Source organism: Gopherus evgoodei, chromosome 10, assembly GCF_007399415.2.
Source record: "Gopherus evgoodei ecotype Sinaloan lineage chromosome 10, rGopEvg1_v1.p, whole genome shotgun sequence".
In the NCBI taxonomy this organism is placed as follows: Eukaryota; Metazoa; Chordata; order Testudines; family Testudinidae; genus Gopherus; species Gopherus evgoodei.
In genome coordinates this window covers 1,455,755-1,525,945 of record NC_044331.1, presented here as the reverse complement: position 1 = coordinate 1,525,945, position 70,191 = coordinate 1,455,755, and the positions used below count along the sequence as shown (strand labels likewise).

General features: G+C 57.7%; 3 protein-coding genes across 3 annotated transcripts; 2 read left to right on the top strand and 1 right to left on the bottom strand.

Moving 5' to 3' along the window:
* The first annotated feature begins 30,068 nt into the window (after positions 1-30,068).
* ANKRD34C (ankyrin repeat domain 34C) lies at positions 30,069-38,924 on the top strand. Its single transcript, XM_030578618.1, has 2 exons — positions 30,069-30,128; positions 34,935-38,924. The coding sequence occupies exon 2, from the start codon at positions 34,983-34,985 to the stop codon at positions 36,585-36,587; it is 1,605 nt and encodes a 534-aa protein (XP_030434478.1). The 5' UTR covers positions 30,069-30,128; positions 34,935-34,982; the 3' UTR covers positions 36,588-38,924.
* A 3,348-nt stretch (positions 38,925-42,272) lies between these two features.
* On the top strand, positions 42,273-45,840 carry TMED3 (transmembrane p24 trafficking protein 3). The gene is given in 7 exon segments (XM_030578191.1): positions 42,273-42,422; positions 44,031-44,084; positions 44,086-44,148; positions 44,150-44,197; positions 44,199-44,264; positions 44,266-44,283; positions 45,125-45,840. Coding segments are annotated over 7 exon segments (636 nt in total). The 3' UTR covers positions 45,362-45,840.
* A 7,118-nt stretch (positions 45,841-52,958) lies between these two features.
* On the bottom strand, positions 52,959-69,388 carry LOC115658766 (gonadotropin-releasing hormone II receptor-like). The gene is given in 9 exon segments (XM_030578190.1): positions 52,959-53,063; positions 57,475-57,674; positions 57,677-57,931; positions 58,449-58,524; positions 58,526-58,654; positions 61,396-61,965; positions 64,213-64,298; positions 68,728-69,087; positions 69,382-69,388. Coding segments are annotated over 9 exon segments (1,788 nt in total).
* Positions 69,389-70,191: the final 803 nt, after the last annotated feature.

The window sequence follows — 70,191 nt, the reverse complement described above, 5'->3', positions numbered from 1 at the left end:
GCTCTGCATACATGCCAGCTGGTAGGCAGCTCGTGGGCAGTCCAGCAGAGCGATCAGAGGCAACAGACCCCACAAAAGACAACTTTGTCCCTTCACTGGCTACAGTAAAACCAGACCTGAATTCCGTCGGCTCTGATACATGCAGATTCCCCTAGCTTCAGTCACACTGCCCCAGGAGCTGCACCCGGCGCTGGACACTTGCTGCATTCCCATGCTCCCACACAAACCTGAGTCATCACTTCAGTACAGCTGCTGCCACTATATTTGCTTCTAATTCCTTTAAGAAACTGGTGGTTTTTCAGACTCTTGGGTAGTATCTGATTCATAAGTCTCCTTTTGCCGGAGACTTGCCAGGTCCATTCAACAGAAGCATGGTGGGCTGCAAAGCTGTGTCTACACTCGGGGGCTAGGTGGGGCAGCTCTCTTCCATTCCTTTGCACTGAAGAGGAAATGAAGAAACACTGGCAAGTGGCCTGTAGCAAAGTTAAGGGAAATATCACTTTGTGTGTCAGGACCACGGGGCAAGGCCTGAGGTTCGAGAGAGGTTATTGATCAGGATCAATGGGCGTTCACAAATGAACGCTCTCACTTTGTTTGGAGAATCAAGCCCATGTGCAGCTGCACATAGGATTACTGTGGCTGCCTGTGCACAATGGCAATTGTGAGCACAAAAGGACAGGGAGCTGTGTGACCACACCCACCAATGGCTAGTTCTGATTTGCAAGTGCAATTGCACAAGCGATTCAATGTGCATGCACCTCATTTTGAAAGTCAGGCCCTGTGACGAACTGGGAAAGTTCTTAATATTTTCTCTGAATACTGTGTTGGTGCCTCAGTGTCCCCATGGCAGTTCTTAAGTATCTGGCAGAGCAAAGGGCCAGTGCACCTAAATGCCTGGCACTCTGTCTCCTAGCAACTGATGGCCTGGGCCCCCCCTCTGCAAAGGTGCCAGCTGAAGGTGTTGGAGACAAAGGGATCAGGTGACCTCCTGGCCCGGGAAAGGGGCTGAGCAGAGAGGAGGGGTTAGGGGAGGTTGTTAGTCTGGAGCTGGCTGAGGGCAGACGTGGGGGTCTGGCTCACTGACCCCCAGAATGGACCCGGTCGAGGGGTCCGGTTCTCTGTACCTACAAGCTCTGTTTTAGACCCTGTTCCTGTCATTGAATAAACCTCTGTTTTACTGACTGGCCAAGAGTCACGTCTGACTGCAAAGTGGGGGTGCAGGAACTGGTGGCTTCCCCAGGACCCCGCTGGGGTGGGCTCGCTGTGGGAAGCGCACGGAGGGGCAGAGGATGCTGAATGCTCCAAGGAGAGACCCAGGAGGTGAAGCCGTGGTAGCTTCTTGCCCTGAACAAGTCTGCTCCAAGGGCGAGGAGGCTCCCCAAAGTCCTGACTGGCTTTGTGGGGAGGAGTTCCGGCGCATCGCCCGGTGACTCCGTGACAGGCCCCAGATGTCCATGTGTAGACCAGCCCACCCCAACAGAGTAACAGTGTGTGCGGGAGTGGGAGTACATTGCAGGGGAGGTTTGCACGCTGGGGAAATGGTTCAACAGGAAAACAGCAGCAGGTCTTTCTCACAGCCTAACACCAAGGAGCAGAAAGTGGGGTATTAACTGGCTCAACACACAAACTCCCCAGGTTGCAGTTCAGCCCAGTCCCAGGAGCACTGTGCCCAGGAGGACCCCTGCCTTCCCAAAGGCATTGCCCCTCCTGCCAGCCAAGCAGCCACGTGGCTCCACCTTCCGCCAAAGGCCTGTGCAAGAGAACCCTACTGGGGCTAGCACCCTAGTCACCAGAGGCCAGAGAATCCCCTTTGCCCTGCCACAAAGGGGTTTGGCCTCTAGAAGTGGGAGCATGGGGGACACTCTCCATGCACTGTAGTTCCAGACAGGCCCAGCCTTTGTTTGTATTGGGAGGAGAGGGACAAGGTAGCAGATCTAACACGGAGATGTCCCCCAGCTGGAGGGAAGGGATCCTGCCCCCTGGGCTGGCTCCCCTGCATTCTGAGCCACATGCCATCCCCTCAGCACAGCCCTGATGTGATGGCTGTTAATGGAAGGGGCTTACCCAGCATCTCCTGCCCACCGATCAGCCAGTGCAGGCCCTGCGAGGACTGACCGTCCCTGCTGCAACTGCACAGGGGGAGAACTGGCAGACAGCATCCCCAGCTAGTGGGTGCCGGCAGGACATCAGTTCACAGGTGATCTGCCCCCTGCAACAGCCCCGACTTTCAGGGAGTTCTCCAGTCGCCGGACCCTAGGACTCCCTAACTTGTTCCTGGATTATTTTTAACCAGCAGTTACTATAGAAACATCAGACTTCCTTGCAGGGACACATCCCCTTCTGGAAGCACAGCAGCACTGGCTGCCTCCTGGCTTCACTAATTCACCATGTAGGAGGCCCCGGATCTTTGAGATGCTCTGTGTTAGCACAACCCAGCCAGCCACAATGCCTTCCCGAGAGCTGGCCCGGGGACTCCAGTGTTCAGATTCACCATTTCACACCAACGCAACAGCTTGCTCAGTGGCTCAGGGAGCCATGCGGCTATTTGATGCAAGCACAAAGGGGCTGGCTGTCAGGGGTAAATCCTGCCTCTGTGCAAGGGGCTGGACGAGGGGATCTCGGAGCTCCCTTCCAGCCCTGCATTGCTAGGAGTGGATTTCCCATTGGTTTAGCACAAACAGGGTCTCCTCAAACCCAGCATGTGACTCTGTCTCTGCCTCAGCTCCCATGGCCAGCTCACCTGCCAGCACCTCAGCAGGGTTCCCACCAGTGTCATTGCCTCGCTCCCTTTCCCCAGGGATGCTCTTAGCGTTCAAAGACAGCTCAACATCAACCCAGACCAGTAACCACATACCGCCACGGATGCAGGATTAGCCGGAGGCGGGGCTATGCCCAGTCTCTTCCTAGGGCCATCCCACCTGTAACAGGCCCCCAAGGAGATCAAGACCTTGGTTTTGCTGGGTGCTGGACACATGGCAGGAGAGACAGCCCTGCCCCACAGCACTTACCATCTCACTGGACAAGACAGACCAAGGATCGGGGAGGGGGCTGGAGTGAAATGAGACTCACCGGCTCGGTGCCTCCTGCTGGTTGTCTCGGGAATTAGCTTTCCAGCGTACGGAGCGCCTCCTACTGGCCATGTCTCACCTGCCTTAGGGCCCCCTCATCCCTCCCGGACCCTAGTGCCCTTACCCTGGGGTTCTGCCCCAGCAGAACTCCCACACGCTGGGTTTCCCCTCCCAGGGGAACCCGCAACCCTCTAACCCCACCTTGCCTCAGTGGCTACTGACAGTCACCATCTAGCCCTCGCTCACTGGGGCAGTGTGATGAAGTGGGAATGTTCAGAATGTTTTCACTGAATACAATCTGTGTGCCTCAGTTCCCCTACGCATTTCTTAAGTATCTAGGTTGTGGGATAAGGGGGTGTGATTGTTACAGAGCCTGAGAGGGTGAGGGTGATGGTGTCTGCACAGAGAATGGCCGACACTCTGTCTCCTGGCAACTGATGGCCTGGGCCCCTCCTCTGCAAAGGTGCCAGCTGAAGGTGTTGGAGAACAAAGGGATCAGGTGACCTCCTGGCCTGGGAAAGAGACAAAGGCCAGAGGAAGGGGTTTGAGTTTGGAGCTGGCGAGGAAAAATGGAAGGAGCCCCAGGGCTGGGGTCTAAGCTCCTTGCCCCCTCAAGAGGGACCTGACTGGGGGGGTCCTGTTGTCTGTACCTACACGCTCTGTTTTGGACTGTGTTCCTGTCATCTAATAAACCTTCTGTGTTACTGGCTGGCTGAGAGTCTCGGTGAATGGCAGGAAGTTGGGGGTGCAAAGCCTGACTCCCCCACACTCCATGACAGGCAGACTGCAGTCTGTCATGGCCACTCATCAATGCCAGGTGCCTCTGCCTAACCCCCGGCTGCCCCTCTGCAGCCCCAGTGCCTCCTTAACAAGGCCTCAGCCTGGACAGTTGCCAGGCTGGAGCTTCTCAGGTCCCTTGCCCTGCTTCAGATACCCCACTCTCAGGCACTCCTGCTCCCTCCAGGACTAGAGCGAGACTCCTCCAGCTCCTGGCCCACAGCCCTCTGATAGGGCCAGCTGGACCTGGGCTGAGCTGGCCACAGCTGTGTCTGCTTCCCCAACGGCCCAGCCTTTCACCACTGCAGCCCTCCCCAGGGCTGCTCTTAACCCTTGTTTTCCAGGAGTGGAGCAGCTGCCCCACTACGAGGGTTATGCCCATTGACCCCCAGCTCGGCCTCCATCTTACGGCACCATTCTGGGCTTTGCTTAGCCTTTGTGCTCAGAACTCTTTCAGGCACGAGCCAGGCAGGGAGCCCAAGGCTCCAAGCATCAGCAAACTCTGCCAGAGCAGGCCAATAACCCGGGTCACCCGCTGGATGCCGAGACCGACCCCAACTCTTCCAAGCTGAGGAGCCGTGTTCTGCAGGACGATTGCCTGTTTTACGCAGACGTGCTTCCTTGTTCGCCGCCAATCGCAAAAGAGAAATTAACCTTTCAAGACCCCAGGCTGTGTTGTCAATGGTGGGACTCGCTCCCCTCCCCCAGGGCAGTGGGATTCAACTCCCTGAAGAGAGCTGTCCCGGGCTCTTGTGCCACCTCCTTCAGCCCTCTGGGGGCGTGGGCCTTCCTCAGTGCCATGGCCTCCACGCTAACCTCCGGTCCTGGGCTCCAACCCACCCCAGGAGGTGCAGAAAGCAGAGTGTCTCTCTACTACCCAGCTCTGGGCCAGGCCACACTGGACAGACAGGGTCCTGTAACAGCCATTAGCCCACCCTGAAGATGCTGCAAAGGTGTCGGTTATGGAAGGAGCCCAATTTCCTTTCTAGGTCTCTCCAGATGGTCTCAGGAGCTCCATGCTGTGTGCTGGGCCTCAGACACAGAACCCAGCACGCTAGCAGCAGCAGGTTTCTGCTCTGCCCCGGTTGCTGCAATGCGTGGGCCATGCTGAACTGGGAATGACTGGGTAACGTCCCAAGGAAGGAGAAAAGAACCTCAACAGAGCCCAGAAGTAACATGTGACTTGGGAACAGCAGCTGCTACAATGCAGGGAAGTAGGGAAGCAGAAGTGATGCAAACGGGATGATTTAAGAATTCAGGAGGGCTTCCTCCCTCACCCCAAGGCTTTCCTGTGTGATGTCTACACGGGCCTTTATGCTGGCTGAGAGCCATGGAATTTGCTTTTCCACCAACTCCTTGTTGTAGCCCTCCCGATCCTGTCACAAGCTCCTCCACCCATGGTTAGTTCAAGGACAGATCTGCCTTCCCCTCCCCTGCTGAAAGCAAACAGCTGTTCCACAGAGCTGTTCCACAGCCTTCCCCACTAGCCTGCCACGTGAGGGTGGGCATTACCTTCTCCCTCCTCCCACACACAGTGCCAGCCTCTGCGGCCTCACAGCGTTACTAACCCCTAGAGTGCCCCTTCTGTTCTGCCAACCTACCATCTCAATTCCTTCACATTCCTCCTCCAGCCTGCCCGAGACACCCCTCTGCCCTGCACCCCTCGCAACCAGGCCACGTCACTGTCCTCTGGCTCCTGCCATCAGCTGGCATCCAGGTCAGGACTATCTGGCCCCATCTTCCCCACGCTGCAGCACCCCATGGCAGCCTGCTCTCAACTCCCCATCTGGTCATAGCCATGCTGGGCTTGTCAGTGGAAATGGCCTAGCGCAGACCCCCAAGCCCCATCCTAGAAAGAGAATAAGCAGCATCTGCCTGACTGATGAAGCCTGGTGCACTAGGGGGTCATTGCTCCAGGCATCCATTGTAAAAGGGCAGCCACGGGCACCTCTCCTGAGCTGGTGCCATTTCTAATCCTGCGTCAGTGGCAGAGACCTGCAAACATCTGCACAAGGGGCTGTGCACCCTTCAGAAGCCAGCAGCTTGGTCACCTAGGAGCCTAGGGCAGAGGGGAGGCAGGCAGTTTTGGAAAGGAGACGGGATTGCCCCCCACCCCGCAGGAAGCCTGCTGAGCTCACAGGCTAACAGCTCTGGGGAGAGCATCACAGAACTGCTGCTCAGGTGTGATGTACCTGGAACAGGTGGTGGCACCTGGCACCCTGCTGGTAGGTGCATGTTAGCCCAGCCAGGCCCTGAGACTGCCCACTGGGAGAGCCTGCCGGGGCTGGATGCTTAGTAACCCCCGCAGATCTCAGCTCTCCCTGCTAGGCCTAGGCACTTGTGGCTGTTCCCAGCCTGCAATCCAACCCCGACAGGCAGACTACTGGGGCCCCCTGAACAGCCACGTGACCCCATGCAGGGGCCAGGGATGCTCAGCAGCCAGGGCAGCCTCGCTTTCCTGCCGGAGTGAGAAGGGGAACACCGAGCACTGTTATCATGGAGCAGTGCATTGGCAATGGTTCCTTGCCGCCATTGTGAACCCTGGTGACCCTTCTCTGGGGCCTGCTGCATCTCCCATGTGAACACAAACATCCTAGCTCTTAGCGACAGGCGCTTTATTCCATCTGCACGATGCCCAGCACAAAGGGGTCTGGCTTCTAGGTGCTACCCAGTGCAAACCTCACATCTTTAAAGAGCTAACGCAAACCCACTTCTATCTGAGAGGTGGCCAGACAAAGTACCTGATGGCCCATGGCCGGGGACGACCTTTGGGGCATTGTTTAGAGCCAGGAAGTGCTAGAAGCCCCAGCTGAGACGGCCCCATTGTGCCGCACCAACAAGGCATCAGGAGCGTGTTTGTCCCAGACCATTCACAGTCAATGACAAGCCCCACCAGATGGGGAAACAGACTGGTAGGCCAAGGGAACAGTGAAATAAGTAAGTGTGTGTGATGCAGTACGAGACATTCCCTGCCTAAAAGTGTCACCCTCCTTATTCCAGAGATGGCAGCCAGAGGCAGAGACATTCAGGCTCTGCTCCTGAAGAGCTCTCCAGCCACTTGCTGTAACGCCTGCTCACAGGCTGGGCTCTAAGCGTTGGCAGGATCAGGGCCAGGGTTGTGTGCCCAGTCTGGGAACAGAGCCCAGATCTCCTGGTATGTGGGCCCTAGGCTGGGCCGCAGGAGGGCCTGGCTTCCAGCACACCTCCGTCCTGGCCTTGCTTCTGCCCCGTTACACACGCAGGGTTTGTGTATGTGTACACACACACACACACACACAGTTAGAACCCTGTCTGGAGGGGAGGAATCTCAAGAGCAAGCACACTCTGTATTTCAGGGCAGGATCACTGACATTCATCTGCTTTTGACGCTGCTCTGAAAGCCCCGGACCAGGGGTTCTCTCTCCCATTAATTCTGATTGCCACAAGGAGGGTTTATTGTCATCATTCAGGGCTTGGCTACACTAGAGAGTTGCAGCGCTGGTGAGGGGGTTACAGCGCTGCAACTTAGGATGTGGCCACACTTGCAAAGCACGGCCAGCGCTGCAACTCCCTGGTTGCAGTGCTGGCTGTACACCCGGTCGAGCCTCGGGTGTAGGGATTCCAGCGCTGGTGATCCAGCGCTGGTCAGCAAGTGTGGACGCCCACCAGCGCTTTTATTGACCTCCGGGGTATAAGGAGGTATCCCAGAATTCCTGTCCACAACAAACCGGAAGTAAGGGAGAGCTCGGAGTTCAGCCAAACTGCTTATTTAAAAAACAAACACAGCTCCTGTTTGCTGAGCGAGCGGAGGCAGGCAGGGGAATTACTTTGGAATGTTCACAGCTGTTTGCTTGAAGAGAGAAACAGCACGCTCACACGGCAGAGGGGGAGGGGGAAGTCCGTGTTGAGCAGTTGCTGATCTGGTCTGACGGGTATTTAGCAGTACATAATTTGCATTTAGTGAATGAGAGAGGAGTGGGGGAAGGGAGTTAGAACTTTTAAAATGATTGAAGGTAGGCACAGTCCTTAGAACTTGCAAGGCAGGGAGCTGAGAACAGTGTCAACTCCAAAATCCATTCTGTCTGGGTACGTCCAGACTACCCGCCGTATCGGCGGGTTAAAATCGATTGCTCGGGGATCGATATATCGCGTCTAATCTAGACGCGATATATCGATCCCCGAGCGCGCTTATATCGATTCCGGAACTCCATCAACCCCAACGGAGTTCCGGAATCGACACGGAGAGCCGCGAACATCGATCCCGCGCCATCTGGACGGGTGAGTAATCCGATCTTAGATATTCGACTTCGTATCTAAGATCAATTTCCCCCCTGTCTGGACCAGCCCTCTGTCTCCTCCACGCTCCCTGTCACATTCCACCCCACCCCCTCTTTTGAAAAGCACGTTGCAGCCACTTGTATGCTGGGATAGCTGCCCACAATGCACCACTCCCAACAGCACTGCAAGTGCTGCAAATGTGGCCACACTGCAGCGCTGGCCCTACACAGCTGTAACTCCCAGCGCTGCAGAACTGTAAGTGTAGCCATACCCTCAGTTTAAGTTCAGGTACCGGAGAGAAGTGACACTTGTCTGGTAGCATGGCTACAGGGCAAAAGGAGCATTCAGGCTCAAGGGCAGGATACAAGTTGAGGGCCAGGAAAGGAATGTTTTGGCAGAAGTTGATTCTACAGACAATGACCCTGGACAACACGTCTGCCTCTTGGCCCCAGGCACAGCCCACCTGCCCCTGTCTCCAGCTGCTTAATCTCCCCTGGGATCCTGGCCCCATGGGGTGCCCCCCATAGGCCGTGTACTGGGGCCAGACACCCCCTGGCCTCTGTGGTGCCCTGCTAACAATTTTTCTTTGAAAGAGCTTCTCAACCAGCTTTGCCCAGGTGACTCTAATCCATTCACCACCCCTTGGCAGCTGGTGGGGGAAAACACATTTATTACATAGATAAAGCTTCAGAATAATACTCAAACTCCCAAAACACAGCCCGTCAGTTCTCCCCACACAGCCCGCTCCCAGGGCTGGGCCTGCCTGGGATCACAGGAGCAATGCCCCACACCCCAGCCCTTCTGATGGAGCCCCCTCACTCCCAGCAGCCTCCAAGTCCCCACTGCCTGGGGTCTTTCCTGCTATCACAGCTCATAGGTCCTACCTGGCCAGAGCCTCAGATTTCTAGCTGCAGACGAGCCTGTCTCCAGGGGCTCCCTGCAGAAGCCTTTCTTCCACCCTACAGTTTCCTGAACTTCCCCCTGCATTGCAGCCATCTGTGCCCTCTAATACCTGATCCAGCCCAGGTGTGCCTAGTGCCTCTAGTAATCAGGGTGGCTGGCCCCAGGCCCCTTGGCCCTTGAGGGGCAATCAGCCTGTTACAGGTGGAGTCAGTAAATCATGAAATGGGTCCCAGAGCCCCAGACGTGCAGCTGCTGCCTCCTCCCACACTCTGGAGCGACCTCCCTGAGAAAGGGCAGGTCAGAGACAAGGCAAGGGCTAGAGGCAGTTTCTTGAGCATGGTTACAGGGGGGCTGAGAGCCAGCTGCTGCAAACTCTGGGTATGGTGGAAACCACTTCAAGCTGGGGGTGCGGGAGCCCTCCCTACATCCCCAGTGCCAGCACCTATGCATGGGAGGTAAGCAGTGCTGGTTCCTGACCTCCCCACCCCCCAAAGGCAGGGCCGAGACCCACTGTCTGATTGTACCAGACATCGTTGTTGTTAGGGGTTCAATTTATACAAAAATCACTCAGGGGCTACTCCCAAGTGATAGAGCCTCTGTCAGCTCCTCTGCAGAGTGCCAGATCCCCTCCCCTGGTCAGACTGGTCTCCAAGTGCCCCCGCCACACACACACACACACACACACAGAAATAGGTGTGTCCTGCAGCATGCACCAGAGCTCCACAGACTGGGGCTGTTTTGTGACCTTGGCCACGAGCCCACATCACAGGCTGCAGCCCAATCCACATGGGCCTGGAATCGGCAGCGGTCATCCTTGGGCACACTCAGAGCAGGGTAATATAGAGACGTGTGAGCTGAATAATCCTGTGCCAGTGATTCGCTGCCCATTTGTCCTTCGTCTGACTGACAGCCCTGAGTGCTCCCAACAGAAACGGGGTTCACTGCTTGGGGAAGATGCTGCTGCGCATAGCCAAGCCAGCAGAAACAGGGTTCTAAAGGGAGCTATTTCCAGGCAGTGTAACAACGATCACCAGTTGTTCTGCAAAACCCACCAAGAATAGACTCTGGGCTGGCAGCACATGCTCCCCTGGGAGATGGGCCCTGGAGCACAACAGCTGGTGGACAGGGGGCCAGAAGAGCTGGGGTGCTCTAGCAGGGGAGAATATCTCCACCAGTTGACAAGGGACAAGGAGAGAGGGCACCAACCTCTGACCCTCAGCAGGGAAGGGCACTGCTTGGTCATGCTGATGCCCAAGTGCCATGACACGAGGAGTCCATATCCCACCTTTTAATCCCATGTCCATGCCCCAGGATGGTGTCCTGCATGACAGGACATGGGCACGTTCTGGATGTCCCCAGGCCCAGAAGACAGGTCCTGTCCCAGCTGCACAAAACCTGCAGCAGCTCAGAACTGCCGCCGGGGAAGGAAGCAATAACTATTGCTGACAGACCGACGTGCCTCCTGGCAATGAGGGTGACAGCCTGGCACCAGGCAGGGTCCGCTGCCTCGAGAGCCAAGTGCCAGGATCTGTCTGCTTAGATGCCACCCACCAAATCGAGCCCCAAAAGCTGCCTTCTGTGGAAGGGCAGGAGCCAGGGCAGTGCAACCACTAGGAAAACTAGGTGGTTGCCTTAGGTGGTTGGGGGTGCCCAGGGCCATCCTTAGGCATAGGCAGCTGGGTAGGACATCTGAAAATTTGGGGTGCCACTGAGTCTTAGTGTCCACCCTTCTGCTTTCCTATCCCTGTTCTGACCCTCTTGCAGGCCCCAGATCTAGTAATTAAAAGAGAAAAAGCCTCCAGCCTGCCAGACCTATTAGCACAACACTGAAACTGTTAAAGAGCCATTCAAGGGGTAATGAAGCCACTTCACAGACATTTGCCAACCCCCAGGGGGTATCTACTGTCAGTTTCTGAAGGGACTGACAAAAACAGTTGTGCATGACTGTTACTCTACAGGACCTGAGTTTAAAATTTGATTTAAAAATATTTCATTAGTGAGTTGGTGAAGATTATAAAATCACATCTCTAAAAAATCCTTGCATAGATTTTTAAATGCACAATCATCTTTAGCCTTAAATGCTTGGATCTTCAGACATATGGTTTTTTAAATAAATTCTTCAAAAGACCTTATCTAAAATACACATTTTACTTACTATAGTAAAAAAAAAAATTACTTCCAAAGTCTTTCTGTCCATCCATTTCTCCTTTCACTGCCCACACCCCATTGAAGAGAGCCCTTAAAGGGACAACAGCCCTTTGCTTCCAGATAGCTGGACAAGGAGTTTCCCTTTCTTTACTTCTGACTATCTGATGAACTAGTTTTAAGAGAACCCTCCAGCAAAATCAGTACCTTAGTAAGATATAAAATCATTTGTTATGCCTAAAATCTTTGGAAACATATTTTGTTAAAGTTGATGGAATTTCACAAACGTGTATTGTTATGGAGATCACACACAGTAAATTAGCGTTCCCTTTTTCTGAAAGCAGTGAACATTGTTATAAACACACTAAACCACTGTGACCGATTAATTTAAAATAATGTCTGTTTCAGTGAGTTAAATATGTAATCATCTGGAATGATTACTTTATGAAGGCTTAAGAGTACATTTAAAATATAAAATAAGCTTAGAAATACTGGTTAAGAAAATGTAAAACAGAGAAGAGCTGCATCATGTATTCCATAATATTTAATACTGTATTCAGCAAGACAGCTTGCTCACCCTTATTACAAAGTTTTTGCAAATAAATGTCTGACAAACTTCAGGGCATATCAAAAAACCTGTGACTGACATTTTTTTTTAATTCTCAAGTCTAGTGCTTTTAATTAGGTACCTTCTGCATGTCCATTCTGTGTGAGGGAGAGGGTACAGGGGTCTCTGCGGGGACCTGTGACTCTCCGCCACCGTGAGGCGGGCCGGGCATCTTGTTATTCTTTCTGCCTTGTCCCTCCGCCCCTCCCCCTCCCCCCTCAGCCAGGCTGCAAGCTCAGGCTGCCACGGGCCATAGGGGCACCAGTTTAATAATACTCCATAGGGCCCCATAAATTCTAAGAACAGCCCTGGGGGCACCAAAAAGTGGTGCCCTGGCTTGGCAGGGAGGAACCACCTTCCAGAGGCACCGGAGAGCCAGAGCGTCGGCTTGCAGGGGCGGTGAGCCCCAGCCACGGAGAAGCCGACATGGCATGGGGGGCAGAAGCCCTGCAAAGGCAGTGGCACCGCTAGCAGGGAACAGCTGGGCCCCCCACCTCTCCTGCCCAGGCTGCAGCCTGGCACCCCCCCGGGGCTCCTGCAGGCTGCAGCAGATGTATGCGTGCACCGGCCCCAATGCATCCCCCAGCTCCCCACTCACCGCATTCAGGCTCTGCGGCTCCCAGGCATGTGAGCTGCCGCCGGGGCGCGGGGCCCTGAGCCTGCTCTGGGAGGGGCAGTGGTGGTGATAGCTCACACTCCTGGGAGCCACAGGGCCTGAGCATGGCGAGGGGGGAGCCGGGGGGCGCACGGCGGTCTCTACCTGCATGCATCTGCTGCAGGAGCCCCCAGGAGGGGGGCAGTGGGCCACAGCCTGGGCAGGAGGGGCAGGGGCACGGCTGTGCCCCACTAGCGGTGCCACCACCACCTTTGCAGGGCTGCTGCCCCCCTGCGCCAGGCCGGCTCCTCCATGGCTGGGGCTCACTGCCCCCGCAAGTGGGTCGCTCTGGCTCTCCGGTGCCTCCAGAAGGCGGCTCCTCCCTGCCAAGCTGCTGCAGCAGCCCAAGCCTGGCAAAGACAGTGAGTGGACTCAGGGCAGGGGCCGCCAGGGTGGGATGGGGAGGAGAGGGCTCACAGGGGGGCTGTGCACCCTCCAGGTGAGTTTTGGTGGCGGGGAGGGGGGAACCTGGTCTGGGGAGCAGTCCCTGGGCACGGCTGGCCCTTGCGGTCTATAAAGTCTCCTTGGGATTTGCCCCCTCAATGTACCGATGTTGCGGGAGGGGTGGGGGAGCGCAAGGTGGAAGTTTTGCCTAGGGCGCAAAATATCCTTGCACCGGCCCTGGCAGGAGCCCTGGCATGTGGCTGGACCGCTGGGTCCTGGAGAGGTTTGTACAGATGTTAGCGCTGTCGGGAGGTGAGTGTCGGCTGCTGAGAACTGTCAGGGTTTTCTATACGCCACTAAAGATCTGTAGTTCACCAGGCAGCAAGATACCCCTGGTGCCTGAGCCCGTCCTCCCATTCCCCAGCACGGCGCCAGGACCAGCGCTTTCTCCACGGAGGGAAGGCAGCTTGAGAAGTTTTACACAGACAAGAGTCAATCGAACGGCACAGGTGTCATGGCCCCCAAGAGAGGCTGAAAACCTCCATGTGCTCTGAGATCTGTCTGCTCTGCAGTTGGACCCCGTGGCTGGCCCAGGCCAGCTGACCCACGCTAAGGGGTTCGGGCAAAGGGGCTGTTTAATTGTGGTGTGGACATTCCAGCTCGGGGGAGAGCCAGGACTCTAGGAGAGTCTCAGAGCTCGGATGGCAGCCGGGGCCGAAGGTCTATTGCCATGTGGTGGAACTCGGAGAGGACCCAGGAGGCAGAGACAAAAGCCTTTTCCCCATCTAGTGCCTTCTCCCTAGCCCTGATCCTGGGCCCCCTCTCCAGCCCTGAGGCTGCCACAGGGGCCAGCCACAGAGAGAGGACTATGCTGCCCCTTCTTCAAGGGGGCTGCCCAAGAGTTGAGTCAGCCACTCTCCTGGGGACCCTGACTGCACCTAGCCCGTGTGCCCACAGCCTCTGGGGGCCAGTCTAACCCAGGCTACGACTGCACGTTGGCACCAGCAGTGCTCAGCAGTGGTGCCACGGGCGCTGGTGAACGTACACTGGTGTCAAACTGGGATGAACCTATGTCAATGACAGCAAAATCCGGCCCATGCTTCCCACGTGTTGGACCATAATTGACTCCCGGAGAGTGCAGCTGGGCCAGTGGCTGCTCAGCATGTGGGGAAACCCCTGCCCACAGCTCACACTATGAGCACACAACACAGGCAGCAAAATGAGAGGCCATGAATAGTGCCAAGACCTGCACTTGGGGCCCCCGGCCTGACCCGTCCCCACACTGCATGACTGGAACCAGACCCTCCGGCCTGACCCATTCCCACACTGCATGACTGGCACTCGGACCCCCTGGCCTGACCCATTCCCACACTGCATGACTGGCACTCGGACCCCCCAGCCTGACCCATCCCCACACTGTACAACTGGCCCTTAGACCTCCCCCGGCCTGACCCGTCCCCACACTGCACAACTGGCACTTGGGGGCCCCCATCCTGACCTGTCCTCACACTGCATGACCGGCACTTGGACCCCTCTGGCCTGACCTGTCCCCACACTGCATGACTGGCACTCAGACCCCCCCGGACTGATCCGTCCCCACACTGCATGACTGGCACTCGGACCCCCCGGACTGATCCATCCCCACACTGCACGACTAGCACTCAGACCCCCCCCGGCCTGACCCGTCCCCACACTGCACGACTGGCACTTGGACCCCTCCCGGCCTGACCCATTCCCACACTGCACAACTGGCACTCGGGGGCCCCTGGCCTGACCCATCTCCACACTGCACAACTGGCACTCGGGGGCCCCTGGCCTGATCCGTCCCCACATGCTGTGCGCTGCTGGCCAGCCCACCCTGACATGGAGGGGCGAGTGGGGAGCAAAACTAGCCGAGTGCCCCCCTCTGGCCCGCCCCAGCTCTCTGGCCACTAGCAGACACCTCCATGAACACCACGAAAGGAGGGTTCCCAAACCCCGTATCTCTGGTCCAGTGTTGTTATCGGCCCATGGAGGGAACCAGGAGCTGTTATCCCTGTTCTTGCCGGGTCTGTCTGCGGACCCACCCATCCCACTGGGAGCCATGCACTGCGTGTAAGCGTGTGGCCACTCAGCTGGCGCCTGGAAGGAAAAGCTGTGGCCGTTTTACTTTTCTAGGCTCAGTGTTTGGAAAGCTCCTGCTGGAAAATAGCGGGTTCACTCCTGTGTGTCTTAGCAACCAGCATCCAGGCCGTGCCTCCCTGGCATCGCTGGAGCCGTCAGTGCAGCCGGAGCCACACGGAGGGCTGGGGCGGGGGCTGGCCTGGCCTTCCTGCTCCTTTGTTAGCTCTTGGGACCCCTGCAGCTCCACCTGCTATTTGGCTGTTGGCTCACCGCGGGCCCGTTCGCAGCCCAGTGGCATTCAGGCACTGGCGGCGCCGGGAAAAGACTCTGCTCCTGGGTCACCCCTGGGCAGAGCAGCAGGCGTAAGGCCTAGGATCCACTTCCGTCCCTCCTCAGCCCAGAGGGCAGCGCAGGCTCCCTGCAGAGGGCTGTGGCCCCAGGTCAGCCCTGCACAGCCATCGGGGGGAGATGCACTGCTGCAGAAGGCCATAAACTCTCTCTCTGCGGCAGATCAGACTTTGCCAGGGACAGGTCAGCCACATGCACAATCCCCCTCTGCAACTCTCCTCCAGCATAAGGCCTCCAAGCGGCCCCGGGGCCGGCAGCAATAGTGGGAGGCCAGAGTCAATGGGCTCCCCATTGGGCCCCGCTAGCCGCCCTCTCCCCCATGGCCTGAGGAGCTGGGTTGGCCGGTGAAGACCTCAGTGCACTGTGCCAGACAGACCCCGGTCCAGGGTCATGGGGGAGCGGGGGGGTCAGTTTGCAAATGACAGGTTTGTTTTTTGCCTTTTCCCCTTTTTCTGTGTAACACCAAAACCTGCAGCGTGCATGGCACAGGCAGGAGCAAAAGCCCCCAAGGGCTGTTGTGAGTTGAGCTCCCAGCCGAGCCCAGGGCCTTGTGGAGGGCCCAAGCCACCCTCCAGTTATCGCTGACAGCCCCTGCTGCTGGGCACGGACAGAGACAGAACCACTGTCGTGGCCTGACGTTTCTCCACATAGCAACAGGGTTTGTATAAAACTGGGATGAAACCAGCTGCTAGCGACCAGTCCTGTGCCAGGGTCTGTGACTGCATTGCACATGTCAATCAGCCAGGGCTTTCAGAGCACCAGCCTCTCGAGACTGGAGAAAACCCAGCTGCACTGACCCTGCTGTTATGGCAGGAAGCAGAGTAGGAGATGGCAAGTAACAGGCTTCCTTGCAGTAACGTTTCTGCCAGTCTATGGCCGGGAAACTGGTTTTCTAAATGTGCATGAGATGTACCAGAATCCTGGGTGTTCACACCCAGTGCCCTAAGGAAAGCAAGAGGCCAGTGCGGTTCTGAGCTCCTTTCCACTCCTCCAATCCTGGACTGGCAGCCGTGGCAGGCGCCAAAGTAGCCCTGGCAGAATTTAGAGCAGTGCCCGATGAGGCTCAGCCAGAGCACCAGCGCTGCCTCCCCCCCGCCCCCATGTCTTGGCTCTCCTCTCTGCAGAACCGGGTGAGAGGGGGCTGCTCAAGCCCAGGAGTCCCTCTGCCCTGGCTGGCTACTTTTCCCACTGAGACCCACCAGAGTCGGGGCCCCTCAGCCTGTGTGCTGAAGCCTGGGGCAACATGCATTGCTGGGTGTCTCAGTCTGGCTCCTAAAGCCAGGCCCAGGCAGTGCCAAGCTCAGGACCTGAACTGCAGGCTTCATATAACACGAGAACCCGGCGTCATCCAATGAAATAAACAGGCAGCAGCTTTAAAAGAAACAAGAGGAAGTATTTCTTCCCACAGCGCACAGTCAACCTGTGGAACTCCTTGCCAGAGGATGTTGTGAAGGCCAAGACTATAAGATGGTTCACAAAAGAACTAGATAAATTCATGGAGGATAGATCCATCAAGGGCTATTAGCCAGAATGGTCAGGGATGCAACCCCATCCTCTGGATGTCCCTAAACTCTGACTGCCAGAAGCTGGGACTGGACAACAGGGGATGGATCACTTGATAACTGCCCTGTTCTGTTCATTCCCTGCGAAACATCCGGCACCAGCAACTGTCAGAGACAGGATACTGAGCTAGATGGACCCTTGGTCTGACCCAGTCTGGCCTTCTAATGTTCTTAAAATATTACCTCAGTCACCGTGTCTCTCTAACATGGGTACAACAATATCTCTCCTGTGTGATACCTTACAGAGTCATGGGAGTTTACAACTTCCCTTATGACATGGGATCCAGCTATTGTGAGCCACTCGCCTGCTTTCAATCAAGTGTGGACACTAACTACATTCTTACCATTCTAATACCTGAGCCCAGCTCTGCGTTTGTCAGAGCTCCCCTGAGTCTCGGGGACTCTCGCACGAGCTGGCACTCCCCAGCCAATTCATAGATTCATAGATTCTAGGGTCAAAAGGGACCAATGTGATCATCTAGTCCGACCCCCTGCACAAAGCAGGCCACAGAACCCTACCCCTCCACTTCTATAACAAACCTCTAACCTATGCCTGAGTTATTGAAGTCTTCAAATTGTGGTTTGAAGACCTCAAGCTGCAGAGAATCCACCAGCAAGTGACCCATGCCCCAAGCTGCAGGGGAAGGCAAAAAACCTCCAGGCCTCTGCCAATCTGCCCTGGAGGAAAATTCCCTCCCGACCCCAAATATGGCGATCAGCTAAACCCTGAGCATGTGGGCAAGACTCACCAGCCAGCACTCAGGAAAGAATTCTCTGCAGTAACTCAGATCCCATCCCATTCAACATCCCATCACCAACCATTGGGCATACTTATCTGGCGATAATCAAAGATCAGTTGCCAAAATTAGGCTCTCCCATCATACCATCCCTTCCATAAACTTATCAAGCTTAATCTTAAAGCCAGATATGTCTTTTGCCCCCACTACTCCCCTTGGAAGGCTGTTCCAGAATTTCACTCCTCTAATGGTTAGAAACCTTCATCTAATTTCAAGTCTAAACTTCCTAGTGTCCAGTTTATAACCATTCGTTCTTGTCTCTACATTGGTACTAAGCTTAAATAATTCCTCTCCCTCCCTAATATTAATCCCTCTGATATATTTATAAAGAGCAAGCATATCCCCCCTCAGCCTTCTTTTGGCTAGACTAAACAAGCCAAGCTCTTTGAGTCTCCTTTCATATGACAGGTTTTCCATTCCTCGGATCATCCTAGTAGCCCGTCTCTGACCCTGTTCCAGTTTGAATTCATCCTTCTTAAACATGGGAGACCAGAACTGCACACAGTATTCCCGGTGGGGTCTCACCAGCGCCTTATATAACGGGTACTAACACCTCCTTATCTTTGCTGGAAATATCTCGCCTGATGCATCCTAAAACCGCATTCGCTTTTTTCATGGCCATATCACATTGGCGGCTCATAGTCATCCTGTGATCTACTAATACCCCAAGGTCCTTCTCCACTGTTGCTTCCAACTGATGCATCCCCAATGTATATCTAAAGTTCTTATTATTAATCCCTAAGTGCATGACCTTGCACTTTTCACTATTAAATTTCATCCTATTACTATTACTCCAGTTTACAAGGTCATCCAGATCTTCCTGTATGATATCCCATTCCTTCTCCGTGTTAGCAATACCCCCCAGCTTTGTGTCATCTGCAGACTTTATTAGCACATTCCCGCTTTTTGTGCCAAGGTCCATAATAAAAAGGTTAAATAAGATTGGTCCCAGAACCGATCCTTGAGGAACTCCACTAGTAACCTCCTTCCAGCCTGACAGTTCACCCTTCAGAACGACCTGTTGTAGTCTCCCCTTTAACCAGTTCCTTATCCACCTTTCAATTCTCATATTGATCCCCATCTTTTCCAATTTAACTAATAATTCCCCCTGTGGAACCGAGTCAAATGCCTTACTGACATCAAGGTAAATTAGGTCTACCACATTTCCTTTGTCTAAATAGTCTGTCACCTTCTCAAAGAAGGAGATCAGGCTGGTTTGGCACGATCTACCTTTAGTAAAACCATGTTGTACTTTGTCCCAATTACCATTGACCTCAATGTCCTTAACTATTTTCTCCTTCAAAATTTTTTCCAAGACCTTACATACTACAGATGTCAAACTAACAGGCCTATAGTTACTCGGATCACTCTTTCTCCCTTTCTTAAAGATAGGAACTACATTAGCAATTCTCCAGTCGTACGGTACAACCCCTGAGTTTACTGATTCATTAAAAATTCTCGCTAATGGGCCTGCAATTTCATGCGCCAGTTCCTTTAATATTCTCGGATGAATATTATCCGGGCCCTCCGATTTTGTCCCATTAAGCTGTTCAAGTTTGGCTTCTACCTCAGATGTGGTAACATCTACTTCCATATCCTCATTCCCGTTTGTCATCCTTCCATTACCCCTAAGCTCCCCATTAGCCTTATTAAAGACTGAGGCAAAGTACTTATTTAGATATTGGGCCATGCCTAGGTTATCCTTAACCTCCATTCCATCCTCAGTGTGTAGCGGTCCCACTTCTTTCTTTGTTTTCTTCTTATTTATATGGCTATAGAACCTTTTACTATTGGTTTTAATTCCCTTTGCAAGGTCCAACTCTACTTGGCTTTTAGCTTTTCTCACTTCATCCCTACATGTTCTGACCTCACTAAGATAGCCTACAAGGAGTGGAAGAAGGGTGGGATTAGCAAGGAAAGCTTTCTGCTTTTTCTTAATCACCTCTCTGAGATGCTTGCTCATCCAGCTTGGTCTACAAGTCCTGCCTATGTTTTTTTTCCCCTTTCTTGGGATGCAGGCTTCCGATAGTTTCTGCAGCTGCGACTTAAAGTAATTCCAGGCCTCTTCCACATTTAGATCCACAAGTTCTTCAGTTCAATCCACTTCCCTAACTAATTTCCTTAATTCCTTAAGGTTAGCCCTTTTGAAATCAAAAACCCTAGTCCCAGATCTATTTTTGTTTATCCTTCCATCTAGTTTGAACTGAATTAGTTCATGATCACTCAAACCAAGGTTGTCCCCTACAACCATTTCTTCTATGAGGTCCTCACTGCTCACCAAAACCAAATCTAAAATGGCATCCCCTCTTGTCGGTTCTTCAACTACTTGGTGAAGAAATCCATCCGCTATCACATCCAGAAAAATCTGAGCCTTATTATTCTTACTAGCACTTGTCCTCCAGTCTATATCTGGGTAGTTAAAGTCTCCCATGATCACACAATTCCCATTAGTGTTTACTTCCTTAAAAACATTAAAGAGGTCTCTCTCCATATCCAAATCAGATCCCAGCGGTCTGTAGCACACCACAAGCACTATCTCAGGGGAGGCTCTAGTAGCTTTCTTTCCCAGTGTGATTTTTGCCCAGACAGACTCTGTCTTGTCCATTCCATCACTTCTTATTTCTTTACAGTTAACCTCCTCACTGATGTACAATGCTACTCCACCACCTTTGCCTTTATTTCTGTCTTTCCTAAACAGCACATGGCCTTCAATACCCGTACTCCAGTCATGACTACTATTCCACCACGTTTCTGTTATCCCTATGATATCCGGTTTCACTTCCTGCAGCAGCAGCTCCAGTTCCTCCAATTTGTTCCCTAGGCTCCTCGCATTCCACAGGGGCGCCTGTCAGGAATCTGCCCAGAGCACTGTAGTCTGGAGGGGCCTTTCGGCCAGTCAGGAGCTGCACTGAGGATTCCAAGGTGGGCACAGGGGGAGGCACATGGATTTATTCTGTGTTTGCAGCTGTCACTTATGGAGCCACTGTAGGAAGTTCAGGATCCTTCCTCACTTGGGCTGGATTCTAACGGCAGCAAACAGAAACAATTCAAGGCTGCAGCTCTGCTGGCTCGTCACCATTTCCTCTCTACCTCCCTGGCTCTCCACCTGCCCTGCTGCTTGTCTGTGTCCAAAGCGTATCTAGTTTAAATGGGAGCTGACCATATTCTTTGCATCCTAGCCAGGGAGAGTGCTACCTGGGTGCCAAGCCCACGGTGATGACAGGTTTGGAAAGACACAAGGTTCAACCTGGAGCCAGGTGGATGCTGAAAAACACTTTTGGGGACTCTTGGAATCACTGCAAATCAGTCTTCCAGCTCTGTCGGCACCCCTTGTGCATTCCCTTTCCCCACTCCTCCAGGGAAACCAGTCCACTGTGGGATGGTGGCCAAACAGCCGGTTCCAGGCAAATATCACAGAATAGTCATGGAATGTGAATTTCAAACTCAGAGTCTTGAGAATTCACCCTAGAACTGTGATTCCATGAATGATGCGCATCCGGCCAGGGACCGGAACCAGCACGTCATCTTTGGCTGCAATCGGAGCAGCACACACTTCAGTCACTGCACCCCACAATTAACTGCCCCTAGCCACACGACAGGCCAAGCACTATTGCCAGAGATGATCCAGTGAATGATTCTGAATAATGAACAAATGTGAGAAAATTGCAACCTGTTACTAGCCAATCTGTGAGCAGAGAAGGGGCATTGCCAGCACATTGCTCTTTATGAATTATTCAGCCAGCCTTTGGTCAGACGGGGTGTGCAAACCCCATGCTGAGCAGAGACAGAGGGGGCAGGAGCCTCTCCTGCTGACAAGCAAGCAGCTTGATTCCACCCCCACACCGCTGCCTGGGCTGCCAGTCCTGGAGACAGGCACCTGCAGTCGAGAGGACACGAGGCCTGCTATGAAGGGGAGAGCAGAGAAGGAAGAGCAGGCAAGAAGGCCTGGGACAACTAAGGGGAGGCAACCCTGCACCAGCCTGCCTCCAAGAAAGCAACCGAGAGACTGAGGCAGCCGGCCAGCCCTGAGATGGAAGTGTGGCCAGCCATAATTAGAGGGGAAGGTCCTGGCACTGACCTGCTGAAGACATCAGCCAGGAGAAGCTGGGCCCCTCCAGAGACCACACCAAGAGACCAGGGCACGAGGAGAAGACAGAACTCCTTTGCGTAGGAACAGACCAGGAGCCAACGAGCACCAGCCATTTCTAGAGTGTCAATAACAGGCCAGATTCTGGTCTTGGTCCCACCAGTGAATTCAGGAATCACATCACTGGCTTCAACAGAGCGTCTCCAGGTGTATGCTGGGCCGCTGAGAGCAGGCTCTGGCTCCATGTTGGCTCTAAAAGGTAGAGCGTGGCGCAGGGTGGGAAGTGGCAGCCCCTTTTGAAATGATCAGGTCTCATGGAAAGAAGCAAGCGAGAGAGGGGCAGTGGGGAGGGCTTGAGGGATCAGCAGGGAGATGTTATTTGTGCTGTTTTCTCCCATTTCATTTGCCTGTCTGAGCAGCCCAGGAACCGGGTGCTGGGCACTCCAATGTGGGTGACTAATTGGTACCAACAGTGCTGTTTTCGGTGGTTTGTCGCTCACCATCGGCACCCCCTTCTCTTCAGTTCCTTTTGCTGCTTGATTAATTAGCACTGGCCCTGGCTCATGCAAAGCTCTTGCTCCAGGCCATAGGGGTACAGCAGCAAGCTTCTCCAGCAGCCTCTGGCTGTGCTGATGCATGAGAAGGAAAGAGCCTAGCTCGACTTTCAGATCCCACACTGCATTCGCACTAGAACACTATGAACTGAATGGGTTTGCCCTGGGGCATTGAGACAAGAGAACTACAGGAGAGACGCTGCTCAGGTCAGTGCAAAGGAAGGAAACCAACAGTGTAACCAGTCAGTGGAGAGATGTTCGTGTATCCCACATGCCACAAGGTGGATCTGGCTAAGGCAAAGCTGAACTTGCTCTCGGGCCTGTAGCAGGTGGAGGGAAGAGTCCCTTTCAAGGGACGTTTTTCATCATTAGGAACAAGGAACACAAAGGAGAACAACGTTGCTGGTGTGGAGGGGGTTGGTGTTAGTTACATGTCTCTCATTCACTGGATCTTCGTTAAGAGAGAGTGGCTGTGGTGCTATCAGGATACAGAATTTGAGCCCTATGGAAAGGCTGAATCTGACCCACTCTCTCTCAGAAATTCTCATTTGGAAGGGAGCCAGCCAATGACCAGTTCTCTCCAAGAGGTTTTCACTTTGCATTGGAAAGCCAGCAAAGAGCAGCTCGTTTCAAAGCTGCACCGTTCCGACGTTTCAATCCGTCTGTCCAATGCATTTCCGGTTTCTGTGTCTAGCCGCCGGCGTGACCCTGCACAGAATCCATGTGTCCCGAAGGGAGTGTGACTGTACATGCCTGTTGCTGGCAGCAGGTATCCTGAAGGCCCTGCAGGCTCTTGGGCTGGGCTGGATTGTGGGTGAGGTGGGGGATTCTTTGGCACTGGTATTCACCTATGCTGGGTTATTTTCTGGGCCTGGGGTGAAAGGAAGCTGTTCAGTTTGTCAGTGATATGATTGTGCTTCTAATGAAACCCTGGAGAGACAGTCTTTTCTTCTTCCTTAAGTCAGTTATAAATTAAACAAACAAATATTTTCATAGCTGTGTTGCAGACGCATGTTTGCAAAGCCTTTCCCGTGGAAATCTGAGCTGGTCCTTGTGAAACTCGGGCTCTCTCTCTTCATCAGCAGCAGTTCTGATAGGAGCCCGTAGCCTGTCTGCCATGGTTAATCAGTGCTTGGGCTGGTTTGCCAGTCCTGTCACCGGGCTGGTATCTCACACACTGTCCTTTGATGTTATCCAAGGACCATTTTATTCCTTTCCCTGGTGCTTGCTTGTCTCATGCAATTATGCCATCGTCTTCCCCTCATCTCCAAATTGCCTTGAGAGGGGTGTGAAATGGTCCAGATTTCTTCTCTTGATTCTGTCTAGCTGCACCTGCTTCATACGGGTTGCTACAATAGCCTTCTTTGCTCACGATATTCTCAACAGAGGAGAATGGGAGCATTTCTGAACGGCTGGTCAGTTCCTATCTGGAGAGAGTTTGTGATTTTAAACTTATTTTGCTTATAAAAGATTTCTACTATATAATCCCCCTCTCTCTCTTACACACACACACACGCACACACGCACGCACACGACATTGGTAATTTAGCATGTTATCAGCACATGCTTGTCTTATTTGAGCTGATCAGGAAATTTCCATCAAAACATTTTTTCAACCGAGAAACTGGAGCTTTTTTCACACAAATCATTGAAAATAAAAACACCTCTGTCCCTGTTCTTTGTTCCCCAGCTCTGACTCCTGCTGATGTCCCCTCTGAACGAAGGTTGAGATCTGAGCTAGTGCCCTAGTAACTATGGTCACATCCCCCTGCTGTTAATCTGATCGGATCCAGACAGCTACAGTAAATCCCACTCTAGGAGGGCAATAGACATGTTAATTTGCAGGGTCCTGTGTTACACTGGATTTGTCGTGCATCTTTGACCACCGCTCCTGTACTATGCACACTTAGCTATTCCCCCGGGGACTGCGCCAAACCTTCCAAACGCCTAAGCAGCTCCAAAGAGAGGACGCAGTCTGAATCCCTTCGACAAGAATTTCATCCCCCACAGAAGTGTTCCCATCTTTCTCCCCAAATGTGGCATTGCCTCCTCACGGTCAGCCCTAGGTCCTAGATTTCAGTTTCAGCCCACCAGGGAGCTTTATACGATGGAGAAGGGGAGGTTCCCAATGAAGGCCCTCTGGCTTGGCTGGGCACTGCCCTGGCTGAGTTTCCCTTGGTGGACACTCAGCAGGCTGCTGGGTTTGAGTTCCTGAGGCTGAGCAGCACTGGCTCACTGCTGCAGTATAGACTCCGTGTCTGGTGATCCTTCTGGGAAGTGGGACCCCATAGCCCAGCTATCCCAGGCCCCACGGCCAGTGCTTTCCTCCCAGGTCTCCCAGTTTCTAAGCACGCCTCCTCCAGAGTCACACCCATGGGGGTTCTCCAGTTTACACGTCAGTCTTCTGGGGATACAGGACAGTTAAAGCCAGGCATACAGAGGCTTTGCAAAGTAACTTCTTAAACACACACACTTTACTCACAGAAAAATCCTGAAACTTCCAGACAAGTGCAAACAATAACCACTGCACCTCCAGTGTCCTCACCATTGCTTTGGGTTTTCATCAGTGAACACTGAGTGAGGACTTGACCACCGTCGGCAAGTAACTACACAGGGGAAAGATTTCTGATAGGACCTGGTTCTTTAATCCAGCAGGCAATGGCTGGAAGCTGAAGCTAGGCATGTTCAGACTAGCAATAAGGTGCCCTTTACTCTCAGAAATCAGAAAGTACCTGTGTAGGTACTGTGACAAAGTTCCTCCTCTACCTTGGTGGGTCCTGCACTTATTGGAAGATTTGCTCACCTCAGTGATCTTCCCCACAGTCTGGGTCAACTCCTCCTGTGTCTGATCAGGAGTTGGGAGGTTTGGGGGGAACCCGGGCCCGCCCTCTACTCCGGGTTCCAGCCCAGGGCCCTGTACATTGCAGCTGTCTAGAGCGCCTCCTGTAACAGCTGCATGACAGCTACACCTCCCTGGCTACTTCCCCATGGCCTCCTCCAAACTCCTTCCTTATCCTCACCACAGGACCTTCCTCCTGGTGTCTGATAACGCTTGTACTCCTCAATCCTCCGGCAGCACAGCCTCTCACTCCCAGCTCCTTGTGTCTCTTGCTCCCGGCTCCTCACACGCACTTCCTGTCCCTGACTGGAGTGAGCTCCTTTTTAAACCCAGGTGCCCTGATTAGCCTGCCTTGATTGGCTGCAGGTGTTCTAATCAGCTTGTCTGCCTTAATTGGTTCTAGCAGGTTCCTAATTACTCTAGTGCAGCTCCTGCTCTGGTCACTCAGGGAACAGAAAACTACTCATCCAGTGACCAGTATATTTGCCCTCTACCAGACTCCTGTACCCCACTGGTCTGGGTCTGTCACGGTACTTACAGACCTGCTTAGCCTCTTGGCTAAACTCAACAGACTGAACTTCTTCAGTCTCTTACTGTGGGGCAGGTTTTCCAGATCTCAAACTGTTCTGAACTGATGTCCGGCATGGCCTTGATGGGTTCAGGCTGATTGGTTTGGCTTTGTTTCTTCTCTCCAGGTTTACAAAGAACGAACACTCAATTGTATTATTTATAGGATATTTCCAGCTTGTTCATGTATTGCCATATTCTCTGTTCTGTTACAGGTTTACATTTAGGGGAGAGGGATAGCTCAGTGGTTTGAGCATTTGCCTGCTAAACCCAGGGTTGTGAGTTCACTCCTTGAGGGGCCATGTAGGGAACTGAGGTAAAAATCTGTCTGGGGATTAGTTCCCCCTTTGAGCAGGGGGCTGGACTAGATACCTCCTGAGGTCCCTTCCAACTCTGATATTCAGTATAAAACAGTAAAGTAAAAAATCATTCTCATTGCTCTTTTCTGAATCCCTCCAATGTTAACATCCCTGTTGAAGTGTGTACACCAGAAATGCACACCGTCTCTAGTGATGTCTCACCAATGCCGTACACAGAGATAACGTCCCCTTCCTACAGCTACTTGTTATTCCCAGGATTGTGTTAGCCCTCTTAGCTACAGAACCACCCTGGGAGCTCATGGTCAATGAGTTACCCACCATGCCCCCTAAATCCTTTTCAGAGATACTGCATCCACGCATCCAGCCCTGTCATAAGTGTGACTTACGTCCTTTGATCCTCGATGTTTGACCTTGCATTTGACTGCATTACAAGGCCCCTGTGCACAGACTTTCCCCCAGTTAATCGACTGTAACCAGAGCCCAGCTTGGCCTGTGTGAGTACGCAGCTCCCCTGACAGACTCAGCCTGCGGGGCTGGACATTGGCAGTGTAGATATTCAGGCTCAGGCTGGAGCCTGGGCTCTGAACCGTCTCCCCTCGAGAGGTCTCAGCACCTTGAGTCCGGTCCAAGCCCAAATGTCTACCTTGTAATTTTACAGGCCTGTGGCCTGAGCCCCTCGAGCCCAGCCAGCCATGGGTCTTTTACTGCCATGTAACCATCCCCTGAGAGGGTTCTGAGCCTTGACCATGTAGTTTGGCATGTAAGCACCTAACAGTCACGCAGAGAGGGTGAGTGGGGTCTTGTTCATCCTCATGCCCCTTAAAATAAGGACTGAGGGGTCCAGCTATGGACCCCAAGGTCATGGGCATTGTGTTTCAGGCCAGAATGGACCATTAAAACATGTGGTCTGACCCCTGTGTATCACGGGCCACCAACAGCACCCAGCACCCGCACACCAACCCAACACCAAAATCAGACACACTGGTACAGCCCACAGAGACTAGACTGTGACTGTCACCGGCAGAGAACAGGCGGGACTGAGGGGCACTGGTGTCCCAGGCCCCTGCAGGGGCAAGGAAAGGAGCCAGTGAGATACACCCAGACAATGCTGGGAAGTGACCCACACCCACATACTGCAGAGGAAGGCAAAAAAAAACCCAAGATCCTTGCCAAGCTTATGGGAAAATTCCTTCCTGGCCCCACATGTGGATCCATTAGACTCTGGGCGTGTGAACAAGATCCATCCAGCCAGAAAATTCTGTTCCTCCTCATGGCCCTGCCCCCACTCCGGCCATCCAGTGCCCCATCTCCAGCCACGGCCATCCCTGATGCTTCGGAGGAAGGAGGCACACGAAAGGAAAACAACCCCAGCATAGCTGGGGATTGGGAAATCCCTTCCTGACCCCGCTAGTGGTCAGCTGAAGACCTGAAGCATGAGCTAAAGGAATGTAAGACACAAACCTGAAGGGAACCCCTGGGCTGCTGAGTTCTGCCACCGCCCCATCCCCACCCCCATCACACACATCCCGTCAGACAATCCCACTCAGAAATGTATCCAGCTCTCTCTTCAAACTACTGAAGTTGGGAGGCTGTTCCAGAGCCTTGCCCCTCTGATGGGCGGGTGCATGGCCTTGCTTCCCCTTGGGACCGCTCTGTGGCTGGGCTAGCAGCACACTGGGCAATGGAACCAGGTCAGTGACAGTGGGAAAGAGGATCATTGTCTTTGTTCAAACAGGGCAGCCCTGGGCTGTGGGAAGGTGTCTGGGCATGGAGAGACCCTGGGCTGCCCCAAGAATCCTTCTGACTGTGACTACAGGAATCTGTCCAGATCTGGCTGGGCAGAGCACGGGCCCTGCTTGCACCCGGACAGGCCCTCCAGAGACTGGGCGGCTTTGCCAAAAGCTGCAGCAGCGCCTGAAGTGCCCACGGCAACTCAGGACCGGAGCCTGGGCCCTGCCCAACCCGGCTTCCATTCACCTCCTTTGGTGACGCTTCCTAGAGAAAGTCACCAGGTTCCTGCCTTAAAGTGACCAGCTAAAGCAGCAGGGCTGAGGGGCTGTGGGTGTGCGAGCGGCTGGGAAGGGAGCAGGGAATTTCCAAGGAATTCAGAGGAGACACATCTCCAAACTCATACGGGCAGCCACACACCCTCTGCCACTGACACCCTCACACCAACACACCCACTGACACCAACACACTTACAGCCATGCCCCCTCTGACACCAACAGCCACACATCCCGACACTGACACCCTCACTCTTACATGTCCACTGACACCAACACACTTACAGCCATGCCCCCTCTGACACTGACATCCACACACCAACACACCCACTGACACCAATACACTTACAGCCACACCCCCCTGACACCAACAGCCACATACACCCTGACACTGACACCCTCACACTTACATGTCCACTGACACCAACACACTTACAGCTACACCCCCTCTGACACCAACAGCCACACACCCTCTGACACTGACACCCTCACACCAACACACCCACTGACACCAACACACTTACAGCCACGCCCCCTCTGACACCAACAGCCACACATCCCCTGACACTGACACCCTCACTCTTACATGTCCACTGACACCAACACACTTACAGCCATGCCCCCTCTGACACTGACATCCACACACCAACACACCCACTGACACCAATACACTTACAGCCACACCCCCCTGACACCAACAGCCACATACACCCTGACACTGACACCCTCACACTTACATGTCCACTGACACCAACACACTTACAGCTACACCCCCTCTGACACCAACAGCCACACACCCTCTGACACTGACACCCTCACACCAACACACCCACTGACACCAACACACTTACAGCCACGCCCCCTCTGACACCAACAGCCACACATCCCCTGACACTGACACCCTCACTCTTACATGTCCACTGACACCAACACACTTACAGCCATGCCCCCTCTGACACTGACATCCACACACCAACACACCCACTGACACCAACACATTTACAGCCATGCCCCCTCTGACACTGACATCCACACACCAACACACTTACAGCCACACACCCCCTGACACCAACAGCCACACACCCTCTGACACCAACAGCCACATACACCCTGACACTGACACCAACACACTTACAGCCATGCCCCCTGACACTGACATCCACACACCAACACACCCACTGACACCAACACATTTACAGCCATGCCCCCTCTGACACTGACATCCACACACCAACACACTTACAGCCACACACCCCCTGACACCAACAGCCACACACCCTCTGACACCAACAGCCACATACACCCTGACACTGGCACCAACACACTTACAGCCATGCCCCCTGACACTGACATCCACACACCAACACACCCACTGACACCAACACACTTACAGCCGCACCCCCTCTGACACCAGCAGCCACACACCCCCGACACTGACACCAACACACTTACAGCCACACACCCCGACATCAACAACCACACGCCTACTGATGCCACATACCCACTGACTGTGACACACTGACACCAACACACTCACAGCCACACACTGATGCAATCACAGCCACATACCTATTGGTGCCACATACACCTGACAGTGACACACTCACAGCCACATGCCCATTCACACCAACATTCACAGCCAGACTGACACACTCACAGTCACATACACAGGCTGACACAGCCACACCCCTACTGGTGCCACATACCCACTGACACCACCCCTCACAGCCAGACACTGACACCGACACACTCACCGCCACCCGTTCACACGCAGGCTCCCACTTCCAGGCCCCTTTGCACACATGCCCCCGACACATCCAGCCAGCTCCGACGGGCACCGGGAGCTCCGGGGCTGAGGCTCCGGGAGGCGGCGGCGCCGTGGGGCGCACGGGGCAGGGCCAGGAGCCCCGGGTGGCCGCCGGGTCAGGTCGGAGCCGGGCACCGAGCTCAGACCCGCTCCCGTGACGCAGGCGCTCGGCTCCCAGCGGAAAGGACCAGGCTGCCGGGCAGGGGAGCCCGAGCCAGCCATGCCGCGGGGCGCCGCCAGCTGGGCGCAGCCCGGGACCGAGCCGGGGACGCCTGGGGAGCCGCGCGGGCGGCGGCCCCTGAACTGGCAGGAGCCCGCGGGCAGGATGGGCCCCGTCCGGAGCAGGTAACCGGGGCCGGGCCGGGGCGGGGCGCGCGGCTGGTCAGCACCATGGAGAGAGGCGCCGGGTCCGCTCCCTGGCCCCGGCTGCTGGACAGCTCCAGCCTGGAGCGCGGTCCCGGGCGTCAGGAGGTGCGCAGGGGCCGAGCCGGGTCAGCAGCTGGCCGGGGAGGGAGCGGAGCGAGCTGGGGACACCCGCGGGGCTGCGCTGCGTCCTGCCCTGGCTCCGGCCGCTCGCCGGCGGCTTGTGTCAGCCCACGTGCCTCGCCAGGGGCTCAAAGTTTCCGCTGCGCCAGGCTGGGTCCGCCTGGGGGGCTCCGGCCGCTGGCTCCGGGGCCTTCTGCCGCCCGTGTGGCTCCGAAGCTCCGCGGGTGACATGCTGGGGGCTCCCCGCGCTGCCCCTTCCAGCGCTCCTCGGCCAAGCGCCGGCGGCCGGTCCCATCGCCCCATGGCGCACTGGGGCGGCGGCTGCCCCCGCGCTCCTGCAGGAGCCTGTTGGCTGGGGGCAGGGGCGAGCTGTCCCTGCCGGGGGACAGGCCGTGCTCACGGGGGTGCTGGGCGGTGTCCCTTGGCTGGCGCCTGACTCTGGCCACTGGCCCAGAGAGCGCAGCTTAGACAGGAAGGAGCCAGGGCCAGGGGCCTAAGCTGGGATCAGTGGCAGCTTCCCTGGAGGCCTTCCCAGAACCACCAGGTCAGAGTTTTGGGACCTGCCCCACAACCGCACAGTTATATTCCACCTGCTCTCTGGGTCTAGCACAGAGCAGGCTGCAGGGTGCCAGGGAGCTGCAACTCCGAGTTGGGGGAGTGGAAAGTTCCCCCCCCCCCCGCCATCCCGGGGGGGCAGGGAGAGGCGGGGTCCCTCCCTGCGCCCAGGCCTTGGCAGCCGCAGCAGCCTTGAGGTGGGTGTCAGCTCTGGTCCCTGCCTTCAGGGTGGGACTCCCACTGGGGCCTGAGGGAGGCAAGCGCCCAGCTGCCTTGGGCTCCCGCTGTCCGAGTTCTGTCCCTGCCTGCCGGGGTGCGCTGGGCTTCCGCACACACCCGAGTGGTGGAAGGGGGCACGCGCCAAGGCCAACAGGGACCCCTGGGATCAGCTTAGCAGGCCCAAGCCCTGCCCCCACTTACCTCCTAGAGCTCGGCTTGTAGGAGAACATCCCATCCTGACTTTAAAATTACCCCTGGTGAGGAATCCACCAGACCCCTGGGGATGTTCCAGTGGCTAATTACTCTCGCCAGTAACAAGGGGCACCCTCGGATTTCCAGCCTGAATGTGTCTAGTTCAACTTCCAGCCCGTGGCTCATGCTGTACCCTTCTCTGCTGGACTGAAGAGCCCATTATCAAATAGCTGTTCCCCTGCTGGTCAACAAGTCACCCCTTAACCTCCTCTTTGTTAAGCTAAATAAATAAAGCTCCTTGAGTCTATCACCACTGGGCAGGTTTTCTAATCCTTTAACCCAGGGGGGGCAGCCTTTCAGAAGTGCTGTGCTGAGTCCTCAGTTATTCGCTCTGATTTAAGGTTTCACCTGCCAGTAATATAGTTCAATGTTTTTAGAAGGTCTCTTTCTGTAAGTCTAGAATATAGAACTAAACTATTGTTGTATGTAAAGTAAATAAGGTTTTTAAAATGTTTAAGAAGCTTCATTTAAAAGTAAATTAAAATGCAGAGCCCCCCGGACCGGTGGCCATGACCTGGGCAGTGTGAGTGCCACTGAAAATCAGCTCCCGTGCCGCCTTCGGCACCCGCACCATAGCTTGCCTTCCCGGCTTTAACCATTCTTGGAGATCGTCCCTGACCCCTTCCATTTCTCACTGTTCTTGAGTTGTGGCACCAGAACTGGACAGGGGATTCCAGCAGCGGTTGCACCAATGCAGAGGGAAAATAGCCTCTCTGCTCCTATTCACCAGTCCCTTGGTCAGGCATCCCATTTGGCAACCTGGGGGGAGCGCGATTGCCCACGATGACCCCGCCTCTTTTTCAGTCCCTGCTTCCCAGGAGAGTTTCCCCAGGCTGTGAGCAGGCTGGCATCCCTTGGCCCTAGATGTGTCTTTACATTTAGCTGTATTAAAACACATATTGTTTGCTTGCTTCTAGCTTCCCAGAGACCCCACCTGCTCCCCACTTTTCCAGGTGGCAGGTGTATGCTGGGAGCTGTGTGCTGGCCAAGCACGCCCCCTTGTGGCCCTGCAGGCACACTGTCCCCAGCTACCGCTTGGCTCCCGCCGTAGTTTATTCCCAGACCCACATATTGAGCACAAGCTCCCCCCCTTTGGAGCCAAAACTCCTCTTTAGCCCCACCAACCCAACCTTTCTCCTGGTTCTGGGGTGCCAATTCCGACAGGCCTCGCCTACGTTCAGGAGTCCTTCCACCCTCCTTCTGGAGCTGGGTTACTATGGAGGGCAGCTGTGGCCATCAGCCAGCTGCCGCCCACTCCAGGCAGCCCAAAGCAGGACTCCAGCAGCACGTCCGCCCTCCTTCCCAGCGCTTGGCCTGGTTGGCTGGGCGTGGGCCACCATGGCCTGCCCTGCAGCACTAGGCTGCTGCTCCTGGGCTATTAAAGGAACAAGAGCCTGGGGTTTTCCCCCAAACACTGGCGCCTGCCTCCTCTCTCCAAGGACCTGCTTCTGCCATTTCCCGGGCCCTCGTGTACATCCCAACTCCCCAAACCATACAGGGCCTGCCACGCAGCAGGGACTGGCTGACCCCTCGTCCCTACGCTCCTGAATGGCACACACCACCCTGGTACAGTGCTCAGGCAGGAGGCCCCATTGAAAATCACGCCAAAGCTAGGGGGGATTTAGACACCACTGCAGCCAAGGCCCACCCTAGAATCCTCATAATCAGCACCAGGCAGCAGGTATTTGGGGTGAGCTGACGAGCTCAAAGCCCCAGCAGGAAGCTTGTGAGCTGTAGAGCAGTTCCCAGGTGCCTTCATCCTTCCTGGGCAAGGGGGCAGGTCTGAGTTCTCTTTGGAGCTTAGGCCAGACGAGGATGAGACAGTGAAACACCAGGCATGGCTCCATGTGTCTCCAGGCATAACTACATGCAGGTAAAGGAGCCAGCAGAGCCTGAGCAGCAAATGAAAAGGGCCAATGACATACGCACCTTACAAATACAGTCAGGCCTAGAGGCCCACCCAAGAAAATGAGGAGGATGCACTATCCCTACAATGTTTGCCCCGGTACCCACTGGAGAGCAGAGGGTGACACGGTGCCGTGATGACCCGGGGCGTGCGGGAGAGCTTTGATAGGATGGGACTTGCACTGCAGCAGAGAATGCAGCCCTTACCCATAGGAAGGGAGGACCCAGGCAATGGCACCCTGACAATACACACAGCTGGGGCCTAAGGTACCGTGGGATTGGGGATGCTAAGGACGCAGACACACAGACCCAAGTTCAGCTGTGGGCAGGAACAGGTGGCAGAAGAGTTAGAAACATAGGTCAGGCTCAGCTGCTTCTCTTCACAGCTCAAGGTGTGGAAGGGGAGGTGTGGCCACACCTGGATGGCTAGGGATACCTCTCAGCGGAGGAGTAAGTGCAGGGGTCATGCAAACAGGCTGCAAAGCCTGCTGACCATCCAGTGGATGAAGATCCAGGGGACGGTCCATTTCTATGGATATGGGGTCATCTGCCTTCCTAGGCCCTTTCCCACCTCATCAGCACGGAGCTCAGCTCATCCCTTGTGGCCAGTGGGTCATGCTGAGGGGATGTCCCAGTGTAGCCACCTTTTCCTTCCACTCACCCCGATCCCATGAGTTTGGTGCCCACACGCAGGGCAGGGCGCACCTGAGCATTAATATGAGCTCATCATAAGAGGGAGATTGAATGTGGCACAATTTCAGACCAGGTCCTGTAGGCGACAGTGAAACAACCAAAATCCTCTCTGTATTTCACGAGGGCACGTGCTGCCCTCCCACCTAAGAGATGGATTTACTGCATGGGGCAGTGTAGATTTACGGGAGGAGCTGCTGGAAAGGATTAAAACATCAGGTAAGGATGGGACATGCACAGCACTAGCAATACGACACTAGTCCAAGGGGCTAATTTCAATAGGCTTTAGATCAGGCCTCGAGTGATCAGGATAGGAGCTTGGAGAGCAGGGCCACCCGGGGGGGGGAAGTGGGGCAATTTGCCCCAGGCCCCGGGTCCCGTAGGGGCCCCCACAAGAGTTTTTCGGCGACCCTGGAGCTGGGTCCTTCACTCACTCCGGGGGACCCGGAAAACTCTTGCAGGGCCCGGGCCCCCAGAGCTTCTTCCGTGCCACATCTTCGGCAGCAATTCGGCGGCTTAGGGCCCTTCCACTCCGGGACCCACCGCCAAAGTGTCCCAAAGACCCACAGCAGCGTATGAGTGATGGGAGAGATTTTCACAAGCACCTAGAGGATTTAGGAGCACAAATCGCATTGACTCTCACTGTGCTTCACCCAGGGCATTCGGGAGCATTCAGGAGCACGGTCCCATTGAAAGTCATTTGTGAAAAATCTCACGGGGTGTGAATAAAGCTCACTCCAAACCAGCGGAAAGTTCCAACCTTTTAACAGTGACGGTTTTCAGTGGAGAATAAATGAAAGCATAAAGACTCCAGTTTCTCCATCTCAGTTCAACTGTTATTGGCCAGGGGCCTGCATGGTGCGGGGTGCTGCACAGACCAGCCCCTGCCCTGTGGAGAGCTCATTCCTGCTTGTATCATCTGCCTTAGAAAGGAGATGCCCGAAGCCAGTGTGACATGCACTGGGGAGCCGGGGATTGGAGCAGATCACCGAGCCAGGCCTTTGAGAGCAGGCACTGATGCTGGTTTCTCTGTTGCTTTAACAGGTGCCAGCTACCTTTGCCTTTCCCAGCCAATAGACACTAGCTGGTGCGATGGATGAAGTGATGGAGCTGCGGACGGACGGGAATTCCCTGCTAAAGGCGGTGTGGCTAGGCAGACTCCGGCTGGCCAGACTCTTGCTGGAAGGTGGGGCCTACATCAATGAAAGCAATAAGAAGGGAGAGACCGCTCTCATGGTGGCCTGCCTCACTAAACACGTGGACCAGCAGAGTACCAGCAAAGCCCGGATGGTGAAGTACTTGCTGGATAACAGGGCTGATCCCAACATCCAGGACAAATCCGGCAGAACAGCCCTGATGCACGCATGCCTCAAAGGAGCCGGGGAAGAGGTCGTTGCTCTGCTGCTGGAGAATGGAGCAGACCCAAGCCTAGAAGATCACTCTGGAGCATCTGCTCTGGTTTATGCTGTCAACGCAGATGACAGGGACGTGCTAAAACATCTCCTGAAAGCCTGCAAAGCTAAGGGGAAGGAGGTGATCATTATAACTATGGACAAATCCTCGGCAGGTGCCAAACCTACCCAACAATACCTCCACGTCCCGCCATCACCAGAACTGGAGGAGAGGCAGGGCCCGGGCGTGTGCATGACGCCTTTGGAGAGTGAGCTAAAAGCATCCACTTCAGGGTCTTCAGTGGCTGCGAAGGAAGAGTCCTTCTCCCGCTTCCATTCCGCATGCGCCAGCGGCTGCCAGCCAGCCAAGGCCGTTCATGAGCCCTGCTCTCCTACCAGGAAATTCTGCAACCCCAAAAGAGCCCGTTTGCCACAGCTGAAGAGGCTGCAGTCAGAACCATGGGGCTTGATTGCACCTTCTGTTCTAGCCTCCTCCGCCCATACAGATGAGGCCAAGAAGGTGTGTACAGATGATGAAATCACCCTGGGCATCAATGACTTATTGCTCTCCAGAAAGGTTTCCTTACCCAGGAATGGCAGCAGTAAGAGCAAAGACCCGTCTCTCTTCCCTTTGGTGGATGACCAGGCTCTGAAGATCTCACCAACTTCTGTGCCAGGATCAAGGAAACCATCCTATGAAAAAGCTCAGCCCTTTCCTCAGCGCATAGCCAGGAGGAGCGCGGTCCCCGCTGAGCTGGAGAACATCAACTCTGCTGGCTCGGGCTCCGCACCCTTCAAAGACACCCTGCACCGGAGAAGGCTGGGCACTGCACATTACGATTCGGATTCACAGCTCTACTGCGACTCCAGCTCCATTCTGGCTGATTCAGGGAAGGTGCCTTTGGAGAGAAAACAGCTCAACAGTTCCCATTTGGCTTTGTTCAGTGGCTCCCAGGAATCCCTGGACAGTGCTCCCAGCACTTCTCCTGGGATGGTTCGCCACAGGCCACCCAATTTGCTGGAAAGACGGGGCTCTGGAACTCTCCTGCTCGATCACATTTCTCATACAAGACCAGGGCATTTGCCTCCTTTGAATGTAAACCCCAACCCACCAATTCCCAACATCGGCTCTAACAGCAAACCGTCTTCCCCGCTCGCTGGGGGCTTCAAGCCCATGGTCCCTGCTGCTCCAAGCTCACCAAGAAGGGGCGACTGGCGAGCCAAAAAGAAGCTGCTTCGAAGACACTCGATGCAGGTTGAGCAGATGAAACAACTCTCCAATTTTGAGGAAATAGTGGCCCAGTAGTCTGTATTTCAATGGATTTTCCATGAACGTGCGCAACGTCCCTGCTCTCTCATGCGCCGCACAGTGGGGTCCCTGCAGCTGGCACCCCCTGCTCCAGGAGGGGCAGAGCAAGGGTCTGATTCCCACAGCCTTGCACTTTGGGGATCTGGGCACCGGGCACCGGGGCCAAGCCAGGAGCATTTAACACTCCCGTTGCCCAGCTGTGGAGACAACACCAAGTACAAACTGGGGAATCAGCACCAAGTACTAAACATGTTTCTCTGCTGCTGCCCCCAGGTCTGGGTTTGTTCGCCAGGATGAATCTGGTGAAGGGTTGATTGTAGAGGAACGTAGTGTGAGACACACGAGACTTCTCCCCGAGGAACATGATCACCGTTCCTTCATTCTCCAATTCTTTGTCCTTAATCTCTAGTCTTTCCTACCCACACGGAAACAGTCGTGGGATTGCCAGGGCCTGTGGGGCTGGGGTATGTCTCAAGTGCCTACAGAAACAGAGTGGAGCTTCCTGCTGCCAGGAGGAGAAAGAGCTGAGCCCCCCGACATGCTGAACGTATTGACATCTGCCCTGAGCTGGAGAAGGGACACAATTCTCTCTGCTTCCCAGAAATTCTAGCACTTTAACTGGCCAGATAACGGAGCAGATCCAGTCCTGGTGACACTCCAGTGCAACCACCCAGACTGCGTGAGGGAGGAGTTTGGCCCAGCACCTTCAGAGCCACTGAGGCTGCCAGGCCATTCCCACTGCTTGGCGGGATGTTCTGCTGTGGGCACTGTGTTGTCTGGCGGGGGTGGAGGGGCAGCATTTCCCAATCTCTAGCTCGTGGGAAGGGCGGGGGCCCAGGCCAGGTGTCTTTTCTTGGGGGAGGGGCCCCGGAGTGCGGAGCAGAGCAGGGATCATGTATCAGGCCGAGGACTCGTGGTGAATTCAGCCGCGTGCTCCGCTCAAGAGGAGGTGACTGGCCATTTAAGAAACACGCTGCTGGCTCTGTTCACATCCATGAGGCTCAGAGGATTCCTACCTTGGGGCCATCTGACTCCAGCCCCCAAAGGGCCCCCCCCGACAGCACACAGCCCTCCTGCCGCTCTTCATGCGAGAGGCTGTGGGGAGCCCCTCGCTGGGTTCCTGGCCAGCTGCAGGGAGGTGAGTGAGGGGCTGCAGGGTCAGCCCCCACCTACTGCATCCATGGTGACATAGGCAGCAAGGCCCTCACCCTCAGCTTCACTGCAGGTGCACCTGGGGCACAAAGGGGCCTCAAGCCAGTTCAGCCCAGCGCAGGGGGGCTCCTCTGGTGACAGCACAGCAGCTCCTGATCTCTCCCTGCAGAACCCCAGCTGCCACAACAGTCCCTTGGGGCCACTGGAAGGACCAAAAATTGGAGCAGCCTTCAGGCTGCTCTAACTCATGCTGCGGGACCAGCCTGTTCAAGGCCAGTCTAGGCCTGGGGGAGTGTAAAGGTGCCTTGAAGCCAACACCACCACCCCTCTGAGCTGCACTGTGCATTCTTCACCTGCATCCAAGAACAAGGACATTTTACTGATCTAGCCACCCCCATCCACTCCCAGAGTGGGGGCTGGGGCTGGTGTCACATCAGTTTGGCAGTTACCTTCCCTGCACCAGAAGCCAAGGCTGGGATCTTCCTAGGGCCAGCCCTTGCCCCCCATCCCAAAAGTTGTGCTGGGAGGTAACAGGGACAGACCTGAGCTAGTGCAGTGAGGGGCTGGAGCTGCAGCTGTACTGCTGCAGGGGGAGGGGCAGCAAGGGACACCCCTACAAAAGGAGTGCCCCAGAGAGCTGTTCTTGCAGCCTATTCCTAGCCTTGACCTTGAGCAAGTGAACATGGGTACATAGCCATATGTGGTAGAGTCCATGCAGCCAGCTGGGCCCCCATTCTGCTGCCGGCTCTGCACGGGCATCCCGTTACAGGATGAGGCCGAAAGAAATACCAGATGGCAGCTGCAATGTCAGGACAGCAAGGCCGGGGGCAGGTAACCCCATCTCAGCACTCTGCATTCCCCAGCTCGCGGAAGCATTTCTCCCCATCTGCTAGTGGGGTGGATATGGATGGGCGAGCGGATTGGTTTGGCCTGTAGGTGCTGAAGCTGTTACTAACCTCAGCTAAACCTACCCTACCAGAACCTCTGCTGGAGAGGAAACGCAGCCCGAAAACTCACTCTAATCCTGGGGTTGATGGTTTGGATGGTTCAGCTCCCTTAAACACGTGTCACGAGTTTACCCCCACTCAGGAGAATGGCCACAGGCTTAGATACAGTAACTCCTCACTTAAAGTCGTCCCAGTTAACATTGTTCCGTTGCTGATCAGTTAGGGAACATGATCATTTAAAGTTGTGCAATGCTCCGTCGTTTGGCAGTCGCCTGCTTTGTCCACTGCTTGCAGGAAGAGCAGCCATTTGAGCTAGCCGGTGGGGGCCTGGAACCAGGGTGGAACGGCAGCCCCCTTATCTATCAGCTTCCTGCTCCCCGTGCTGCAGGTTAGCAATTGCCTGCAGTTCAACTGTCCCTCCCCCCACTGCCATGTGCTACTCCTGCCCTCCACCTTGGAGCTACTCCCCGAGCCCCCTGCTTGCTGTGCGGGGGGCGACTAATGTCAGGGTGTCCCCCTGCCCCCCACACCTGCACCCCGCTTACCCCTTCTCCGTATAGAGCAGGGTGGGGACAGGGACGGGGAGAGGCAAAGAGAGCCTGGGGCAGCAGCTGCTGTCTCACTTCCTGATCCACTTGAAAAGAGAATCCACTTAAGAGTGGGTCAGCTTCCTTAAAGGGGCAGTGTGCATCTCTCTCTCCACCCCCCCCCACCCACACACAAGGCGTGTCTGTCTCTGCTATGCTGTCTCCCCTCCCTCCTGTTCGTGCTGCCTCCACGAGAGTTACATTCACAACAATGTGTTAACCCTTGAGGGCTGAGCTGAGTACTAGTTCATCATTTAGCAGCAAGGCATTCCCTGGGAAATATCCCTCCCTCTTCCACCCTCTGACTTCACCACCTCAGCCAAGCTTCACAATCGTCAGAGCTGTGAACAGTATTAAATTGTTTGTTTAAAACATATACTGGGTGTATATCTATATCATATATAGTCTTTTGCCTGGCGAAAAAAAATCCCTGGAACCTAACCCCACCCTTGTACATTAATTCTTATGGGGAAATTGGATTCACTTAACATTGTTTTGCTTAAAATCGCGTTTTTCAGAAACAGAACTACAACGTTAAGCGAGGAATTACTGTAATGAACTCCTCAATATCCTGACTCCTGCTGCCAGCCCAGCACAGTGGTACCTGGCACTCAGCTCACTGCGACCTTGGGCGCTATGTCGTGTGTCCTCGCCCAGACCAGCCAAATGACGTGTTTCATTAATCCCCTCGTGCAGCTTCCTCAGTGCACTAGCTGTTCTCTAGACTGTTGCAAAACCCTGCAAGGTTCCTGCCCAAAGCAGCCTTGATCTGTGGTTTAAATTGCCCAAGAACCTTCTTTCAAAGTGCATTTTAAATTTCAATAGGCTGATCAGATCAGAGGCCAGCTTACATTTAGAGCCTGAAGGTTTATACCCACTGTAAGTCAAATGTCTCCTCTATGGAACTTCAGGCATGTTTTCTTTGGTGTAATGAACTGTCTGTTGAAATATACTTTAGATTGTGGATTTAAAGCCTATAGTTCACCACTTCTGTTCATTCCTAGATATTCCAATATCTTTTTTTTTTTCCTAACAGTGAATGCCCTTCGCAACTGATTTAGGACAATGGTGCCCTGCAGAATGCAGGTGATACGCTTTGAGCTTCCTACGTAATGTCCATTGGGATTGGAAATAGGACACGTTCTCCTTTAGCATAACATATTGTAATATTGTTTGTTCACATTTTAAAGTGTGCGGTCACGTGTGCAGAGATGTTGGAAGATACTGTGTAACAGTTTAGACTTTATTACCTTGTCATATTAATAAACAGTGTACTATTGCTCTGAACTACAACACTCCTTCCCCGAGTTTATAAATGAAACGTGCCTGTAGGGCCAGTTAGCCATTGGTGGGCGGGGGGTATCTTCCCCCCACACACACACACAGGAAATCAGCTCAGTGTTATTCAGTGGAACTCATCCTGTAGGACACCTGGGAAGTTAAGGTCCCAAGGCTGCAAAGGAGAATTTTGTACTGAACTGAAACCTCAGGTGGGATTTAGAGTAACCCAGGGCCAAATTCTGCTCTCAGAGTGTATTGTCCACACTGTAATTTGGCTAGAGCATCAGGACTAACACTCCTAACGCTTCCTCTCCTGTGAAGGTACCAGGGGACCACTGCTGACCACAGGTGGCCCGATCTCTGGTTTTACACCGTGGTGCTTCCATCTAGAGTTGGCTGCAAAATGACATTGGAGCCACGACAGGACGGCGCCCCCGAGCACCACGCTGGCCCATTGGCTCAGTGCTGATGCCGAAGGACAAGCACCCCCTGTCCAGTCCCCAGGACCACTTCCTGCCCAACAGGAAGCTCTTCCATCCCCCGTCCCCCTGGGACCCAGCCACCGAGCCACACAGGGTCAGCAAACCACAGTGCGTGGGGAAGTGAGCAAAGGGCCAAGGCAGGTGGGATGCTGCCCATCACAGCAGCCTGGGGCAGGCCCACCAACCCGAAGGCCTAATCCTAAACCAAGTGGATGGGAATCTTTCCTCTGGCTTCCCTGGCACTTGGCTCAGGCCTGCAGCCCGAAGGGAAGAGGGTGGAGAAGTCCCCTTCCTAAAGCACAGGCTGAGGGCTCTAGCCTGTCTCCTCAGCTTATTTCCATCCCCCTCAATTAGTGTTCAAACCGAGCAGATGGTTCCTTTAGCCCCAAGACGCCATGGGCCACCTGGGCCAGTTACCAACTCTTACCCGTTCCCGTCCCAGGGCACAGCCAGGCCACCACTCTGGCTGCTTGGGAATTCCCAGCAGGAGTCTGCTGTTCCCAGTAGGACTTCTGCCCCCACCTCACCCCTTCCTTTCCCCTCGGGGGGAGCCATCCAGGCCAGGGAGGCCTGTTCACTCCTCTGGCAGCTCCCATCTGCTGCAGTGCTCTGCCATCGCCTGGCTGCACAGGACACACAGCAAGGTGTGCCAGCGCCCTGGCCCTGCCATGCTGCAGCTGGCAGTTTGTAGCCCAGCCCCTGGGAGAATGGAGCAGGGGCAGCTCCCTTTCGGTGGCAGGTACTCGCTGGGGCCTGTCCTTTGCCCCAGCGGGCAGGAGCAATTCCAGACAGAGGTGGACAGTTTTCCGCTGGGGCCCCTTGGGGCTGGAGCGGTGCCAGGCAGGGATCCACCCTGCTGGGAAGTGGAGGATTCCTCAGAAGCTACCAGGGAAATTCCCACTGGATTTCCCACAGGGTCGGGGAGTGATCCGACCCCGCTGCCTCCAGAGGGTGTACTGGGGGGGAGCAGGTTGGGGTGACTGGCACTGATGGGTTCCCTGGGTTTCACTCTCCCATGGTCCATCATTCGGGGCAGGCCCCCCGCACAGCCCCTGCCGGGACCCCTGCCCCGGCCGGGCCCCCCGCGCACCCCCCTCGGCGGCCGCTGGGCGCCGCTGTGCCCCCCGCCCCCGCCCTCGGCCCCCCCGAGGGCGCACGGCTGCGCGCTGGGGGCCCGGAAGCGCCGCTCTCCGCCCGGCTGCGCTGCCACGTCCGAGGCCGGAGGCGGCGGGGATGGGCGGCCGGGCGCTGTGCTGGCTGCTCTGCCTGCTGCAGGCGGGCCGGGCCGGGGGCGCCGAGCTCACCTTCCAGCTGCCCGACAGCGCCCGGCAGTGCTTCCACGAGCCGCTGCAGCGCGGCCTCAAGTTCACGCTGGACTTCCAGGTACGGGGGGCGGGGTCCCCCGCTCGGATCGGACCCGGGGGGGGGGGCGAGGTCCCCCCGCTCGGATCGGATCCAGGGGTGGGGGGGTTCGAGGTCCCCCCGCTCGGCCCGGCCCGGATCGGCCGGGGGAGGGGTGCCGGGTCCCCTGATCGGCCCGGCTCGGTGTGGGGGGGGTTCGGAGTTCCCCCGATCGGTCCAGCCCGGATCGGCTCGTGGGGGGGTGCCGGTTTCCCCCGATCGGCCCGGGGGGGGTGCCGGATCCCCCCGATCGGCCCGGCTCGGTGTGGGGGGTGATGCCGGTTCCTCCCCATTGGCCCGGGGGAGGGTGCCAGGTCCCCCCGATCGGCCCGACTCAGTGTGTGGGGGGGTTCGGGGTCCCCCCTCTCGCCCCGGCCCGGATCGGCTCTGGGGGAGGAGGGTCCCCCCGCTCGGCCCGACTCGGCTCGTGGGGGTGGGTGCCGGGGTCCCCCCGCTCGGCCCAGCCCGGATCGGCTCTGGAGGTGGTGCCGGTTCCTCGTATTTGCCCGGCTCGGTGTGGCGGGGGGTGTCAGGGTTCCCCCGCTCGGCCCGGCCCGGATCGGGAGGGCCTCGCCAGCCAGTGCCAGGGGCCGAACCCGGCGGGTCTAGCGGCTGCACCGCGGCCCGGCTGCCTGCGGAGCGCCCTGGGGGAGCCGCGGTCTGAGCTGGGGCGGGGGGACCGGGCTCCGCTGCGGAGAAGACCCAGACACGGCCCGGCTGGATCCTCCCTCGTGGGGCCGGGACCGGAGCCTGCAGCACCAGGGAGAGCAGCTCAGCTCTGGCCCAGCCCCAGCGGCTGGGACCCGCTGCCTGGCTAGTCCCCACCGGTACCTGGGCTGGGGGCCCGGGGCTGCTGCCAGCGGCCTGGGAAGCAGGGCCGGCTCCATGCCCCAGCACGCCAAGCTCGTGCCTGGGGCGGCACGCCGCGGGGGGCGCTCTGCCGGTTGCCGGGAGGGGGGCAGGCGGCTCCCATGGACCTCCCGCAGGCGTCCCTCAGCAGCCACGTCCGCAGCCCCGCTGAACTCCTGGGGGAGGGGGTGCCTGGGCCAGAGGGGAGCAGGGAGTGACCTGGTGCCAGAGATCTGCCCAACCGGACCAGAACCAGCTCCAGCCTCCGCTGGGGCTGAGGGAGAAGTGGATAGAGTTCCCGGTTTGCTGAAATGTCTGATAGAGAAAAGCTCCCTGGGCCGGGCCATGCTTTAATTAAGGCCCCAGTCCTTATTTGAAGCCAGCTCGGGATCCCTCTGGAGAGAACATGTCTGAGCTCAGAGCCTCCCAGGCCAGACAAGGACTATTGGAATATTTCTGAAAGCTACAAAATCTCCCCCAGCTTCAGGGAGATCCTGTCAGTCAGGCTCCAGGGCCAGCTCCAACACCCTATGGGGACAGGTTTGCAAATAACTTTTGTCTCGAAAGGTGGGATGCAAAGCCAGGGGCTGGAGCCAGGGGCCACGTGGCCTGCGTAAGATCCAGGCAGAGCCATCCTCTGCTTGGAGCTCTCTGGAGACAGGCCCATACAGGTGATGAAATATTCGTTGCTATTACTGGGTTTCTGGGGAAGTCCGTGACAGACATGCTTTGTCTCCACAGGTGATTACTGGGGGGCATTACGATGTAGACTGCTACGTGGAAGATCCCAACGGCAAAGACCCTTTACAAAGAAGCTAAGAAGCAGTACGACAGCTTTTCCCATCGAGCCGAAGTCCGCAGGCATCTACACGTTTTGCTTTAGCAACGAGTTCTCCACTTTTTCACACAAAAACTGTCTACTTTGACTTTCAAGTTGGAGACGAGCCCCCAATTCTCCCAGACATGAACCGCAGGGGTCACCGCCCTGACACAGGTCAGTCGGGTTCCCATGCGCGTCCATCTGTGGCATAGGAGTGGGGCAGTTTGTAACTCTCTCTTGTGCTGGAGCAGCACAGAGCTTCTGAGGTTAGATGCCGATATCGCATGGCCAGGGTTGAGAAAGAAACAGTTGGGCCCTGGTGTGCTCACTTTAGCTCTCAGCTAAAAGCAGAACTTCCAGCCACAGGGTAACGGTAGTGTGTGGTGCAGGGTAACGCAACGCCTGTTCCAGCAGAAGGGAAGAATGCAGCTGGCTTAGAAAAAGGGAATGTACCAGAATCTTAGGTAAAGGACAGGCCGGCCCAACCCACACAATTCAGATCCAGAGCAGAACCTTCCCTGAGCTGGGGGCCGAGGGAGAGGTCTTTGGGTCCATGTGTTGGCTTGGGCTTATCTCCAAGGAGAGAGAGAGGCATTGTGAGCCATGTACACACACACACACACCCCTATATTGTCAAGAGTGGCTTTGGCTTTGGGGTACCTCCAGTTCTCAGCCCCACACAGCTGGGTCTGATCAGCACCTGCAGCTCCCATTGACTCCAGCTGGAGAGCTCTGGGTGCTAGGCACCTCCAAAAGCAGGCCCCAGTGACCTCACGTTGGACACCCAAAATCAGAGATCACTTTTGAAACCTTGGGCCTGCATGTAGAAGTAGAACTGTCTTTAGCTAGTGACTCACTCCTCTACCCCTCCTGTGCTGTCCCGTGAACCCTCTGCCGCTCCTGACATGGGATGGTATTTTACTCCTATCAAAACAGAGCAACTAGCCGCAGACCTGTGGATTGCCCCAGCCAGGCCCAGCTGTGTGTAGTGATGCAGGTATGTTTGTTTCCCCAGATGGAATCTGCTTGTGTCACCATTCACCAAGCTTTAAATACAGTGATTGACTCCCAGACTCATTACCGGCTGCGGGAGGCTCAGGACCGGATCCGGGCTGAAGAGCTGAACAACCATGTCTCCTACTGGTCTGTGGGGGAGACCATCCTCGTCCTCGTGGTCAGCATCAGCCAAGTGATGCTGCTCAAGAGCTTCTTTACGGAGACGAGAGCGACCACAGGGGCCGTCAGCACCTAGGAAGCCAGAGTCGGTCCTGCGCCGTGGCACCATGTGCCAGCGGGTTGGGTGGGGTAGGGCTCAGGAGGAGAGCAGAGGTGGTACTGGGAGAAGCTGAGCAAGAGGCTGATGGGTCACACAGTGCAGGGCTGCTGAGGGACTGAGTGGGGCCGGCCCGGCACACCTGCACTGGGAGCAGAAAGGGATTTATGGGAAAGTCACCAACGAGCAGTTTCGATAGAGCGAAAGCTGTTAATAGCCGGGGCCCAGGAAGCAATGGGTGTGCAGAGGTTAGGGGCTCTCTGTGTAGCTGAGCTGTGACTTAGGCCAGGGAAGATTAGCGCCAGTTTCACTGCAATTTGTTGCATTGGTTTGACTCTTGGTTGTAACCCTGTTGCATCTTGTTGTAACATCTGTTGCATCAGGGGAAGGATAGCTCAGTGGTTTGAGCATTGGCCTGCTAAACCCAGGGTTGTGAGTTCAATCCTTAAGGGGGCCACTTAGGGATCTGGGGCAAAAATCAGTACTTGGTCCTGCCAGTGTAGGCAGGGGGCTGGACTCAATGACCTTTCAAGGTCCCTTCCAGTTCTAGGAGATAGGTATATCGCCATATACTTCATTATATTATCTTCACAGCAAGGTGTAACTACACCATGCAGCCGAAGTATCTACCCCAGAGCCCACATAGGGCCACCCGCTGCCAGCGCGGAGCAGAGTCCCAGGCCAGCGTGGGAGAGAGTGTCACAAAGGGGTGCCGGACATGCCCCGGTGCACAGACAATCTGAACTGCAGTAGTTCACCAGAGCTTCAATCCATGCTCACCGAGGTGGGTGGTGTGGCCAGGACCGATGTAGGAGTCAGAGCAACCCCACTCACCCCTATGGTGTGCCCAAACAGCTGCTTATCGTCAGGCAGCCCCCTCAGCCCAGGGTCACCAGGGTGCCAGGAACTTGCCCAGAGCACGCCACGTGAGCTGTGGCTCCTGCTTCCAACCGGAGAAGCTAAAAACCCTACTCATCTTTTTAATGGAAGCTGAAATTCTGCCATAATCCCAGGACTCTGGGAGCTGGGCCTTACAGAGAAGCACCAAATATCACGAGAGGCTCAGTAAAAGTGGCAGAAATTGGCAGCTCTTGGCTCCCTTCAGGTTTGTTTGTGCTAAAAGGAATCGTGTGGTCCCAGAGAGTCAAAGAGGTTAAGGCCAGAAGAGGCCATTTGATCACCAGCCTGACCTCCTGTATAGCATTGGCCACCAGCACCACACGCTAGCACCCCTCCCGAAATGAGCCCAATGTATTACAGCCCACGTGAGACTGGGCTGTTACGTGCCACAGGCAGAGAACAGGCAGGACTGCAGTGCACCAATGCCCAAGGCACCTGCAGTGGCAGGGCAACAATTGAATATGCCCAGATAATCCTGTCAAGCCACCCCCACCCACACACAGCAGGGAGGTGAAAACCCCGCAGGGTCGCTGCCAGGCTGACCCAGGGAAAATCCCTTCCTGACCCTGAGCAGCTGACCAAGCACCAGCCAGCCCAGCACCTGGGGGAAAGAGTGCTCGCTGCCACCCCAGAGCTATGGGCCTTCCTGTCCCATAGCCCATCTCCTGGCATGGCCGTCTCCGATGCTCCATGCAGTCAATAGATCAGGCCCCATTCAGAGGAAGGAAAGTTAGAAACCAAACACACACCCAGAATACACTGGGGTGCACAGGAGAATCCTGCCCTGGCTGCTGCAGGGATCAGCAGAAGCCCTGAGGCGGGACCTTTAGGAACATGGTGTAAACCAGAAAGGCAAAGGAAGTGTGGAGGGGAAGTTACCTTGGAACGATTTCCCAAGGAGTGTGGTGGAAGCTCCATCACAGGCAATCTTTAAATCACGATGGGATGTTTTGCTCCAAGGTCTGCTCCTGAGGTAGGTCTCTGGCCCGTGCTGTACTCAGGGGCAGCCTGGGGGATCGCTGGTCCCTTCTGCCCTGCGCTCTGTGAATCTGGGGCTGCCGAGCCCCCTCGTGGAACAGTCCAGGGGTCCCTTCCCCAGCACAGCCCATGGAGATGCCCTGCTCTGCGCAGGCCTCCTGGGCCAATGTCCTGGTATTTCTTCAGAACACAAAGCAGGAGTCACATGGGCCAGGCCAGCCACTGTCCCAGGAGAGAGCCCAGGATTTAACCACTATGCCTGAATGCACCCCACATTGCCAGTGACAAACCTAGCTGCTGCTCCCACAGGCTGCTGTGCAAGAACCGTTACAATACTAGTATTGGTCAAAGAATGCTTTGCACTGAGCCACCCAAATGGGGAGGGAGGGGGAATTAAGAATTGCAATTACCCTGCTCAGCAGGGCTGACACCGCTGGATGCAGCCTTTGCCACTTCCCAGTAAACTCATGAGCCCGCAGTTTTCTTTCACCACGGATTAAACACACTGTCCTCCAGCCACTGAGCAGTGCGATACAAAACAGCCAGTCCAAGCGCCTGTTCTCCTCTTAGGCACAGCTACTGCCCTGTCAGCCCCTCCTTTGGTCACTGTTTGTAACACCCGTGTTCTCGGGAGCCTTAAATAAAATGCATTTCCTACTGATTCCATCGTCCTCCTTTGGCAATTCAACAGCTGGTCCTGCAGGCCCCCGTCAGCTGCATGTCACTGCTCACCCTGCACCCCCTAGGCTGGCTGCTGGAGCAGAGCTCTGGGAACTGCAGACCCCAGCCTGCTCCCCTGCACTCACCTTGCCTGAGTCCCAGCTTGCTTGGCTCCAGGCCCCAGTTCCACAGCTGGGTTATATCAGCATAATTCCCTTGGCTACCCCACTGAAGCTGTGCTGAATAAACCAGCTGAGCAGCTGGCCCTGGCTTGAGCAGCGTTCCTGGGGGTTGTGACAGCAGATCCTCGTCGTTACTGCAGCTGGGCAGCAGAGGGAAACCCATGGACTCCTCTAGCCCAATTCTGCACCCCCTGGCCCGCAGCTCACCCCCCGGCCTTGTGTGAGCCCTGCCTGCTTTACGCCTCCTTCCCTGCTACTGCGGAAGGGTTTATAACCCAGCTAGCGAGCCTCCTGCCTGGTCTGTGTTCCCGTCGCGGAGGCGCTTGTGGCTTGGACCTGCTCCATGGAAGAACCTCGGCGGCTGCCTTTGAACATCGCCCATGCAGGCAGCTCACCTGCCCCATGGCAGCCGTCGCCCAGATGGGCTAGCAGAGGCGTTTCTCTTCAAGCTGCTGTCAAATGCATGGAAGGGCTGAATGATGCCTACATGGCCTGACCTAAGGCGTCACCAGTGGCCCAAGGTGGGCTGAGCCCTCCTGACTGTGGAAGAGAAGTGCTGGGTGGGGGCAAACCCCTCCCCCCGGTGCAGTGCCACATGGCAGCAGGGAAAGCCCAGAACGTGGTAGGCTACTGGGAGGACGATCCCAGCATGGAGCACAGAGCGAAAGCTTGCTGCCTTTCCCCTGGGGAGGAGCCCACTGATTTCCGGAGGCCCAGAGGTGCAGGTGCAGTATTGGGGGAAAGAGGGTCCTCATGGGCTTGTGATGGAGTTGGAATTTTTTGTGATATTTTTATGAGTCCTATGTGTGCCTCAGTTTCCCTTATGCTTTGCATGGCTTACCCACCTGTGGGAGGATTGAGTGTGCTCGCTGGGCAAGCTAAGAGATGTGGGGAGAGTGTGTAAGCTAGCTGACCGGAAGTCATTAAAAGGATTAGCTGGGGCTGACGCCATATCAATGGAAAATTCCAGAACCAATGGAAAGCCCAGCCTAGCAACCAAGGACCCAGAGGGAAGAGGATTTCCCCACCGCTCAGCAGGAGGCGGGTGGAGAAACCCCACAACAAAGGACTGAAGGTGTGAGGTAGGGGGAACTAAGGCTTGGCTTTTCACCCAGGAACTAAGGAAGGCAGTCAGGGAGAGAGACGGAGCCTGAACTGGGCTTCATGGCAGCGGGGCTGGTGAAGTGCTCTGGGCTGACCAGCACGGACCTTCATTCTCTGTGCTGCCCGAAGGCCTCCCTAGGGCGTGTCCAGGTGACTATAACCCGACTGTTTTCACAGCGTGTCCCTGCAGCCGCTGGGCAGGATGCTTAGTCCCTGCAGAGTGGGTGAGTCTCTGCCCGGCTGTTGCAGTTGGACTCGCAGGGCAGAGCTCCCGCTGTGAAGCAGGAGGGCTGGCGCCCCAGAGGTTGTATCCAGAGGTGGTGAGAATGTGTGGCGGACCCTGGAGGCAGAGTGAGACCCCCCGGGGCATCTGACCCATTAAAGGGGCTCCCCCCAAGAGACTGTTCCAAAGCTGGGGCATAGCACCAAGACACAATCTGTGGGTAGCCAGGACACGCAGCTGCAGTTTGGCCTGGCCCAGCCCCCACACAGCCTAACGTTGTAACACCTACATGCCCAAGGAACTGGCCTCTCCAGGACACCCCCCCCATCTGGGGTCTGGTTCAGTGGGCAGTGCAAAGTGACACCCAGCGCTCCAGCCAGTGGTGCGATCTGCGGGCCTCAGCAGCCAGCATACCCGGGGTGGGCCCTGGCTGTGCAGGAGAGGTCCGGTGACATGTAACCTTTCAGTAACACTTGACGCGATTCCCACTGACATCCTCATCAGCAAACTAGGGGAACGTGGCCGAGATGAAATCACTATGAAGTTGGGTGAACAGCTGGTTGAAAGACCAAAATCAAACCAATGATTCACTGTCAAAGTGGGAGGGCGTCTCTACTAGGGTCCCACAGGGAGAGTCCGGGTCCAGTTCTATACAGCTTCCATGCGTGGCTTGGAGAATGGAGTGGGGAATGTGCTTACACAATCTGCAGATGACACCAGGTTGGGGGGTTACAAGCAGCTGGAGGACAGGATTCGGATTAAAAAACAACCTTGACAAATTAGAGAACAGATCTGAATTCACCAAGGTGAAATTCAGCATAGACAAGTGCAAAGTATTTCACTTAGGAAGGAAACTCAAACATACAGCTACACAGTGGGGAGTAGCTGGGCAGGTGCTGGTACTGCTGGAAAGGACCTGGTGATTAGAGTGGATCACAGACTGAATGAGAGTCAAAACATGGTGCAGTTGCAAAAACGGCTAATGTCATTCTGGGGTGTATAGTCAGGAGTGTCGGAGATAAAACACAGGAGGTAACGTCCCACTCTACTCGGCAGGGGGAGGCCCCAGCTGGAGCACTGTGTCCAGGTCTGGACCCCACACTTCAGGAATGATGTGGACATTGGAGAGAGTCCGGAGGAGAGCAACAAAAGTGATAAGGTTTAGAAAACCCGACCTGTGAGGAGAGGTTTAAAAAAAACTCGGCATGTTTAGTGGAGAAAAGAAGACAGAGGAGGGATCTAACACCAATGTTCAAATCTGTGAAGGGCTGTTCTAAAGAGAACGGGGATCAATTGTTCTCCATGTCCACGGAAGGTAGGACAGGAAGTGATGGGCTTAGTCTGCAGCAGGGGAAATTTAGGAGAAATGTTCTAACTGTGAATGGTAGTTACATTGTGGACTAGGCTGTCACACAGACCTCCAAACGGCTGTATGAAGCTGTCAAGTCAAAGCGACAGTCAAAAAAGTGAACAGAATGTTGGGAATCATTAAGAAAGGGATAGATAATAGAGACAGAAAATACCATATTGCCTTACATAAATCCATGGGACGCCCACATCTGAATACTGGGTGCAGATGTGGTCGCCCCATCTCAAAAAAAGATATGTTGGAACTGGAAAAAGTTCAGAAAAGGGCAACAAAAAATTATGAGGGGTGTGGAACGGCTGCCGTTTGAGGAGAGATTAATAAGACTGGGACTTTTCAGCTTGGAAAAGAGGCGACTAAGGGGCGGGGATATGATAGAGGTCTGTAAAATCATGAGTGATGTGGAGAAAGTAAATGAGGACGTGTTATTTACTCATTCTCATTACACAAGAACTAGGGGTCACCCAATGAAATTAATGGGCAGCAGGTTAAAACAAAGACAAGGAAGTATTCTTCACACAATGCACAGTCAACCTGTGGAACTCCTTGCCAGAGGATGTTGTGAAGGCCAAGACTATAAAGGGTTCAAAAAAGGACTAGATATGTTCACGGAGGACAGGTCCTATGACAGATTTGGTCACAGAGACCCCATTGGGACTGTCACCTGATGTGCTGAGACTACCTCTGAGCCTGTTTTCCCTGCCAGCTTGGGACTCCAGAACCCTGCCTTATTGAGCCAGACATGCTAGCCTGCTGCAACACGGACCCAGGGTCTGGGCCACATCCCCAAAGCTGCAGGCTTTAAGTGAAAACAGCTTTGCAGGTTTCCTGCCTCCTGCACCCAGACACACAGTTCTCAATGGGATCCAAACCCTCAATAAATCCATTTTGCTCTGTATAAAGCTTCTACAGGGTAAACTCATAAATTGTCCATCCTCTGTAACACTGACAGAGAGATATGCACAGCTGTTTGCTCCCCAAGTATTAAATACTCTGGGTTTATTAATAAACAAATGATTTTATTAAGTATAAAAAGTAGGATTTAAGTGGTTTCAAGTAATAACAGACAGAACAAAGTAAGTTACCAAGCAAAATAAAACAAAAACATGCAAGTCTAAGCTGACTACATTAAGAAACTGAATACAAGTAAAATCTCATCCTCAGAGATGGTCCAATAAGCTTCTTCCACAGACTAGACTCCTACCTAGTCTGGGCCCAGTCCTTACCCCGGTATAGTCCTTGTTAGTTCCAGCAGGCATCTTAGGTGGAAAACAGGGGCTTTCCCATGGCCACCCCTTTGTTCTGTCCCCCCTTTTTATAGCTTTGGCACAAGGCAGGACTCTTTTAGCTCTCTGGGTCCCCACCCCTCCTTCTAAATGGAAAAGTACCAGACTTAAGATTGATTCCAGTATCAGGTTATACTTCAGATTTCTAGCTTGAGATACAAGAATGATACATGTATACAAAGAGGAGGAATATATTCAGTAGGTTATAACCTTTGTTATGATACCTTACAAGAGCCCTTTTGCATACAGCATATTCCAGTTACATCATAGTTACACTCATAAGCATATTTCCATAAAACACCTGGAGTGCAACGTCACGGGTCCATCAATGGCAGGGATGGTGCCCCTCGCCTCTGTCTGCCAGAAGCTGGGAGTGGGCGACAGGGGATGGATCACTTGATGATTCCCTGCCTGGCATTGGCAGAGGACAGGACACTGGGCTAGAGGGACCTTTGGTCTGACCCAGTCTGGCCGTTCTGATGTTCTCACAATCAAACTCTCAAGGTTTCCCTTACGACATGGGAGGGAGCTGCTAGAAGTGAGATTAAGACTGCAGCCACTCACCAGCATGCAATAGTATGAAGACCAAACACGCCCTTATCGCTCTACTGTAACAACACGGACACCCAGCTGAGCTGGACTGATCCCAGCTATGTACTTGGAGTCCCACTGAGACATGGGTATCGTGGCATGAGCTGGCGCTGAGCTGCCAGCATCACACCAGGAGATCAGGACCCCAAGTGCAGAAGGAAGAAGGTACCAAGACTGCTTGGGAATCCAGGGTAGCATATTCCCTGAACCCACACTGACCCAGGCTCCACCATCCCCACCTCCAGGAGTGCCTCTCAGCCCCCTCCAGCTCCTGCCAGCCTAGATCTCATGGCTCCTGCTGGCCCAGCACCCGACCAGCGATGTGCTGCAGAAGCCTGTTCTGAGTCAGCCTGAGGACACTGACATCCATGTCCCCATGCTTCCTGGACACCTGGTGGGCAGGGGATGGGGCAGAGGCACCAGGAAGGGGGGTGGTTTGCTTGCTAATCTCACCTCCTTGCAACCCATGAACCATGGCCAACCCATTCCCCTGCCTGTCCCCATCTCTCCTCCCAGGTCCTGCAGCAAAATGCTCTCCCACCCCCTCACACACACATTCTGGCCGGGGGGGCTGGGCAGAGCTAAAGGCCTGGAACTGGCTCTTCCCACCCACTCAACCTGGCCCTGCATCCTGTGTGGAGTGGGGGCAAGCAGGCAGGGGGATGCAAGGACAAGGGGAGAGAGCAGGTGGAGCTGCTGATCTAGGAGCAAGGTTCTACGGCCGGTGTCTGCCAAGGCCCAGAGATTAGCTGGTCTCCTGCAGCAAGTGCTGGCTGTGCCAGCTGGAGATGCAGCAAAGGCAGCTGGTGACGCACACTCTGCTCTGCACCCAGTTGGCCGTGTTCCAGCCCCTTCAGGGTCCATCCCAGGAGCAGCGTGAGGCCCTGCCGGGTGCTAGGGACAGGGAACCGGGTCCAGAACCTCCCAGCTCCAGGGCCAGCTCAGCCCAGCAAAAACCTCACTCCTGGCCACCTACACTGCCCCAAATCCCCCCTACAGATAGCAGGAACCCAGGCAGCCTGCTCTCCCCTGCGCAGGATGGGCGTCTCGTGGCCTGCCCAGTGTGCAGCTGACACTGACCCTGGAGCTGTAGCCATGAAGAGCTCCACTGCCAGGGGAGCAGCGACCTTCAGCAAGAGCAGGGAGGCTCCAATTTCCAGGAGAACAGGCTCCCAGGATTAAGGGGTGGGCACAGAGCCCATGAGCTGGGGCCAAAACATCCTGGCAATCCCCGTGTCCATCTGGCCCCACCTGCACGGACAGGTGGGCTGGGAGTGCATGTTTCAGGGTGGGGACCAGAAATGAGGGTGTGGTCTCTGGTAGGGGGCCAGGGATGAGGGATTTGGGGTGCAGGAGAGGGCTCCGGGCGGTACTTACCTCAGGAGGCCCCCGGAAGCAGCTGCATGTCCCCCCTCCGGCTCTTATGTGAAGGTGCACGCCACCCCGTTCGCAGGCACCGCCCCAGCAATGCCCATTGGCCATGGTTCCTGGCCAATGGGAGCTGCAGAGCCGGCACTTGGGGCAGGGGAAGTGTGCACAGCCCCCTGGCTGCCCTTACATGTAGGAGCCAGAGATGGGACATGCCACTGCTTCCAGGAGTCACGCGGCGCCACAGCAGGCAGGGAGCCTGCCTTAGCCCCATGTCCCACCAACCGGACCTTTAACAGCCCGCTCAGCTCCAGGGTCCCTTGGCAACCCTGTGGGGAGATATGGCCCCAGCCCCTGAACCCCACTTCCTTTCAAGGCAGGGCAGTTGTCAGGCAAAACTCCCATTATGAATATTTATGGAATAGGAGGAGCCAAATCCACCCCTCAAAAATGTTTGGGAGGGGAAGGAATCAAACTCTTGAGCTCTGGAATTACAGGAGGGCTGGCGGGTCAGGATTGAGGGGCACCGCAGAGCTGTGGGAGGGGAGCTCATGGCTGGGATAGCGAGGGGCTATGGGCTGGGATTGAGGGGCACCGCAGAGCTGTGGGGGTGCACAGGGCTGGGATAGCAGGGGGCTGTGGGTCGGGATTGAGGGGCACCGCAGAGCTGTGGGGGTGCCCAGATATGGGCTAGTAGGGGCTGTGGGTTGGGATTGAGGGGCACCGCAGAGCTGTGGGGTGCCAGATATGGGCTAGTAGGGGCTGTGGGTTGGGACTGAGGGCACCGCAGAGCTGTGGGGGTGCCCAGGGCTGGGCTAGCAGGGGCTGTGGGTTGGGATTGAGGGGCACCGCAGAGCTGTGGGGTGCCCAGGGCTGCGCTAGCAGGGGCTGTGGGCTGGGATTGAGGGGCACCACAGAGCTGTGGGGGTGCCAGGGGCTGGATAGTGGGGGGCTGTGGGTCGGGATTGAGGGGCACCGCAGAGCTGTGGGGGTGCCCAGGGCTGGGCTAGCAGGGGCTGTGGGGTTGGGATTGAGGGGCACCGCAGAGCTGTGGGGGTGCCCAGGGCTGTGCTAGCAGGGGGCTGTGGGCTGGGATTGCGGGGCACCGCAGAGCTGTGGGGGTGCCCAGGGCTGGGCTAGCAGGGGCTGTGGGTCGGGATTGAGGGGCACCGCAGAGCTGTGGGGGTGCCCAGGGCTGGGCTAGCAGGGGGCTGTGGTCGGGATTGAGGGAAATTGGCAGAGCTGTGGGGGTGCCCAGGGCTGGGATAGTGGGGGGCTGTGGGCTGGGATTGAGGAGGCACCGCAGAGCTGTGGGGTGCCCAGGGCTGGGCTAGCAGGGGCTGTGGGTCGGGATTGAGGAGCACCGCAGAGCTGTGGGTGCCCAGGGCTGGGCTAGCAGGGGTCTGTGGGTTGGGATTGAGGGAAATTGGGCAGAGCTGTGGGGTGCCCAGGGGCTGTGCTAGCAGGGGCTGTGGTGCGGGATTGAGGAGCACCGCAGAGCTGTGGGGTGCCCAGGCTTGGGCTAGCAGGGGGCTGTGGGTCGGGGATTGAGGAGCACCGCAGAGCTGTGGGGTGCCAGGGCTGGGCTAGCAGGGGTCGTGGGTCGGGAACTGAGGAGCACCGCAGAGCTGTGGGGGTGCCCAGGGCTGGGCTAGCAGGGGCTGTGGGTCGGGATTGAGGAAATTGGCAGAGCTGTGGGGTGCCCAGGGCTGGGATAGTGGGGGGCTGTGGGTCGGATTGAGGAGCACCGCAGAGGCAGTGGGGTGCCCAGGACTGGGCTAGCAGGGGCTGTTCGTCGGGATTGAGGGAAATTGGCAGAGCTGTGGGGTGCCCAGGGCTGGGATAGTGGGGGGGGGTGGGGCGGGATTGAGGAGCACTGCAGAGCTGTGGGTGCCGAGGCTGGGATAGTGGGGGGCTGTGGGTCGGGATTGAGGAGCACCGCAGAGCTGTGGGGTGCCCAGGGCTGGGCTAGCAGGGGCTGTGGGGGATTGAGGGGCACCGCAGAGCTGTGGGGGTGCCCAGGGCTGGGCTAGCAGGGGCTGTGGGTCGGGATTGAGGGAAATTGGCAGAGCTGTGGGGTGCCCAGGGCTGGGATAGTGGGGGCTGTGGGTCGGGACTGAGGGAAATTGGCAGAGCTGTGGGGTGCCCAGGGCTGGGCTAGTGGGGGGCTGTGGGTCGGGATTGAGGAGCACCGCAGAGCTGGGGGTGCCCAGGGCTGGGCTAGCAGGGGCTGTGGGTCGGGATTGAGGGAAATTGGCAGAGCTGTGGGGTGCCCAGGGCTGGGCTAGTGGGGGGCTGTGGGTTGGGTTGAGGGAAATTGGCAGAGCTGGGGGCCCAGGGCTGGGATAGTGGGGGCTGTGGGTCGGGATTGAGGGGCACCGCAGAGCTGTGGGGTGCCCAGGGCTGGGCTAGCAGGGGTGGATCAGGATCGAAGGGCACTGCGGAGCTGCGGATGCTGGTACCGAAAAGGGAGGATGGCGTCTTTGTGTCGCTGGCTCCTGGTCCCCCCACCCCCAACACGTTTTTCTCCCTCTAGGGCAGACGCCATGGGCTCAGTGCAGCCCCCCGCTGGGCTGGGGACTGGGACATGACCAAGCGCTCCAGCTCCCTGGGGCCACCTGGGGCCTGGCCCATTCGCACCACAGCTCGGGGCCAAGCAGAGTCCAGGCAGCTGGGTTGGAGCAGAGACACAAAGGGGGGGGGGTGCAACACGGGACTTTCCACCAGGGAAGCTGCTGGGGGTGCCACCTGGGCACATGCCCACACGCGCCCTGTCCTGCCCCCTCCGTACACTGGGACTTGGCCTTGGCGGGGCAGGGCCGGCTGACGCTACCACTGCCGGTTGGCTGGTGGAAGTCAGCAGAGCCTAGCTCATGCCAAGCGCCTCTGTGATTCACCTTCCTGGTGCCCTGCACGGCCCCTCTCGTGTGCAGCCAGCACCCCCGGGGGCCAGAGCAGAGAGACCCGCCCTGCCAGGGACCAGGGTGGAGCAGGGCAGCCCACCAGCCTCCAGGAGCCCAACGGAGCCAGCACCACGTCGGCCCCAATAACCTCAGAAGGGAAACTTCCCCCTTGGCCTGCCGGGCCCTGTGGGACTACTGGTCCCACAGCTGCTTGTGTCCAGACTCACACCCTAGCCATCATCCTAGGGAGCGAGAGACCCTGGAGAGGACCCAGCTCCTGTCACTGCCTGCCCCTGCTCTCCCAGTGCCCCCCACACCCTGCCCCGACTCCACCACTCCTGATGGCCGGTGGGAGCTGTTGGAGCCCAGGGGCAGAAGGCGATGTCTGCTTGCCCTGCCCCTCAGGTGTCAGCCCCAGGGGCCCATCTCCCACAGCGCACTGACCCCTCACACCCCAGCCGAGCTGGGCACCAGGGCAGGGCCCACCAAACCCAGCCTTTACCCAGGGCCCCAGGCAGGCCCTGGCCTCACAGGTAGCTGCTGTCGACACTGCTGGTTCCCATTGCCCAGGTAGCTCTGGGCTGCGGGCGTCTCATGCACCGGGGTGGCCGGGCACCCCGCTTGGCGTGCAAGGAGGTGGGCGGAGCAGCGCAAGGATCCAGTTGGCGGGGAACAGGGCTCGGGCCCCGCTCCGTGCCCCCCCGGCAGCAGTGGCCCCAGCCCCCTGTGGAGGGGATGGTGAAGAGGCCGTAGGTGAGGGGGTCCAGGCAGGCGTTGAGGAGGCCGAAGATGAAGAGGACGTGGGCGAGGGATGGCGAGACCGTCTCCTCCATGGCGCGGGGGCAGAACCAGTACCAGAGGCCCAGCAGGTAGTAGGGTGTCCAGCACACGACGAAGGAGCTGACGATGACCAGGCTCACTTGAGCATACGCAGCCGCGCCCGCGGGATGTTTGGTGGTGGAGCGGCGCAGGGGCACCTCCTTGGAGACTAGAGCGACAGGGAGCAGGGCTGTCGGGGTGGGGTGCAGGCCACCACACGCCACGTCAGCCATGGGCAAACCCCAGGGCCCAGCCCCCTCCCTGCCCCATGCCGCGCAGCGTGCCAGATCGATGGGCTTGGCCGCTAGCTGGTGGCATCTCCCGTCCGAAGGGAGCCCTGGCCTTGTGGGCCCAGCTGTGAGCCCCAGGGCCAGGCTCACCGCACCACTCCACATGGGGCAGCCAGCCTTCTGGGAAAACGGGCCCCACAGACGAGCCTCGGGGCAGGGACCTTGGGCCTGATTCTGGAACTCAGGAGTGGTCCAACCCTCAGCATGAGCCAGAGCCGCCTCAGGGCCTCCCCAGCTTCTCCCCAGCTCCCCTAACCCCGTGTGTCCCCAGGCCCACGCCCAGCCCACCCAGCCCCCAGGATCCACCACTGGTTTCTCCCCAGCCCCCTACCCCGTGTGTCCCCAGGCCCACGCCCAGCCCACACAGCCTCCTGCCGCTAGCCCCAGCGCACTCACAGAGGCTGGTGCCCATGCGGCGGGAGATCTCCAGCAGGATGCGGGCGTAGCAGCAGACCATGATGAGCAGGGGCAAGGAGGAAGAGGCAGGCGAAGCCCAGCATGTTGTAGGCCGTCTCGTGCCAGCGCTGGGAAAGCTGCCCTGCGTGGGTGCACTGGGTGAAGTTCTGCGGGGAGCGGATGGTGACTGTGTGGAACAGGAACAGCTGGAAGCAAAGCAGAGCGAAAGAGAGGAGAGCTGGACCCCTGTGTGGGCCCGCACCCGACCCAGCGGGGCCACGAGCAAGACAGGGAGAGGGCTCTGCCAGCTCCCCACCCTCTGACACCTGGGTGAGGGCCAGCGCTTGGAACCACACACATTTGTGGGCCAAGCTAGCCTGCTGGGGACCTGGACATTGGGGGACAAGAGGCTGTTCCAGCCCCCCACACCCTGTGGGGTGAGCTGAGCCACAGGGAGATGGGGGCGTTCCGCCCAGCTCCGGAGAGACGGCTGCCGGGAATGGCTCTTCCATGAGGGAGCACCCCCAGAGAGCTCCCCGTACACCGCCCACCCCTCAGCTCACACCTGCTTGCTCCCCGACTCAGCCCCAGCAGGCTCCTGGGAGCCCCCTTCAGCCAGCAGGGAGAGGAGCAGTGCAGCGTGAGAGGAGCCCCCTCCATGGGAGATGAATGTTGGGGGGCCCAGCAGCTCCCATTCTGCACAACAACTAACAGCACAAGATCCCCACGCATTGCTAAGTGGCCCAGCAAACCTGCTCCGCTCAGGAGGCTGCGGCTGAGGGGAGAACAAGCAGCTTTGGCAGAACTGGGGCGGGAAGCCCACAGCTGGGACAGCAGGGGCTATGGGGCAGATACCTGCGGGGGGGGGAGAACGGGGCGGTATCCGGGGTGGGACAGGAAGTGGGTATCTGGGGAATGGGGACCGGTGGGTACCTGGGGTGGCAGGGGGACGGGTACCTAGGACTGGAGGGGCAGCGGGTATCTGGGGTGGGAGAGGCAGCGGGTACCTGATGGGTGGGTGACCGGTGGGGACCTGGGGCAGAGGGACAGCGGGTACCTGGGGGTGGGGACCAGAGGGTACCTGGGGCAGAGGGGCAGCAAGTGCCTGGGGGTGGGAACCGTGCGGGTACTCTGGGGGCGCAGGGGCAGCGGATATCTAGTGGAGGGGATCGGCGGGCAGCTGGGGCGCAGGGGCAGAGCGTATCTAGGGGGGGACCAGCGGGTACCTGGGGCAGAGGAGCAGCGAGTACCTGGGGGTGGGTATCAGCGGGTACCTGGGGCGCAGAGGCAGCAGGTATCTAGGTGGGGGGACGGCGGGTACCTGGGGCGCAGGGGCAGGGGTATCTAGGTGGTGGGGACTGGCGGGTACCTGGGGCACAGGGGCAGCGGGTATCTAGCGGGTGAGGACCGGCGGGTACCGGGGGTGCAGGGGCAGCGGGTATCTAGGTGGTGGGGGCAGGCGGGTACCTGGGGCGCAGGGGCAGTGGGTATCTAGGTGGTGGGGACTGGCGGGTACCTGGGGTGCAGGGGCAGCAGGTATCTAGGTGGTGGGGAGCAGCGGGTACCTGGGGCACAGGGGCAGCGGGTATCTAGGTGGTGGGGACCGGCGGTACTTGGGGCGCAGGGGCAGCGGGTATCTAGGTGGTGGGGACCGGGGTACCTGGGCGCAGGGGCAGCGGGTATCTAGGTGGTGGGGACCGGCGGGTACCTGGGGCGCAGGGGCAGGGTATCTAGGTGGTGGGGAGCGGCGGGTACCTGGGGCACAGGGGCAGCGGGTATCTAGGTGGTGGGGACCGGTGGGGACCTGGGCACAGGGGCATCGGGTATCTAGGTGGTGGGGACCGGCGGGTACCTGCGGTGCAGGGGCAGCGGGTATCTAGTGGGTGAGGACCGGCGGGTACCTGGGCGCAGGGACAGTGGGTATCTAGGTGGTGGGGACCGGCGGGTACCTGGGGTGCAGGGGCAGTGGGTATCTAGTGGGTGAGGACCGGCGGGTACCGGGGCACAGGGGCAGCAGGTATCTAGGTGGTGGGGACCGGCGGGTACCTGGGCACAGGGGCAGCGGGTATCTAGGTGGTGGGGACCGGCGGGTACCTGGGCACAGGGCAGCGGGTATCTAGGTGGTGGGGACGGCGGGTACCTGGGGTGCAGGGACAGCGGGTATCTAGGTAGTGGGGACCGGCGGGTACCTGGGCACAGGGGCAGCGGGTATCTAGGTAGGGGGACCGCGGGTACCTGGGCACAGGGGCAGCGGGTATCTAGGTGGTGGGGACCGGCGGGTACCTGGGCGCAGGGACAGCGGTATCTAGGTGGTGGGGACCGGCGGTACTTGGGGCGCAGGGGCAGCGGGTATCTAGGTGGTGGGGACCGGCGGGTACCTGGGTGCAGGGACAGCGGGTATCTAGGTGGGGGGACCGGCGGTACTTGGGGCGCAGGGGCAGGGGTATCTAGGTGGTGGGGACCGGCGGTACTTGGGGTGCAGGGACAGCGGGTATCTAGGTGGTGGGGACCGGTGGGTACCTGGGGTGCAGGGGCAGCGGGTATCTAGGCGGTGGGGACCGGCGGGTACCTGGGCGCAGGGGCTGCGGGTATCTAGGTGGTGGGGACCGGCGGGTACCTGGGCACAGGGACAGCGAGTATCTAGGTGGTGGGGACCGGCAGGTACCTGGGCACAGGGGCAGCGGGTATCTAGGTGGTGGGGACCGGTGGGTACCTGGGTGCAGGGACAGCGGGTATCTAGGTGGTGGGGACCGGCGGTACTTGGGGCGCAGGGACAGCGGGTATCTAGGTGGTGGGGACCGGCGGTACTTGGGGCGCAGGGGCAGCGGGTATCTAGGTGGTGGGGACCGGCGGGTACCTGGGCGCAGGGGCAGCGGGTATCTAGGTGGTGGGGACCGGTGGGGACCTGGGCGCAGGGGCAGCGGTGCCTGAGGGGGACCGCGGGTACCTGGGGCAGGGAGAGCCCAGCACTCAGCAGCCAGGCCGCGTACAGCATGAGGCGGTTCCTCCTGTGGGCATGGGCGATGGCCAGCGGGCGCAGGATGGCCGCCTGGCGGTCCAGGCTGATCACCACGGTGATGAAGGCCGAGGCGTACATGGCCAGCAGCTTGAGGTACATGAGGAGGCGGCAGGCCAGGTCCCCCGCCTGCCACTGCACCGTGAGGTTCCAGCCGGCGTCCAGCGGCATCACCACGAAGGTGACCAGCAGGTCGGCCGCCGCCAGGTGCAGCAGGAGCACGCGGACGTGCGAGAGCTTCCCGCGCCGCCCGCCCGCGCCCGCCCACAGCACTGCCAGGTTGCCGGCGGCCGAGAGGGCGAGGAGCACGAAGGTGAGGATGACGCGGGCCTTGGCGGCGGGGGAGAAGGTGGGCAGCTGCAGGGCCCCCTCGGTCCCGTTGGGCCAGGGCCCCCACCCACAGCTGCCCTCGGTGGGCGGGAGGCTGCTGCAGGGCACCGTGCCCGCTCGCTGGCTGACGTTCATCGCAGGGGCACGTGGGGCCCGGCCGGCTTCCTCCTGCTGCGACAGACAGACAGCGTCAGCACCCACTCCTGGGGAGTGTGACCCCGAGGCTACGCCCTGGCTCGCAGAGCCCCCTGCCCTGGGCACAGGGGCCAGGCACATCCTTGGCACTGCGCAGGGCACCTCCTTGTGGGGCTGAGCCCCGGACAGAGGCAGCCTGGCAGAGCCTGGGCACGGCAGGGCAGGGAGGCCTTGTGCGGCTGGATGAAGAGGTCCTGCTCACACTGGCGCAGTCAGCCTGGAGCCGGGGGCAGCTGAGCTCAGCAGGAGGGGGAGCTGCAGGCCACCCCACCCCCACCCCTCTCTTGGAGCCAGAGGGGCAGCTCCCCCATAGGACACCAGCCCCCCAGCCTGGCAGTGGGCCTGGTCCAGCTCGGTGCTGCCACGCACAGTTCTTCGCCCCCACCGGCTATTTGTGTGCTGCTCTTCTCGGAGCAGCCTCCTGATAGCTGGTGCTGGGGGCCAGCCAGGGGCTCTTCCTGGCAGCCCCAGGGAGCTCCGGCTGGGGAGCGGGAACCTGGAGGGGTTCAGATGGGGGGGACACGCTGCCAGCCACGGCCCCTGGCTGTGGGGCTCTCCTTGAAAACCCATCAGGCCTCCGGGAGAGCCAGGAACAGCTTCTCTCCCTTCCCACTCACCGACTTCCCTGATCCTACCTTTCTGTGCAGCTCAGACGCTGCGGTGATGGGCTCCAGCTAACGATCAGCGGGGGGAGCACGGGGAGGCACCAGCAAGGGGAGGGCAGGGAGCTGTCCCATCTTCCAGAACACAGCCTCCCCGGCCTGTCTCAGCCAGAGACCTGCTCCCACAGCAACCTTGGCCCTAGCCGCTCCCTTAAACAGGGAACCCCCCATCCGGTCTCTGCTCCGGGGCAGCTCTCAGGAGTGGGCCCAGGCTGAGGCTGGCCCCCGAGAGGGGGGGAGGATAGTGGAGTCACCAGCAATCAGCCTCTGCTGAGCAAGGCAGGGTGCTCCTGCTCCAAACCCCCGTGTCCCCAGGCTGGTAACAGGCATGGCGTGGTCCCAGGTGTCTGGGAGCCATGCGCCAGGTCAGCGTCCGTGCTCCATGCTACACTCGCTGGGGCACAGGCACGTGGAGGGGACATCCCGACAGGAGCCACGCTGTCGCTACCAGTGGGAGACACCACGGCCGGTCCCACCCAGACACCCACTGAGGCAGTGGTGGAGCCATGCAGCCCCCGCACCCAGCCTGCACCGATCCACATCCCCCAGGCTTGTCCAGACCCCGTGCAAGGGGACGCCTGCCCAGCCTACTCCTGCTCCATGCATCCCTCCCAGCTGGGACAGCAGATAGACGTAGCTCTCCAAGCCCCAGAGGACAAGGAGCAGGGCCGCAAGCCACCCACCCACCCTCCCCACCTCCAGCCACGAAGTCCCACTCGCTCAGCACCTCCACTGCTCTGCGTGGGTTGGAGCTGGTACTGCTGGTTCCAGCTCGGTCTGGAGCCTCCCTCGGCATTAGAGGCAGCACTGCATCCCCGCGGCAGCGAGCCAGCCGGTGGCCTACCCACCAGGCAGCCTCCCCTCGCACTCCAGTCCCAGGGCTGTGTCACTCTGCTACCTGCCCCCACGTGACTCGCTGGACGCTGACGCAGCCGATCGATGAGATGCCCTTGACGGCTCATGTTGCTTCTTGATGTAATAAACTCGTGTTCAAAAGGCTTTGCTCCCCCTTCCCCCATGTGGCACCCACACACACAGTCACACACTCACACACACAGTCATGCACTCACACACACACTACCCCTGGGTCCCATGCAGTCACACCCGCACACACACACATTCATTCACGTGCACTAACACAGCATCATAGGCCCAGTCACACACTCACATCCACACTCTCACACTCCCCCAAGAACTGCCATGAGTGCAGGGGTCTGTCCAGCCGGACAGGGGGCAGGCATGGGGCACACGACCCTGCCGAGCAACCTGTCTCCCGCTGGCTGGCTCCCCACTGTGGAGGGCTGACTGGAGCCCCATCACAAAGCACACTAGCCCCACCCCAGCTGGCATCTCTACAGCTCCTCCAGCCAAAGCCCTGGGTGGATGAGAGGCTGAAGTGCTCCACGTCTGGGGATGCTTGGGCCCAGGTGCCAGGTACAGACCCTGCCCCTGGGGACCAAGCAGACAGGACAGCCAGGGGCCCTGGCTGGGGTGCAACCAGTCCTTAGGGCTGTGGGGTGAGATGTGGGCCTGATTCCCCTCTGCCGGGCTGTCTCCTCACTCGCAGCACCAGGGCTGTCTCTGGTGCTGGTGGAACCTGGCGTTGGGTGGAGCAGCCCAGGGGCTGCTGGCGAACTGGCAGGACCTCTGCGACCACAGCACAGCCTGGCCTCTTTCAGGCAGGAGCCTCGGACTAACACGGTTGCTGGTCTGTTGAGCTCGCTGTGGCTCAGGGCTAGAGGCCACAAAAGCAATTCTCTTGGCATCGGACGGCTGGCACAGTAGGGGCCAGATGCCCACCCCCATCACTGCCAGACACACAATCTGTGCCCAGTGCTCCCCTGGCAGTAGGGTGACCAGACGTCCCGATTTGATAGGGACAGTCCCAATTTTGGAGCCTGTTACCCCCAACTCCCGTCCAGATTTTTCAACACTTGCTATCTGGTCACCCCTAGCTGGCAGCACCCTGCACCCTTGGCAGCTACAGGCCTGGCCCCGGCAGAGCACCTGCCCCCCAGCCCCAGGCCTCGCTCCTCAAAGGCGGTTTCTCTAGTGACACCCCGTTGGCCACCCAGGGACATCTCCAGCCCAGGGGAAATGGCAGGCGCCAGCACAGACAGCCTGCCTGACCCGGGTTCAGCCAACCAGGACCCAGGTCTGAGCCGCTGCTGTGGCTGATGTACTTGGCCTGGCTGCACCACAGGACAGGCATGGGGAAGGACAATCCGGCTACCCCATGGCCCCCCAGCCCCCAGCCCAGCAGCTGTCAGGAGTCTCTGCAGGACACAATGAGGTGCTGAGTCCCCACAGATGTGTGCGACCTCACAGGTAACATGGCACTGGCACATGCTTGCCATGCACGGGCAGGGGAAGCGCTCCACGCGTGCTCACGACACTGCCCGCACACATCATTGTCCAGGATCACACGCCACGCACAGGGCAGGGGATGTGCTCTGCACATGCACCACAGCACTGCCCGGACACGTCACGGTGCAGAGATCACACGCTCACCACGCACGGGCAGGGGTTGTGCTCCGTGCATCCATCAAGGCACTGCCTACACACGTCATGGTGCAGGGATCACACACGCTCACATTCAGCAGAGCAGCACATGGCCCCTGCCCTGTGATTTGCCAGGACAGGCCCGGACAGGGGGCTGCTGTTTGTCTTCGCAGGTGGCCTGAGGTGGCAGAACAGAGACCTAACCAGGGCAGAGCCAGGATCCGCTGAGACAAACCGATCGTCATGCTGGCTCCAGAGTGCGGTTCTGGGGCACTCAGCACCCCTTTATTTGTGGGGGTGCTGAGTTCCCCAGAGTCCCCCCATCCCGTATCCTAGCCTTGCCATGAATTCCACCCCCACCTCCATGGCCAGCAGTGCTGGGGCGCTGCGTTCCGCACCCCTTCCAGGCCGGGCGCCCCCGGGCAAAGGGCTGTTCCCATATGGAGGGTGCCCAAGACTCAGGCTGCTGCAGCTGCAGAGAGAGGTGCAGGCTGGCACCCAGGGCCATTGAACCCGGGCCAAGGGGGAGCCGATGGTGCCCAGAGGAGCCAGGCCTAGGGGCAGGCCCGGCCCGTGCTGAGAAAGGCCTTGGCACAACAGGGGAGTTTTGCATCTTAAAGGCTGTGTCCCGGCAGAAGGAATTAATGTTATTAGCAAGTCAGTTCACAGCTAAGTGGGGCTCATTAGCTGCCCAGCCCCTGCCCCAGAGCCAGGGGGAGGGTGGGAGGAGATGGAGCCTCCTCTGGTCCTATTAGCATCTCCCTGTCAAACCCCATTAGCACCAGCCCTGTAATGGGCTCTCCCAGCCACCCCAGGACAGGCCCCCAGGAGCGGAAACCGCTCCACGCCCCCCCACGCTGGGACCCAGGGTCAGGAGCCAGGGCAGGCAGGGATCCTAGCAGAGCTGAGCCCTGGATCCAACCCTCACAGGCCCCACTCTGCCCCACATCCCCCAAGCCCCATTCCTGAGCACAGTGCTCTCTGCCACCCCTGAGATGCCCCCATGCCCAGAGCCAGGCCCTGGGCAGAGTCTGGGCTTCAGGAAAGCAGCCCCTGGGCATTAGGGTGGGAAACGTAGCCACACAGCTCTGATCCTATTACCTGCCGAGAGCCATGGGCTGGGATCCCCCCCAGCCCCTTACCCCAGCTGCCCCACTGCTGCAGGGGGCGGGGACTCCCCAGTGAACAGCTGTGATCACCTTCCCCAATTCCCACCCACCCCGCAGCTGCTGCCTCCTGCACTGGGAGGTTTCACACCCAGCCCCAGCAGCTGCGCCCGCCTTCCCTGCCAAGGCATTGCAGAGCGCTCTGCCCAGGGTACAGGTGTCATGGGATCCCCATCTATTTATCTGGGGCTGAATCCTGATCCTCTTCTATCGTATCCGTCCCGCCCCCGTGAGCTGGGCCTGTGACACCCCTTTTCCCACAGGGGGACAGAGCTGTGAGATAAACGGGCTCAGAGCCACAGTCTCACCATTGATATCATGTGTAAACTAACCACCCCATTGTCTATCCCAAAGGGCTTGCCAGCCCATACACTGGGATCACTCACCCCCTGCGGAAATGCAGCCACCTCTGGGGTGGGATGCGGCAGCAAAATGACACAGCATGTTAGAACAGGAAGCTCAGAAGCATCCTGCATTCAATGGACTTTAGTGAGGCCAAGTGAAATGAGTCACACAGGAACAGGGGCAGGACACAGGCTGAGCTCACCCACCCCAGGGGATTTTTAATGAGCCCCAGTAGCCAGGCCATGTGTTGGGGGCACCCAGCCCCGGGGAAGGCAGGACGGCAGCAGCACAGGGGTGCCTCACGCCCCTTGCAGAGTTCTCCCAGGCCTGTGCATGCAGGAGTGGGCAGAGGAGAGCAGGGGCCCCATCCCCACCAACCAGGGGCAGTGGCCTCCCTGGCTTGTTAAGACAGCTGAGGCAGGGGCTCCTCTTGGGAGCCAGCCAAGAGACCTCACATACAGGCAGGTTCAAGTCTCCCAGCATGGTGGGTCCCCAGCCGAGTGTGCCCTGCTGGTCCCATGGGGTCACAGGGATGTGAAGGAGGATGGGAACCGTGGGTTCTCCCCTGTCATCACGGGAGGGGCCCCACACAGCTCAGGAAACTCCCTCCTGCAGGCAAAGAGCTCACATGGCATCTTCCCCAAGTGAGACCGAGGGAGACAGAGGCCGGACAAAGGGACCTGCCCAACAGGCCCCCACACCAAAGCACTGTTTACACACCAGGAGTTATCATGGATCCCATCGCCGGGGCGTGAGCTCAGTGGCCAAACCAGGACTGGAACCCAGGAGTCCGGGCTCCCAGCCCAGTGCCCTAACAGCAGGGCATCCTCCTCCCAAGCCACAGGGCCAGTTCTGGCTAGGCGGCCAAAGCAGAGACACGTATTGATCCATAATGGCTCCCCCTTCCCTCCCCCTAATCCCCTGAACCCCACGGCAGCAAGAGGCAGGAGGTCACAGACATGGGTTTATTCATTCACAGCATCACATCAGCTTTCAAAGCTCTTTAGCTATTGTCCCCTGGCCTGGAAATAACTCGATAAATACCCTCCCACCCCAGCACAACTCGATAAATACCCTCCCACCCCTGCATATCTCGATAAATACCCTCCCAACCCTGCACAACTCGATAAATACCCTCCCACCCCTGCATATCTCGATAAATACCCTCCCACCCTGGCATAACTCGATAAATACCCTCCTACCCCTGCATGTGCCCCACGCCTGCACGTCCTCAGTGTGCCCCATGCCTGTATGGCCACGCACAGCTGCATTGTCCCCAGAAGTGGGCGCATGATCCAGGGCAGAGTCGTCAGCCAGCGACAGTGTTCGTGCATGTGGCCCTCTCCAGCTGGGCTGCCTGGGCTCACGAGGACTCATTCTGCCACCGGCTGCTTCTCAGGCTTGTCCCCAGGCTGGGCAGTGGCCGATCAGTCCTGGGGAAGCAGGGCCTCCAGGAGGGAGAGGAGCTCGCCGGAGAGATCCTGCAGAGAGGAGCACAAGGATCAGTGGAGCAACACAGCCAAGGCCAGACTGTCTGGGCGCTGTCTCCGGGAGCCGGACAGAGTGGGGGGCCCTCTGAGCGGAACCCACAAACTGCCCCCGGAGGGCACAGACAGGAGCAGGGCCAGCGAGCCTGTGGAGTGAGGGCACTGAGTCATTCGCTCTGACCTGTCAACCGAAGCTGATTCCCAAGGGCCAGGGAACGGGGGTGCCTGTGGTCAGAGAGCCCCTCCCGGCTCTGCTGTGCTCATCAGCCGAGTAGCCCTGAGCACATCACTCCCTGCTCTCCATGACTCAGCATCCGCCCAGGAAAACCCTTCCCCACTGCCCCCCACAGCAGTGCATGCTGCCCTCCTCGCAGGACCCGGCCCACGGGCCATTTCAAGTGGCCAGGATTTGGGGAGTGCCTGATTCTCAGCCCCGCGGCCTGCCAGTCACAGCATCAGGCCAGGCAGAATGGGGTTCCCCAGATCTGTGCCACGGAATATGCACCGCGGGGGGTTATTCTGGCAGGTAAACTCAGGACACAGCCTAGATGAGAGGGGGCAGAGACGTGAACCTACCTGGGAGGACAGACCAGTCTGCAAATTCAGTTGGCAGCAGCATCGGCCCTGCATCCAGGATTCGTGTCCTGTGCAGCTCAGGGGGGGTTCCCTGCGGCAGGACAGCAGGGTGGGCGACACCCAGGACTCTGTGGCTGGGGGGGACCCCTCCCACGGGGCTGGAGATGCGCCCGGAGGCCAGGGGTCGTGGCCTGGCAGCAACCCGCCCCTCGGGGCACAGCTGGCAGTGCCGGCGTGGGCCCTCTCTCCTCTGGGCCAGCGTCTCCTTGCTGAGCCCCAGCAGCTCCGACAGGTGGGAGATGTAGCGGATGGCGAGGCGCAGGGTCTCGATCTTGGTCAGGCTCTGGCCGGCCGGTGCTACTGAGGGGGGCAGGGTAGCGTCGCAGCGTGTGGAGAGCCTTGGACAGATTCCTCATGCGCAGCTTCTTCCCCGCTCGCGGCGCTCTCTGCCTCTGCCCGCCGCCTGCCCTGCCCCGGCTGCCCTTCCTGCTCCCATAGGCTGGGCATAGGCCAGCCCTGCATCTTGGCTGTCAGCACCAGGCTTGGGGCTGCAGGGCAGCTGCTGCAGGGCTCCTGGGGAGCTGGGCAGAGCGGGTAGAGGGGGTTGAGAGGGCTGCAGGAGTCGGTGGAGGGTGTTGGGAGCAGCTGCTGTACCCTCCATGCTGGGCGGGACTCTGCCCCACTCCTGCAGCAGGGCCTGGCCTGGGAGCAGGCGGGAGATCCTGGGCTAGGAGCTGGGCAGGAGAGCTGGCCATGGCGTCAGGGTTTCCCAGGCTTCGTGTGGGGAAAGAGCAGCAGCCCCAGGCTTTATGCTGAGGCTAGAGGTGTGAAGTGGCACCTTCGCAGGGACCATCAGCACATCAAAGCCCTGGGGGGCTGGGGCCCTGGGGAAGAGAGCTCCTTTGAACAGGCTGGTGTTGAATTTTACCCCAGCTGGGGTGGAGCTGTGTGACAGGTCACCGACCCCACAGACACCCAGCTGCCGGCTTGCGACGGAGCCTGCCCAGGTGCCCCATGCCCAGTGGGCTGGCGAGGGCACAGGGCGGCTCTGTATGGCTGGGCTGTGCCACCCACTTGATCAGAGGGGGCAGCTTGCACCTCACTGCCACGGGCGGATGAAGCCATACACGGGAGGGTGCCCGGTGGCTGTGTGTCTGTATTCCTAGGGCAGTGCCAGCAGCCCACGGTACATGGTGGGGGACAGAGGTCCAAACCCACACAGGGAGGAAAAGAACCCAGGAGTCCGGGCTGCATGCCCAGGTGCTAAGCGTTATCCCACACTACTCAAACCCGGCTGGGCCCTGCCCTGAGTGATGGGGCAGAAGACTGGTCCTCACTCAATGTGGGCTGGGGGCAGGGCTTGGGCCGGGAAACACAGGGGGCAGGTGCCTCCTAGAGCAGGACCCTAACCAAACCCCCCCTCCCCCCCCGGGGAGGCTGAAGTGTCGGGCCCAACCCCAGCTC

Coding starts and splice junctions, on each gene's coding strand:
- ANKRD34C (XM_030578618.1), top strand. CDS start 34,983: ATGGATGAAGTGATGGAGCTGCGGACGGACGGGAATTCCCTGCTAAAG.